The sequence below is a fragment of the Octodon degus genome, unplaced genomic scaffold (assembly GCF_000260255.1).
Source record: "Octodon degus isolate 3935 unplaced genomic scaffold, OctDeg1.0 scaffold00028, whole genome shotgun sequence".
Taxonomy (NCBI): Eukaryota; Metazoa; Chordata; class Mammalia; order Rodentia; family Octodontidae; genus Octodon; species Octodon degus.
Window position 1 is genome coordinate 10,650,314 of NW_004524604.1, and position 72,089 is coordinate 10,722,402.

Genomic DNA, 72,089 nt, shown 5'->3' on the forward strand with positions numbered 1-72,089 from the left:
TTTTGGCTCATTTCAGATTATAGTCTACCAGATTTAAGGCAGAGACATTGTGGTCAAAGGGCATGGCAGAGGAAGGAACCTCTATTCAGGGTGGCTGTGAGCCAAGAATAGGGAGGAGCCAACAGAAGGGACCAGAGACCAGATCTGGTGTACAAGGCTTCCATGAATCAACCAGGTACATCAGAAGTGTGCCTTACTAACTGCCTAGGCACCTGTCAACTGACAATTAAGATTACCCATTACACTGCTCCTTTGGAAAGAGCAGAGTTGATGGTCTTCCTTAAATATAGCAACTCTATGAAATCATTAATTTAAATCAGCCCAATTAAAATGGACATTGAGCATTTCATTTTCTTCTAGGTTTTAGGTTATTTGGACTTAAAGGTCTGAGTTGCTGTAGGTGTGGGGTGTCTACTGTATCTTTCTGTTTTGTCTTCTCTACATTTTACCGATCGGCCTCTAGTGGTGGACTAGGTAAGTCCCCCCTCACACATCAGTTCAAAGCGTCCTTCTGCTCATCTCAGTGCTTTCTCTGCCTTTGCCAGCATCTTTTGCTGAACTGTGGGGTGAGGGCCAAAATGCAGTTCACGTTCTCGGAAGGAACTGGAAAGGGAACCACCCACCATTGCCGCTATTTCAAGAAAGCAACATTTCTTTTAACACAAATTTGCATAGTTTTGTCTGAAGATCTTATTTTTACAAAAGACATGTAGTATATGAATGCGAAGCTGTACAATATTAGCCAAGCTGTGTTCTGTTTCTAATCTATAGCAATATTATATGCAAGCATGTTTTGCTCTTAAGTTTTTGCACCTTCACTTATTTTGATTGTACTTCTCTTGCTTCATTTTTTGTTTATTTTTATGGTTTTACTGAGTTTATCTTTTAATGAATTACATAATCTAAAAAAATATATGCCAAAATTTGCCAAATCTGTGTTGTTATAGAATGCTTAGATTATCTTTAGTTTTTACTGCAAGAGATGAGTATAACCTTTATAAATATATCTGTAAAAATTTCTTGGTCTAAGTTTGTTCCTAAGAATGAGCTTACAAGGTCCAGGAATATAAACACTTTATGGCTCTTGATAAGTATTACCAAATTGCCCTTCAAAGAATGATGCTATTCTTTGAATGGTTTTCTATGCACTTATTCTGATGTATACTTAATTGCATAAGCACAGACTTGTTGTATATCACTTAAGACAAATCTTCTTCCGTCTTTTTACACTACTCTGATTACATTTTTTAAGGATACATTAAATTAAAATGGTGATAGACCATCTCATTTTTTTAAAACTACCATTGCTTCCAAATAGCCCTGTAAAATCGTCTTAATTCTAATTCTAATTTAAGTAATTAGGAATATAAATATAAATTAAGACAATGGGTGACGTTTACTCTCTCTGATTTTAACAGTATAGAGAGTATGTGTTAGTCACATATTTGGAGGACTTAGGTGTCTAACAGAGATATAAAATCTCTTTTGAAATCAGTGTTGACTTCTGTAAATTGTCCAAAAACCTGGCTCTTTCCTCTCTTTAAGTCTCATGTTTCCAACAGCTATTAGATTTCTTGTCAACCCCACCAAATACTCAAACTAGATTTAGTCTGATCTAGAAAAATGCAAATATGTAACTTATTTTATAGTCTGGGAACCAAGTGGCATTTCATACTTGCTATTATCTTTAAACAAAGACTTGGAATGTGTTACCTTTTAATAGTGTGATACAGTTTACAAGATTCGTTTTAAAAACAAAACAAAACAAAACAAAACAAAACAAAACAAGATTCTTGATGTGATATGGTTAACATGTACCAAGCAGTATTTTGGATATTACACCTTTTCTCCTTGTATTCACCATTGCTATACAGCTCTCAAGTTCGGGTGGGCTTGTAATAGTAAACCTTCATGTTCTCCCTCGCAGTTCTGTGGGTGTCCTCTGGCTCAGATGGGCTCTAGGATTGCTTGGCCTTGGCTCCAGTGGTGGGTTGGGTTTCCACTGCTTTACCAGTGTTAGTCCCTACATGGGGCCTGCACTTACTTTGGAAGGTCACAGAGATGCAAGCATGCAGTGCAAGCCACATAAGCATGTTTAAAAGATCTGTTAATGTTTCACGGGCCCTAGGTAGTCATTGAATCAAGTTTCACAGCGGTGAGCGGGCTATATGTCCCACTCACTGTGAAAGGCACTGTACAGTCCCCTGGGGCAGCCTGTGAATGAGTAGCTCTAGGAAGAGGATGAATGAAAAATTGGTACTATTAAGCCTATGCATCATATTCACAAAAAATCTGCAGATTGTCTATAGTTAACTCACCATCACCCTCCGTGTTAGGAAAATACTACATCTTAGAGGAGAACCCTGGAGAGCACATTTCCCAGACTCTCTTGACAGTAGAGTTCTAAGTCAGATTCTGTTTATGAGAATACTTACTTGAGTGATTGCAGGTAGAATATCAGCAGAAGGTAGTATTTTCTTCCAGCAGGTGATGATTCTGTGTATGTTAAGAATCATGGAGGCCTTTCATAGCTTCCGGATGATTTGGCAGTTTCTTCTGCCTTTATTTCTTTCCTTGTTTAGGTACTACTGAAAGCAGAACCCAAGACAAGGACGTGGTACAAAGAGCACATGTAGGAAGTGATCTATAGAAACAGACGGCTTTGCAGGGCCATTAACTTCATCCCTAGGGACACTGTAGTCCCTCATCCCCTGGTCTACCGAGATAGGAAAGCAGAGGTGCACTTACTGCTTTAAATAAAAAGAAGGAGCAGTGATGAATCCAAAGAGGTGGCTACTGGGAAGCACAACAAGGTTGTATTTTCTTCTGGACACAGTGCATAAAGTTGAGACCCAGCATAATACTTACCAGGGCGGACGGCTAGAGGTTGAGATCCAGCTGCACTTTGTAGCATTTATACTTCTAGCCTGTTTTCGTTGCTTCCTCTCTGATAATTGTCTCAGGTACTTTTCTCTCATTGCTGGGATAAAATACCCAACACCCAAAATTAAGGAAGGAAAGATTTATTTAGCTCACAGTTTGTGGAGGTTTCAGTCCATACTCTGCTGGCTCCAAGGCAGGGTGGCACACGGCTGAGAGCAGCAGCAGCTCATAGCAGTAGAAGGCAACAAAACAGCAAGAGCAAAAGGGAGGAGTAGAAGCAGCAATGGTTACAGAGAGCAAGTCTGTCTCCCTTATGTTGCATTCCGGCTCTCCGCCCCAGGGTGGGAGTAGTACTCATGTCCCATAATCCCAGCAGCACTCACACCCATAATCCCAGCCCTGGATCATGAATTCATCACTAAGTCTAGAAGTCTGGCCTATGACTGCATGAGGCTTTTTTGGGACAACTAGACACAAACCATAACAATTATTATGAAATGAATGTCATTTGCTTACCTGAAATCTGTCTACTCTACATTCTTCCATTCACTCTACACCCATCTTCCTATAGCAAGTCAGTAACTTGTTGTCTCATGGAGACGCTAGAGTGTGACTGACACTTTTGGTAGCTGTCTATTCCCAGTCACATTCTGAGCTGTGGTCACTTGGCACTATTCCTTTTATCCCAGGAAGCCTGCTGCCTCACTCTTGTTCTTATTGCACAGACATGTTAGATACTTTGGAGAATGAAAAGCAGTCCACGTAATAATGGGTGATTTACATGAGTTTAGATACATGTTTGGGTGTAATCCTACAAAAACAGTTTACCAAATTAGCAACTCAAATTCTAGGAGCAGCTGAGAGAGAGAAGAGCTTGTGTAGGCAGAAACCATTTGGAAAAGCCCAGGAGGCCAGGTCTGAGCAGTGCCCTAAAGGATAGGCAAGGTTGGATTTGGGGAGCCCTGTTGATCAGTGTCTAGGAAGGAATTTTTTGCAGGCTCAGATTTTGAAGCAAATGCCATCTTATTCTTCTCAGTAACCCAGTTATCCAGTGTGTTTATTGAGGCTTGTTGGTCCTAACACTAGCCATTTACCAATGAGGAGGCTGCTGACACATAAAAGAATGCTTGGAGAAGCCTGGAAGGCTACCTGGGCAAGGGTTGCTCAGTTTCCAAATGCTTAGCAACTCTGGGTAAGGGAGAACATGTAGTGAGTCCTACGAAGAGGGAAAGCTGGTGGCTCACTCACTGGGGCCACAGGATGTACTGTTGTCCAGGCACTATCCAGCTCAACCATTTGGTCACACATTCTGGGACTGGCTTACAGAGTTCTTATTTATTTGTTTGTTTGTTTTTGTACAGGGTCTCACTATGTGGTTGGATTCATAGTGATCCTCCTGTTTTCAGCCTCCCCAGCTCTGGGAATACAGGTGTGTGCCACCACTCCAGGACTCCATCACCTGCTCAGCACCCTCTGGGTCAGGGCTGGCGTGGAATGTAGTACCAGGGCTCAAACCCCAGTCCCTGCACTTGCCTAAGCAGGTGCTTAGTCTGCTGAGCTATCTTACCAGCTCTTGAGCTATCTCGCCAGCCCTGCTTACAGAATTCTTACCCCAGTTCTGTTGTCTAAGGCTGTGAAGCTTTTGGGTGGACTTACATTTAAGTAGAGTGGTCCTCCCTCTTTATCACTAGGGGAAACCTGAAGCCTTTTGCTTTCTCTTGGGCTGTGATGATGGACATAGAGGTCTGAAAGCGGCTGAGAAAGTATAAGTTGTCCTTCGTTTATTCATGTTTCTGAGTCTCTGTTTTCTCTTTAGAGGGAAAGCGGTTCAACTTCAGTTTGGAGATGTTAGCAGTCTTATGATTTCCTTAGGAAGGCTTTGCCCTTTGGTCTCAGACCTGGGTTCAAATTCTAATGCTGCCTGTAGCTGGAATCATGTATAATTGTCTTAGATTGGTTGAGTCTGTGCTTTCTTTATGAACTGTGGTTAATTACACCTGTCTCATAGTTGTGCTGAGAGGTTAAATATAGCCATGATGTAAAGCACTTACCACAGACCTCAGTAATGTCACTTCTCTTCCAACGTAGCTTGACAGTCAGAAATGTCACTTTTCTTCCAATATAGCTTCAAATGTCAAACTGTGGTATCTGATACTAAAGCCTTAACAACTCTATTTAAATTTAATAAAAGTAAGATATTTATGTATCATTTAAAAAAAGAAACAGTATAAAGAAAAATCTATAGATTTAAGATGAAGAAGTTTGAAGGTGGAATTACAGTCTTGTTTCCTAAATGCAGTTGTTTCTGGTGACTGTTTTATTTACTTTATATGGAAAAATGTCATACAGAAGAAGTGGTATAAAAGCATCTGATGAAATGCAGCTAATTAAAGATATAATTTGGTACAGACTGTGTACCCAACATATTTTGGCACATAAAATATTTACTCTGATAGACTGAAGCTGTTACTCTGAACTGGGTCTGAGTTGTTATTGAGACTGAGTGTTTTTAATCTAGCGAACAATAATGACTTCATCACTTCTGACTTTGTGTGTCTGGTTTCCGCCTGGAATGAGATTTTATTGCCGTGCTTTCAGCTTTGGGTAAGAGTGCTTGATAGACTATTGTTGCTAAGATCTTGTTTTTGAAATGAACATTAAATACTGCTTAATTTATATTTATATTCAAAGCGCTAAATCCATGGAAACCATAGGCAAGACTCCTAATTATGACTTTCTCTCATTTTTTCCATTTATATGAAAGACATAAACTTATACAGCACAAAATGTAGATCACCTTCAGTTTCTTAAAATAGTTTAATATTTTGGTCTCTCTCCCTGATTTCTGATATATTTGAATTAGAAAAAAAAGTATGGGTTTGCTGATGTTTTAAGTGTGTTTAATTGGAAGGAAAAAAAATACAAGCTGGCCGGTGCTTTGAGAGAGCACTGCTGGGTCTTATTTCAGCTTCAAATGTACCTAGTTAAATATACTTCAGTGTAGTTCTTGGCTCCAGGTCTGACTGGAATTTTAGAAATTCTGCTTCTGTTCAAGATTTGTTTCCCTTACTAAGTCTCTGTGTGGCTTTTCTGTGCTTTCAATTTGTACTTTAGATAGCACAGGATCAGGATTTACTGATCTTCTCTACAGCTCAAGTACCTAGCGTACTGCCCATCCTGCCCAGTGTGAGGGTCTCGGGCCACGCAGCCTGGGGCTCAGCCCAGATGCTGGAGTCTGGCTGGGGTGGTGCTGAGATCCTGCATGTCCAACAAGCTGGGAATGTTAAACTTTGACCATGTGGGTTTGAATACTTGTTTTGAGCTGTATGACCATGAGTAGTCCATTTAGATATTCTTGGTTTTTTTTTTTTTTTTTTTTTTCTTTCCCATCAGTCAGAATGGGAGTGACTAAAATGGCATTTAATTCTTAGGGTTTATTTAAAGAGTAAATAATACAATCCATGTGAGATATTTAATACATAGTAGCAAAGTGATAGGTATTAATAAATATTTGTATATATTTGATGAAAATTGTTGGGAAATTGGGAGCAGAAGTAGTGCTAATGTGATTTTTTTTTGTTTAAGCAACACTTCTGGGTGAGGTGGTAACCAGCTGTCCCAGTTGCCTGGATTTGTCTTGGCCTAACACTGCCAAGTCTCACATTCTGGAAATCTTATTTTTAAGCAAACCGGCATCAGTTGTTTAGTTATATGTCTTGTGCACATGTATTCCATGTCTTTTTCTTCCTTTCTCTGCTGAACATTGTCAAGGGACGACATTAGAGGATGCTACATACAAGTGTCCTTAGATTACCCTACGACGTGTGTCTATGACACCAATGGAACACGTCAGGTAGAACCCTTCCCTTTCCTGAAATAGATGCTCTGAACTTCAAACCTACCTCTGAAAATATTTTGTACAGCAAATTCTGAGCAAATTCTGCTCAATTTTACTCTTAAGATAGTTACTTTTCACTGTCAAAGAATTCTTACAATTTTTTGTTTGAGTAACACTTCTGGGTGACTTGGTGACCAACTGAACCAGTGGCCTGGATTTTTGCAAAGCATTTTCTTAGTTGGATATAGCCATAGTAAACTTAGATCTAGACCTTGAAAGAAAGTGTCTAGACCTAGACACTTTTGATGCTCCAACTTTTTTTTTTTTGTATATAGCACTTGTATGTAACATTTAAGATAGACAGCTTAAGCATTTTAAAATTTAATAAATCAGTGTATAAAATAAATTATAAAATTCAATAAATGTCAATTACTTTAAAATTTGTACAATCAGCAAAATTTCACAGCAGGGAAATTTTATTGTATTAAATTATTTATGCATATTTAAAAAATATTTAAATATGTAATGGATTTAAAAATATATATATTCATATGTTTAAAGAGTTTTGTTTTTTTTTATAAACTTTTCTTTTTTAACAGAAGAAAGGAATTGAAATGAAAATCTCTATTTCTGTCCTTTACGGTGAAAATTTAGCCCATGAGTAAACTATTTTTGCCAATACATTTTACAGTTCCATAAAGATCACACACTGACTGAAAAAAATAATCGCTGAAAAAGAGAAAGTCACTTTGGAATTATTCAGTGTTGAAGAATGAAAACAATTTGAATTTGTAAGTAAAGATCTAGCTTCCAATTTGAAATTTAAAAAATGTAAATCATTAAAGCACTTTGAGATACAGTGTCTAATGTATAAAATATGAATAATAATAGCCTTCCTCAATAATTCTTATAGACTTGTGATGATCAAAAATAGACATGCATATGAGGGAAAATTTTACATTATCCAGAACCATTCAGATGTTACTTTTCAGATGCTTGCTACTGCCAGTGAGATTAAGATGTTCACGATTCACCTTTCTCACCTCCCTCGCCCCACCTGCCCCTTAAAACTTAATTACCTCTTAAAGTTTAAGCTTTGCAAAGCAGGGGTTTTAAAACCAAGAAATTGGAAACTTTACATAAGAAACTAGAATTCTTGCAAATTATTTTATGTATGAAATGATAGATATGGATTTTTTCTTTGTCTCACGAGTAGTCTTTTAAGGCTTTAATCCGCAATGTAAAATGAATCAATAGCACACTTCAGTGATACCATGGCAATAATAATGCATTTGGAACATTAAGTGTCAAATTTCCCTCACATATTTCAAAAATTGTTTTACATTTTTCTGGTTTAACCTCTCTTGACACCAGTGAACTTAAGGCTTGTAATTGAAGGCTAAGTGAGTGAAAAGGCAGTTCAAGTGATAATATATCCATTTCAATTCTGATATTCTGGACGGAGACCTTTTATGCTAAGTTCATGTGAGAGTAAATTTTTATGACAAAATTATAACCCTCAGATAGACATTACTCAGGCAGTCTGAGATCTGTCCCGGTATAATGGATTTTGTGACAATGAAATGCAAGAGACTCTCCCAAAAGCTTTGCCTAAGAAAATTCTGACAGTAGCCTATATGCTGCCGAAATTCTCAAGATGCTATTATGACTCATTACAGAAAAATGCCTGGGTATTTTAATCATAAAATACAATTGAGTTAAAAAGGAGAAAGGTATAATCTTTGAAATATTGCTTTGTATCCATATTAGCCTCACTATTTAGAAAATGTTGCTTTTAATGTATTTTTGTACAATCAAACTCTCCAGTTTAGAAGGGCTTATGTATTTGTTTCCTCTAATTTGAGTTCCACCCATGAATTTCTACATGTTATCAGCTGAATGAAAAGGAACCATCTGAACTTCATAAACTCTTTTGCAAGGTTTTTCTTCCCTAGGTGGTAGAATACTGTTTCTTTGCCAGTTTCAATGGGCTAATTTTTTGAGATAATTGTGTAAATCTGTGATTTTGTACTATGCACAGTTAAAAATCTCAGAGCTGGCCAGATAGCTCACTGGATTAAAGCATCTGCTTAAGCAGACACATGGACTAGGTTTGATCCCCAGTGTGCCATGCTGGCCCTGCCCCTGGGGTGTGCTGAGACACTGATTGGGAGGCTGAAAACAGAAGAATCACCATGAGTCCAGTCTGTGTAGTGAGACCCTGCAGAGCCTGTACTAAACACATTAAGAAAAAAAATCTCATGTTGGTAGATGTGGCACACACCTGTGGTTCCAGCACTCTGGGAAGCTGAGCCAGGAGGATCACAAATTAGAGCTAAGCCAGGGCAATGTAGCCATTTGAGCAATATCTCCCCCACACCCACAATAGAAAGCCAGAGACCAAGAGATGGATGAAATGGGGAGGGAAAGGAGGAGAAAGGGAAGAACAACTAAGGGGAATAAGAGAACTAAGATGTACTATGTACATGTATCAGTGCACATCATGAAATATAGCCACTATGTCCTGTAAAAATGTACTAATAAAATTAAAAATATTAATAAAATTATTAAATTTTGAATTATAATAATCATTATTATTGACAGGGTCTCACTTTTATAGACTCCAGGCTAGTCTCAAACTCACAGCAATCCTCCTGTCTCAACCACTCAAGTGCTGGGATTACAAGTGTGCACCACCATACCTGGTTGAGGAAAAAGAATTATTAAAATTAAAGAAGAAAAAGTCAAATTGGCAGAATTCAATAATTTTCTAAAATTTCAGAATTTTTAATTTTCTTGCTTTTAATCACTGGAACTCTCATATATTATCTATCTCTCTAATGAGTATTTTATATTTTTTTCTGAAGATCATTAAAAAGCAAAAAAGGAATTAATGATAACAAAAAATAAGGAAAAACAAAGCAGATTAGACAAACTGAGATACCCAATTTGGAATTAATTTTTTTGCTATTACACGTGAAAATATTCTTTCAAATAATGTTTAGATTTATATTTAAATGTGCCTAAGGGAAAAAAATAGACCTGAAAATCAACAGAATATATTAGAAGACTCAGATAAAACTACAAACACACTCAGCCATCTTATTTTCAACAAAGGGGCCAAACATGTTTACTGGAAGAAAGATAGCCTCTTTAACAAATGGTGGTGGAAAAACTGGTTCTCTACATGCCAAAAACTAAAACTTGACCTAGGTCTATCACCATGCACTAAAGTAGAGTCAAAATGGATTAAAGATCTAAACATTAAAACAGAAACACTAAATCTCCTAGAAGAGAAAGTAGGTGGAAATCTTGAAGACATGAGGGTAGGCAAACATTTCATGAACACAAATCAAACTGCACGGGAAATAATTGAAAGAATTAACAATTGGGACCTCCTCTTATTGAAGAGTTTCTGCACATCAAAAGAAATCACCAACAGGGTGAAACAGCAACCCACAAATTTGGAAAAAATGTTAACTAATAAGCACTCAGACAGACAAAGTTCTTCTATCTAGAATTTATAAAGACTAAGAAACATTAGGGCCCCAAAATTTAAAGACCTAAAATATGTACTGGACAGAAGCTACGTGAATGTCCTCTTTGTGGGAAATTCCTCACTCATTCACCTGGTCGCAACCATGGAAAGAAAACACACAAGAAAGAACTGCATAAATTTCATCAAAGTGGAAAAGCTATCAGCCCATATTCTTAGATTGAAAAAAAACCTCACAACAAAGATAAAATTTCAGAATGCTTCTGTATGAGATATATTTCTCATACAGAAGATATATTAAGGACAACAAAATATATGTTGTTATATATAAATATAACAAAATATATGAGATATATTTTGTCCTTTGGTGGTGTCAAATTCTAGAGTAAAAAATGACTCATTTCATAATGCATCATGACTTTTGGAAGAAAATATAAATAAAGTACATGTAGAAATTAAAAAAAAATTAAAGACCTAATCCAGAAATGGGCATCCAAGATTAACACACACTTCTCAGAGGAAGAAGTATAAGAGGCAAATAAATACATGAGAAAAGGCTCCACATCACTAACCATTCAGGAAATGAAAATTAAAACAACATTGAGATACCATCTCATCCCAGAAAGAATGGCTATCATAAAGAAATCAACCAACAACAGCTCTCTGAGCATCCTGCTGCTGTCAAGATGGTGCTGTAGAAAAACAAGATGCCTAAGAGGTCAACCTTTCTTGTGTGTTTTCTTTCCATGGTTGCGACCAGGTGAATGAGTGAGGAATTTCCCACAAAGAGGACATTCACGTAGTTTCTGTCCAGTACATATTTTAAGTCTTTAAATTTTGGAGCCCTAATGTTTTTTAGTCTTTATAAATTCTAGATAGAAGACCTTTGTCTGTCTGAGTGCTTATTAGAGGAAGTTTAATTTGGACCTTACTCATCCAGTAGAAGATGGAATTTTTGATTCTGGAAATTGTGAATAGTTTCTGAGGGAAAAGGAAAAACTGGAAACCTTGGGAATGATGTTCACATTGAACAGTTGAAGAATAAGATCACAGTTGTTTCTGATAAACAGTTCTCTAAAAGGTATTTGAAATATCTTACCAAGAAATATCTTTAAAAGAAAATTTTTTCAGAATCATTGCCTTACCCATCTTGCATGTATAAATGTATGGCTTTGCCCCTGTCATGTTTCCCAGCTTTTCTCCTTGCCCTCTCTCATTGTCAATGATCCTGAGAAACATCAGCGGTTTTTTGAAACTAGCAGTTAATTGATAGGATTCTCACCCTGACTAACTATATATGCTGATATCTGTGAACCAAGCAACTGCACTCAAGATAGCAATGTGTAATGGAAGGGTCATGCTTGGAATGCCTGTCATTCCAGTCTTCTAAATATGTACTTCTTGTCATGACATACCAATTATTACCATACTGTCTCTCAAGTAAAAGTTTTGTTTCTTTTTTCTTTTTTAAATAAAAGGTAATAAATGAAAAAAAAGACACAAGAAAAAAAATTTGTGATTGGCTTGTGTGGTTGCATCTGACAAAGAGACTTAAGAACTCCACTGCTTCAGATTAGTCAAGATGAAGAAGGATCAGAGTCTGAGGACTAGGTGGTTGACACTTATAGGGCTTTGCTTTTTCATAAAACAAATGAAGTATATATGAGAAAAAAATCCATAAATGGGCTTTTAGTTTATTGGTGAATAAAAACATTGCATTCTTAGAAAGAAAGAAAGAAAGAAAGAAAGAAAGAGAGAAAGAAAGAAAGGAAGAAAAAAGAAAGGAAGCAAGCAAGCAAGTTCAGCAACAAATGTTGGAGAGGCTGTGGAGAAAAAGGGACCCTTCTCCACTGCTGGTGGAAATGTAGACTGGTAAAACAATTATGGAAATCAGTGTGGAGACTCCTCAAAAAACTAGGAGTGGAAATCCCTTTCAATCCACCTATCCCCTTTCTGGGAATTTTCCCAAAAGAACTTAAAACATTATATCATAATGACTTATGTGTGCCTATGTTTATAGCAGCACAGTTTATGATAACCCAAATGCCCATCACCTGAGGAATGGATAAAAAAAATGTGGTGTTTTTATACAATGGAGTATTACTCAGCTATAAAGAAAAATAAACTCAAAGGCTTCATATATAAATGGATGCAGCTTGAATCTATATTCATAAGTGAAATAAACCAGACAAATATATGTAAATATTGTATCATCTCCCTAGTGTAAGAACTCAAAAGAAGAAATAAAAACTGAAAGGTATAACACAGTTAAATGGAAAAAGAGAACTTAAGGATTAAACGACGAAGAGAGAGAAAGGAGATATGTTAGGAAAAAAGGTAGGGGCAAAACCATGCATTTATATAAACAAGATGGTTAAGGCAATGTTCCTAAGAATCTCCATCAGGTTTTTGAAAATAGCAGTTAATGGGTAGAATTCTCACCCTGACTAACTCTATATGCTGATATCTGTGAACTAAGCAACTACATTGTGGACAGCAATGTGTAATACTAAAACCATGCTTAAAATACCTATCATTTTGGTCTTCTAAATGAGTATTGCTTCTATTGTTGTATCAAGTATTGCTATACTCTCTTTAAAGTAAATGAGAGACACAAAACAAAATGTCATAGGATTGTCCTACTAAAATGTTGTAAATGGTTTGATTTTTAAATTTCTCTGTAATTTTTTTTCACATTCTATAGCGATTTAAATTTTAGAATATTCATGGTTGTTGGAAAATAGTAGCTCCATATTGTGTCTAAGGTATGTGATAATCAGACAGATAGTGATGTTAAGCTTAACTGCCTCTGTTACAGGATAATATTATCGTTAAACTTCTCTGCTGGATGTTAAACAACTAAAGTTTACAGACCAAAAATTAGATGGAATGGGCTAAAAAGATAGCCAATATTTTGCCCTAGCCCTTAAAAGCTCAGTGAGTACTCAGGACATAAGAGAACCTCTGCTGTGACATCCTGTAACTAAGTGGTGTCCCAAATTTCTGATCAAGGAGATTATTGGGCAACAGAGGAAAGTGAATGATGATGTATAGTGTGCCTAAGGAGAGTCACCATAAGAGAGAAAAATTTCTCAGGGTTTTACAGAGAGCAAATTGGTCAAGCAATGGCTGTGACTCATCCAGATGGCTGACACTGACAAAAGATTCATAAGGTGGTGTAGATGGTTCCAGGGTAAATCCTGAGGGGTTTTGACTGACCTTGTCAGATAGCAAAAGTTAGATTTTTAGTTATATAGGTCTTGCTTTAACTTGCTCTTAACCATGCAGCACAAAAGTGTAACCACAAGGTATAAAAAATAAGGCTATATTAGTATGCTGAGCTGTGAAAGACTCAAGTCAACAGCTAACAATTGCCAGTTGTGTTGATAACTCACTACTATTATGGACTATTGGACTATATTGGGTTATTTTGCTGAATTCAAGTACCTACTGTCTTTGGTCTGGCATCAAGTATGAAAAGGTCCTTTAAAGACTTCTCCAAATACAACTTCTATAACTGCAATGGAACACCCATCTCTGACAAAACAAAATAAAACAAAAATGGGGGATATAAATAAAGGACTATTTTGTTGTGAAAAAATATATATGTATATACAAGATAGGATAGATATACAGCTACATTCTCTTAGTTCATTGAGAAGTGTTTGTACTAATATTGTTCACACAAGATATCATGTCTGTATCTTGTCCTTTGTATAACTACTATGAAAACAACAATATGCAATGTATTAATTATTGTAACTATCCTACTAACCTGTTTTGAAACTTTTTCATTGGTATTTTATCTTTTTTTCTCATTAAAATGAATAAAAATGTGCTTAAATTTTTGGGAGTCTGTTACCCTCCTACTATAAGAATCAAATGAAAACTTTGTACACAAGAAGCATGCATATTTATGAGCTTCACATTGTTCGTGTTGGGTATCATCCATGTCGTGTTGAATCTCATCATTGCAAAGCTGGGTGACGATCCTCATGTGAGGGCAGTAATTGCACTGGTTGTGTTGGTACCACATGATGTTCATTCACAGAGAAAACATGTCATTCCTTCTCAAATATTAAGCAAAATGGAAATCAACAGGTTGACTTGGTAATTATGTATTACCTCAATTTTTAGCAAAAATCTAAGAGTGAGGAAGCAGGACAAGGTGTGACTGGCCTGTTACATCAGTTAGGATTAGATTTGGTTGGCAAGAACTGTGATCACATCAACAGTAGCTTAAATAAGGAGGACATTTATTTTTCTCTTTCTTTTTCTCTCCCTTCCTTCTTTTTTCCTTTTTTCTCTACATTCTTTTTTCTTTCTTTTAATATATATATTTAATATATATTATATATATATTTTCTTTCTTTTAATATATATACGCACACACACACACATATTTTCCTTTTTATGTATGTAGTGCAGGGTCTACAGGTCTCGCTATGTAGATCACACTCAAGCGATTCTTCTGTTTTCAGCCTCTCAAGCACTGGGATTATAGGTGTGTGCTACCATGCCCAGTCTCAGTCCCCAACTCAATGTATCCTGGGGGTGGCTGGCAGGGCATGCTGGGATTCGAACACTGGCTGCTGCACTCTGCCTAAGCAGGTACTTTAGTCCACTGAACTATCTGGCTGGCCCTCTTTCTTTCCTTCTTGCTTGCTTGCTTTTTCCCTCCCTCCCTCTCTTTCTCCCTCCCTCCTCCCTTCCTTCCTTCCTTCCTTCTTTCCTCTCTCATGCCCCACATTACACCTTTCTTCTGAGAATCAAATGTAAGCCCTTGTGAATGCTAGGCATGCACTCTTCTAAACTGTAACCTCAGTCCCTACTTCATCACATTCATCCTAAGGTACATGACCTATGCCTTGATTAACATCTGTACTTGGTGAAGTCCTAATAAACCAGGCTCCTCCTATCATTTTCTTTACTTTGTTATCAAAATCATTGTACACTTCAAAATGATAGACCACAGCTGTATTACAGCTGAAAGAAAAGAAGATAGAGAAGACAAAGGGATGAAGGACATGTTTCAGGAATCTTTAAAGTGAATGTTCTATCCTTTGCCACAGAATGCTTCTCACAATTCAAGGACTGGAATAGTGCATTGGCCACTACTGTTTACAAGAAAATTTGGAAGACAGAGGCTTTATTTGGATGGCCATATCACTAGTTCAAAATTGGGGGATCTATTATTAGGCAGAGTAGTGTGGAGAAGGAAGAAAAGGGAAAAAGCAAAAGAGATTTTGGAGACTAGCATGCAGTCTGTAAGGTTGTCAGCCAGTGTCTGGACTCCATTGCTCCCTGTGGATGCTACATAAGTGGGCCTTCAACTAAGATTATGTACTGCTGCTGCTTTGCACTACGTCCCCTCAGGGGGATCCCACATTCATTGAACACTGTAATACATTGTTATAGATTTTGGGGATCAAGGCATATTCTTATTTAAAAAACTCTTATTTATGCTTTTATGTACTAAATATTGAAGGCTAGTTAGTAGAAGTGAGACTCACTTGGTAGGATCAAGTAGCGTCCTATATTCTTGTTCATCCAATGTCCAGGAAAGGATACGATAGTAGTTAGTTTTGGTAGAGGAACATATTTAATATGAAATATGTGTGTATGTATGCATATATGTATATGTGTATGTATGATTATACAGAGGGTTTACTACGTTGCCCTACAGGATAAGGATCAGAAGAGTATGGCTGAGAGATCAGAGGAGGAGTGTAAAATGGCTGCCTACGTGCTGTAGGGCTGGTAATTCAGTCAAAGGTCAAAGGCCCCGAACTCTCTGCAGAGTCCAGGGGGATTCAGTGTCAGAAAGCTGCAAGGTCTGTGTTGGAAGGATGAAAAGAGACTCCTGGAAGCCTGAAGGAACTGGAGAGGAATGTCTAAAGACAATGCTGGTACTCTTTTGTCTTTCCCTTTTTAGTCCTTCCAGGCTGTAAGCCTGTTGGTTGATGTCACCACTTTTGCAGCATACATAGACACACAGAGCTTTTGTAATCTGCTAGGTGGTCTTTACCTGAGTGAAGTTGACATACCAGAGTTAATGAGCACAGCCATCATCCCTCCTTTGGGATGGCCAAAATAATTTAAGAATATTTCATGAGGCTTAGAAGACTGGGAAATGCGAACAGGGTGAATTTAAACATCTTTTGTGAGAATAGGGAGATTAGGGAAGAATATGAAAACAGATGAAACACGTATGTTCTAGGTAACATATTCCAAATTTCTCCAGGGATTACTTTGCTTTTTTATCTAAAGAAACTATCAGTACTGGAAGAAAAGAAACAAGAAAAGAAAAGAAAAGAAAAAAAGAGAAAAGAAAAGATATGGAAGAGAGAAGAAATGAATATTGGGAATAGATGTTTGTGTTACATGATTAATGGAAATGCTTATGTATAATCCTAATAATTCACTTAGCTCTTTTGTGGTTGTAGAAGGTGTTCAACATGTGAGCTATGAAGAGGGTTTTTCTGAAAGGACACTTAAAAATCATTTTGTAGGGGGCCAGCGAGACAGCAGTCTAAAGTGCCTGCCTAGGCAGCTCAGGCAGGCATAGGGAACTGCAGTTTGATCCCCAGCACCATGCGCCAGCCCTGCCCTCAGGGTAGGCTGCGCCAGTCCCTCCCCCCCAAAAAATCATTTTGTAATTATAATGCTTCCTGGAAATTCACTTATTTGTATTAGTCAAAACAGCCAAAGATGCTTCATTTTCTTGTGGAATAAAGATGTGTGTCACAGACCCAAGGCCATTGCCATCAAATAACAAATTTCAGAGATAAATGATGCTCGTGGAGTGAATTTTATAGAAAAATTGGAAAAGGAATGATACCTCAGATGATGTTTTGTCATCAAGAGTACTACTGAGATAGAGATTATAATTTTTATTAAAACCTTTTTTATCAAAACCCTTTTTACTGATTAACAAAAAGACAAAGGAAGAATAGCAGCGTGACTACCCCAGAGTTTTCATACAGATGAAATTTTATGTTTAAACCTTAGTGTAGATATTTTTCATCACATATTTATGAATTATTTCTGTAATTCATATGAATAAAGAGACAAAAATATCCTGGGATGTCATGCAAAACCTATGTAATTAGGATAAAGAGTAACCTCGTTAAGATTCTTGACTTTTGGTCATTCAGATAATTTTTCTCTGACTAAGAAAAGAAATATTAAACTGCATAATAGCTCGAGGAAGTGGTAGGTAAAACTCCTGTGTCTTGTATGAGCTGGATAATGGAGGGACATGGGTTAGTATTCAACAATTGAGATTATCTCACTCACCTCCTCCACCTAAATCCCAATGGAATTAAGAGATATTTATGTGGGCTTTGGGGTCAGAGCCCATTCAAGTCCTTTCTAGTTGAGTGAGTAGGTGTGAGTGTATAATTCCTACATGACACACTTAATGGAATACATTTACATTCCTATATTCTGAGACTAGTTTGAAGTACTAAATGCCTAGGTATGGACGCTATATCTTTTCTGAGATAATATAACCTCAATCAGTTTTGTCTTTCAGTTTCTTGTTTTTGTTTTGTTTTCCAAGGAATTCTATGCCTGTCCTAATTCTGGCCAGGCTGTGGTGGGCATCAGTCTTCTGGCTTTCTAGAATACGGGCACTACCTCGTTGTCCCTTGATCAAGTGACCAGTGTTGACAGGGCTGTGGGATCAGTGCTGGAGACAGAGTATTTTGCAACAGCATCTTAAGCAATAGAACCACAGCCAGTGTATAGGTAACAAGTTACTGTGGCTGACAGTGGTGAGCATGACTTTGATCCTTCAGCTTGAAATACATTTCCTGGCTCCCTTTCTTCGCATCAGCAGGACCAGGGTCACAGCTGTGTCTGTAGCTGCCATGAGATGTTTTGGCAGATTGTTTCCTTTCATCATAGCAGGTGACATCAAACTAGTTTGAATTTAATTATAGTATGTCAGTGAGAACTGGATTGGCTGCTCAAATAAAGTACTATGATTCTTCTCTTCAGACAATGTTTACTTCTATTAGAAAAATTATGTGGAGGCCGGGCAGATAACTCAGTGGACTAAAGTGTCTGCTTAGGCAGAGCTCAGTGGCTGGGGTTCGATCCCTGGCATGTTGTGCTGGCCCTGCCCCCAGGACACGCAGAAATGGTGATTGAGACTGGGTGTGCTGGCATGCGCTGTAATCCCAGTGCTTGGGAGGCTGAAAACAGGAAAATCACTATGAGTCTGATCTATGTAATGAGACCCTGTAGTCCCTGTACTAAATGCATTTAAAAAAAGAATGTGGGAAATAGATATTTAAAAACTGAAGATAGTATTTCTTATTAACAGACTTAAAAAAAGTATCCATCTTGATTATTAATGCTAATAGAGACATACAGAGAATATAGTCTATGAGAAATAGAAGATGCAGTCAGAAATCTTTGGAATATATTTTATTTTTTTTTGTTATATCAGCATACAATATGATGAAACCATGAGATAAAAATCAGATTCTACAGAAACTAAAGGATTTCATTTCTTTCCTGCATCCCACAATATATCACCTTTCAAAATACTCAGATACTTAAAAAAATGCTTTCTGATGAATCAAACTTTACTTATAGTAAAGACAGGTACTTAAAGATTTTACTTAAAACTACTTTGTTAAGGTATTACTGGGGGTTATTGGAAAAAAAAAAAGCAGGATTTAAATGAAGCACAGCAGGACCTGTTCAGGTGGTGTGGAAGCTGTGTCCAGGGGTACCTGGAGCCTGGCTTTCTGCGGAAAGGCACACACATAGGTAACAGGACTGGTGCCTTCTAAGTGGAGGGTGATTCTTCAGGGCGTGTGCTTCAGGATGTACTTGGCAATGAACTTGACAGCCAGCATGGTCTCCTTGCAGGTTGGCTTTATCAGGGATTCAGGAAGGAGGAAACCAAATTTGCCTTTATCACGGAGCTCAAAGGAAAATGTGTGTTTAATACCCAGGTCATAAGCCCAGTCTAAAGAAGAGCCTGTTGTTGGATCTGCAAAACATAGGCAATTGATAGTGAGAGAGAAATGCTAACATTTCATGGAAGCAGAACTCACTGGTGTAAAATTAGCAGCAAAAAATTATTTGTACAGTTAATTACAGTAATAAATGAGAGTAGTGGTCTAAGCGATACAGAGCACATAGTAAAACATAATCACAAATCTGTAATCCACTGTATATTTTAAATACAGGCTACACTTTAAAAATCACATTTGGTTGGGTCAGGTACTAAACTGACTTTATTTCCTGGACATACATTGCTTCAGACAGAACAAGTGCAGGCAGCGGAGGAAACTAGCCAAGGGCCCGACACGCGGGTCATTAAAGGCCATCACAGCAAACTACACACAAGCCATCCCAAAGTACATTCTTTCTAATAGCTTAAGGATCTGCGTATTCATGTCATGAGAGTAAATTTTTATATGAAAAGGACATGAGAAGAAAGATTTGTACTAATAGTATTTGGACAGGATATTGTATCTGCATCTTGTACTATGAATAACCACTGAGAAGATAACAATATGCAATGTAAAAAAAAAAGGACAAAAAAGTTTAAATTAGTGATTTTTTTTTTTTTTTTTCGGAACCAGGGATTGAACTCAGGCCCTTGCGCTCTCCAAGGAAGTGCTTATTCCACTGAGCCATCTCCCCGGGCCAAATTAGTGATTTTTAAGGACATATTTAATCCTTTAATCCATACTTCCCATGTCAATTGTTATTGGGAAAATTTTAATTTAAAATTTAAAGTTTTAATGGGAAATTCCATTAAAGATATTATTTAGTATTGAAAGTTGAAAATAAATATACAGGTAAATCTAGAGGATATATACATAAATCTTACATCTAGAAGTTATAGTATATGTAAGTGCATATATATGTAATATAAATGCTTTTACATATTTTTTACTTTATGTAATAGATAAGTGTTTTTTGTATAAAATCATTTATGTTCTAGAACAAGTAATGGTCTTAACTGATACTAATTTATGTTTGAAGATAAGAATTCAAAGTTGTGATTAAGAAAGAGGGAGAAGAATATTTTGGTGGAAAGAGGTAGAGTTGGCTCTTAAAGTATTCAATGAACATATATTCATTCACTTTACTTGGCTACAAAAGAGTACAAGTTACAGAGGGGACGCCATAGAGCACCTAGGAAAATACAATTTAGGGGAGAATAGTCAAAGTGCAAATCCATACAGATAGCAAGATACATTATGAACCATCAGAAAGTACAAGATTGCTTGAAGATGTAAATAAATAGAGATTACTTGGGTAGAAGGAAGACATTTCAGGCCCAATCTTGCCCACTATTGCCATTGTGATACGGAAAGTATTTGACAATCTTGAAAAAAGGTGAGTTTTTTCCTATGCAGAGGTGAAAGAAAATCATTCTGGCTGGGGAGCTACATGAGAAAAAATCCCCAGAGGCAATTTAAGGGTCTGTGAGCTCATTTGGGTTGGAGGAAGGGAAGCAGTGAGAGTTTGTGGGTAAAGTTTAGAAAACCTTACAAATCATCCATGTTTAAATTTTGAGGGACTATGTGCTACTCCTGCACTTTTATATGTTTAACCCGGATTGGAAAGAGCAGAGAGCAGTCGGGGTAGGTGAAGTGAAACCCTACCTGAGGGCAGAGTCAAAACACTGGGAAGAACACTGAGGGCCTTATTCAAGAAGCATTGATATGAAAGAGTAACCAGAGTTGCTAAGCACGATTGAAATTTCAGTCTGGGTATTTAGGAAAAAAGAGCATGTTGTTAACACAAGTAAGCTCAGAGAGTATTCAAATGCGGAAAAGGAAGACAGTAGCACATTGTCTCTCAAAATTTAAGGAAGACAGAATGATATGTTTAGTGTAAACAAGACATTCAGGAAGCAGTTCAGGACAATGAAATTTGAAATTATTGGCAGCAGCAACATCAGTGAAATTGGTATGTACACATCTAAGATCATTGTCTTCTTGTTGAATTGATCGTTTACTCATTATTAATACCTCTCTTTGCACATAGCATCTTTTTTTTTTTTTGTTCTGAAATGTACTCTGTTTGATTTTTACTCACTCTCTTTAGGACTTTTAATTTTTTTTTTTCCTGTGCTGCTGGGGGTTGGACACTGGGTTTCACACATGTTAGGAAGGTTCCCTATCACTCAACTATTCTCTCTGATCTGTAGTAATTAATATAGCTACTGCTTTTTGATTTAATAAGCCTACCATATTTTTATCCTTTTTATTTCAATCTATGTTATTATATTTGAAACTAGGGGTCTTTTGGTGTGTGTTTTTGAGACAGGGTCTCCCTATGTAGTCTAGGCTTGAATTCACTATGTAACTCAAGTTGACTTTGAACTCTGTGATCCTTCTGCCACAGCTTCCCAACTGGAGTGATTACAGATGTGTGCCACTACATCCGGCCAGAAACTAGGCAATACATTGTTGAATCACAATTTTTAAGTACAGTATATTTCTCTGTATATTAGAGCATCAAATCTGTTATATTTTTTAAAAAATTTAAATCAATCATCATGCTTAAAGGATGTTTATATCCTTCTTTTCTGCAGTTTGGAGTCTTTTGTTATTTCTTTTCTTTCTTTTTTTTCCTCCATACCAGATCAAACTTGGGACCTTGAACTTGTTTGGAGGATTTCTCTTAGCCACTATCTAAGGGTAGGTGTGCATGTAACAAGTTCTCATAACTATTTTTTTTTTCTGACAATGTCTTTTCCTTTTCACTTCTGTAGTGTATTATTGCTGGATTTAGAATATGTTTTGATAGGATTTTCCCCTTTCAACACTTGAAATAATGCCCTTTCTTTTGTCCTCCATGGTTTTATATGAGAAATTTGCTGTTTGAATTGTTTTCCATCTAGATAATTTTCCTCTGGTTGTTTTCAGAACTTTTTTTTGTCTATCATTTTCAGAAGTTTACTTACGAATTTTCCCAATGTGAATTTCTTTGCATTTATTCTGTTTGGTGTTTACTGAGTGACTTGAGTGTGTTGGTTTATGTCTTTGTCAGATTTCTTCAAATAGTTTTTCCAGGCTTGCTCTGTTTTGTTCTCCCCTTCTCTACCTCTCTAACATATTTAATAATATTGTATTTTCTGTTATTGTCTTATCAGTCCTTAGGGCATCTGTTGACTTTTTTTCAATTTGTTTTCTCTTTAGAGTGAGTGAATTCTATGGCTTCATCTTTAAATTCATGGATTCTTCCCTTGGTCACACTGACTCTGTTTCTGAGCTTCCCCTCATCCTTTGACTCCTCTGCTTGTTGGATTATTGTCCCTGGCTCCCTTTACATCTTACTTTGTTCTCATATCTTACTCTAATGTCTTTCTTTGGTTATATTTTTGATTTGTCTCCAATCTCTACTTGTTTTTTAAAGAATTTTTTTTATGATGGTGATTTTTAAATTCTCAGATGATCCCAACAATGAAATTATCTCAGGGTTGGCATCTGTTGGCTGTCTTTTTGCATTCCAGTTGTGATTTTTCTTGTTTTTAGAAGAACAAGTACTTGTCAGTTGTGTTGTGAATATTTTGGCTATTACAGCTTAAGTATTGACTTAAATCTCCTATTTTAGCAGATAATCACTCTGTATTGGTTTCATATGTAGACCCTGGCCTACTTTGTATCTTGTGGTTCTGATGAAAATATAGTTTTAAGAACTTACTGTATTTGCTATTTTAGCCTCATTGATTTGCCCACAGCTGCTAGGTTCCTATTGATCCCACAGGTCCAAAGGGGGTTGCTTAGCTGGGCCATTTGATGCCTCTGAGTGGCCAATGAAAGCCTTCAGCCTGTAGAGATGGCACTTCTGGGTGAGAAAGTCAGAAGGCAGAGGAAGGACAGTAGAGAAAACCCCAGGAAGAATCTACATATTTTGCTCCATTTGTGTTGTAGAAACACATCTGCTTGTATTTATTTATCATTTATTTATATTTTGAGACAGGGTCTTATTATGTGGTTTAGGCTGATCTTGCACTCCTCTAGTCCATGCTGGCCTCATACTGGCCAAGATCCTCCTGCCCCAGCCTCCTGAGTGCTGGGATTACAGAGGTGCGCCACTCCACTGAGACATGTGTGCTTTTAGAGGCCATCACCAGAGACAGAGTGGAAGAGGATAGCAAGCAGAGCTAGGAAAGTTTAAAGTCAGAGAAGCCAAGGGAAAGGCAAGGGAAAGAAGGGATTTCAGCAGGGCCAAAAGTGCAAGAAATTTGTGGAGTATGGAGCTCCAACAGATGAACTAGTTTTAGGATAATTGGAAAGAAGGTGCGTAAAGAGTTCAGTAGAGAGTAGGGGAGATAGCTCAGTGGTGTAAGCGCCTGCCTGGCAAGCACAAGGTCCTGGTACACACAAGAAAAGAGTTCAATAGAAAAGGAGACAAGTGACATAGAAACTGTGGGTAATATGGTAACTCATGTACTGCACACATTTACTAAATGTGGCCAGGTTTTAGCTGCACCACGTCTCCATTTAAAGTTCAGAAAACTGCCTTGATTTCGCAGGGTTAAAAGGTATGACTAATCTATTTTGAGGTATTTACATTATGTAAAATTTCTCATTAACAGTGGTGATTGAAGCTATACATAATTTGTGCTTTTTCATAACTAAGTGATGCTATAAAATGTAGTTATGTTCTTTTATGACACCATTTCTTGCATCCTCTAGACCCTAAATTTGTAAATAAAACCTGTTTAAGGTATACAATGAAGGCAGCACTGAAAACTTTCTTCCCATAGGAATGTATTATGATGCAACTTAATTTGATGGACATGATACTTAGCCATTTATTTTGCTTTTTGGGTAATTATTAAGATATAAGTACATTTATCAGTTGTAATAGTCCCTGGGCTAAATATTAGACACCCTTCTAAATGATTGATGCATATTAAGTCATTTAGTTAACTTCTATTTCAATCTTACACTGTAAGGACCAACTGTCATTTTAAAGAAGAAATTCAGGTACAGTGCTATTAGGCAATTTGTTGAAAGACACATAGTAGGTGATTAAGTCAGAATTCAAACCCAGAATATATGTCTTCAGAGTTCATGCTATGAACCCCTGTATGGTACTACTCATGCCAATCTGTGGTTTACTAATACAATTTTTTCTCATAATTCATAATTTATTTTATGTTGGCAGTATATTTCTAGTATATCAACATATGGAAAATAATACTTCCTACTCATTTCAAGCTATAATCTTAGGTGCAAGGAACTTACTGTAATGCAATAAAAAAGTCTAAATGCAACTATACTGAAGTAGGAGACTGATTTCAGATCAAATGAATAGATATAAAGTAATTTTTTTTTTACTTTTAAATCTTTTTCTGTCTATATTTAGAATTAGATTCTTTTTTTAATATTTATTTATTTTTATTTATTACATTTATTTATTGTGTGTGTGTGTGTGTGTGTGTGTGTGTGGCCAGCTCAGCCCACCAGGGGGCGGGGCTGGCTGGCATGTGGTGCTGGAGGATCGATCCGAGGTCCCTGTGCTTTGCCAAGCTTGTTTCAAGTAGGTGCTTTAGACCACTGAGCCATCTCTCCAGCCCCGATATAAAGTAATTCTGGTGATGTAGAGTGTACTGTATTTACTGTTTCCTGATATAGCATTTTCTAGAAATTATGTCACTTTGAGTAGGATGACTGAAATGTACTAAATATAATACCCTGAGCTTAGATATCAAAATTAAGTGAAAATTAAGCAAGAGCAGAATCTAGGTATATGTGAACATAAATTAAGATATTTCCTCCAGGGCCAGCCAGATAGCTCAGTGGACTAACGTGTCTGCTTTGGCAGAGCGCAGCGGCAGGGGTTCCATCCGCATCGTGCCATGCCAGCCTTGCCCCTGGGGCACACTGAAGCTGTGATTGAGACTAGGCATGGTGGCGCACTCCTGTAATCCCAGCACTTGGGAGTCTGAAAACAGGAGAATCACTACAAGTCCGATCTACCTAGTGAGATCCGTATGCCCTATATACCCTATGCTAAATTCATTTAAAAAAAATCCTCCACCCTTCTATTCCCCTTAATATAATCTCACTGTGAATGTCTCTTAGAAAGTAGAGGTTGAGTCCTGAGCTGTAAGTTTTGACTTTTCTCCTCTTGCCATTCTAGAGTACGTAGAAGGTGGTTAAGAGTCCTTGGTTGAGAACACAGGAGCAGATGGAGGACTTTTCTATGGGGGAAAAGCAATAAGAAAAGCATTTTGGTTTTTTTTTGTGACAGGGTCTGGCTATGCAGCTCAGCCTGGCCTTAAGCTCCCTCTGTAGTCCATGCTGGTCTCAAACTTGCACAAATCTTTGTGCCTCAGGCTCCTGAGTGCTGGAGCCACCATGCTCAGCTAAGAAAAGCATTTTATGTATTTGGTACAGGGTCTCACTACGCAGCTTGGACTCATAGTGATCCTCTTGTTTTCAACCTCCCCAGTGCTGGGATTACAGGCATGTGCCACCATGCCCAGTCTCATTGGCTAGCTCAATGCACCCAGGGGTGGGGCCGACATGGCCTGTGGTGCCAGGGATTGAACCCAGGTCCTGTGTTTACCTAAACATGTGCTTAATCAGCTGAGCTATCTCTCTGGCCATAAGAAAAGCATTTTAAAACAAACTTCTTAATTCATATGACTCATATATAGATGGTATTAATAATACAAGCTGCATGGTTCCTATTGGTACAAATAACTGTTTTTGCTCATGAGGTACTGTGTTTAGTTGCTTCTAACATGGTTGAACTGGATATGCTCTTAATATGCAAATGTAAACATTTTTAAATCTTTCAACATTATTATTTAAATTTTGTGCTATGTAAATATTACTCTTTTGGGGTAAAGTACTTGTGTATTGTTTTGTCTGTGGTCTAGAATGCTGACTTTTGTTCTTGTTCTGCTCTTAAGGTGATAACATCTTCCTGCATTTCAGTTTCACAGACTCTAGATAAGGAGTTCAGCCTAGATTAGTGGTTCTCAACCCTAGTTTCATCTTAGAGCCACTTTAGGAACTTTGCACATTGCAAATACCCCACTCCATCCCATATGGAAGAAATCACCAACTCTGAAAGTGGAGCCTGGTCACCCATGTGTTTTAAAGTCTCAAGCATGAGGATCATGAATTAGATCATCTTGTAGGCTTCCATCTTCTAGGTTTGAACATTTGTGGTTCATCATTTACCTGATATATTTACTTATAGGGTTCAAATTGCAAATCCATATGTAATTTTTTCCCTGAGCATCCAAGATCTTGCATGAGTTGCATTTAAAGGCATGCTCCCACGGTCCTTTGGTTCTGGTCTTCATCAAATCAGAGATTCAACAACATAGCAACACAGCCTTTCCACAAGTTCTGGGTCTTCTTGGGTGACAATCAGAATGTTGGAATGACTAAACTTTAATCATGAGTTGCCTTTATTTTCTGTTCTTACCGAGTCAACCACTTCATTAATTTCTGCTTCTCTTGAATATTACATTAATATTTCATCAGATGTTTTATTAGAGCGGTTATTCTAGAAATTTTGGATGTTTATCAAGCCACTGCAACCTCATGTGAAGGAGATGATTCTATACAAATTTTATTTTCTTTAAAAAGTTTTAATTTGTTTGGTGTTAGGAATTAAACTCAGGACCTTGTGCTTCCCAGGTAAGCACAGTACTGCTGAGCTATATCCTAGCCCGCCCAATTGTAGTACAATATAGTAAAAGTTAATATACTACATAGCTGTTAAGAATAGATTACTCTTGTCATCCCATTTTGAAAGTGGCACATGATGGGATGGAACCATGGTACCACTGGCTAGCTGCTTTCCTCTGTTAGAATTCACCTTCACTGACAGCATTACTGTCACTTAATTCTATGTGACAGGGCTTTTGGTATGCATTCTAAAATTTTTATCCACTAAGAGATTGTGATATAGTGCTGTACATACCTCTATAGTGTTTGCTCCCCCCACCACTTTCACACATGTAGACAAGAAAGAGTCCAATTCAGTTAAAATAACTAAAAAAATAAGTGAAGACCCTGTCTCAATTCATTCTCATTAGTTCCTGTAAACGTAAAATGTTGCTATTGGTGGAGAAGGGGAAAAGAAAGGATGTTATAGCTTGTGCGTAACTGTCCCCCAAAGCCTCACGTGGTCATACATGGGGCCTTTTCAGAGGTGGCTGGATCTGCAGTGTGTGATGCTGGAATTAATTCATAGTACAATACTAGGATCAAGGGCAGTAGGATTAAGGCTGTGAGTGCTACTCGCCCTAAGTACCCTGGGCAAGACAGAAGGCGTAAGAAGAGCTGGGTCCGCCCTTTCTGCTCCGCCGCCTTCTTCCCATTGTGACCTGTCTCTCCTCTGCAGTGCGCCTAGGCTATGACACCTCTGCAAACTGTGAGTTGAATAAACCCTTCTTCCTTCAACTTGCGGATGGCAGATATTTTGTCTCAGTAAGAGAAAAAAAGTAACTAAAACAAAATAGAATGAATTAAAGTGTAGCTTTGTATTTAATAATACTAATTTAATAGTTATATTAATTGTTGATTTAATACTTTGTTAACCTATAATCTTATAAAAGTATATAATTTGTTTCTAGAAAAATCTTATCCCTCCCTGCTCCAAATTGGTACAATTTATCCCCTAATTTCACACACGATTCAGAATCTCCTGTGCAAACCAAAGTTCTAATCCTGATTTAAAAATTTGTTGTTTTTCTTTAATGTTTATAAAAAAAAGAATTTGGGAACAGGTCACAGTAAATGAGAAGGATTTTTTCCCCCTGCTGGCTCAGGCTGCCTTAAGAGTGGCTTTAGTAAGGCATGTGGAGCTGGGGATCGAACTGCGGTATCCTGTGGTTTTTTTTTTTTTTTGTTTGTTTTGTTTTTTTGTTAAGTATTTCTTTTATTTGCATACTAGGCTTATAACTGTGTTTAACAAGCAAGCCCAGTATCAGTTAGCACCGTTAGACTCTGACCTGCTTTTGCAAGCCATTACTTTACAAATTAAACAAGGAATCAAATGTCTCCCACACACAATGCTCACTTGGAACAGCTGAAAATTTTTCAGTGAAAGCTTTAAAGACGAGCTCATGAATTCAGTTTTAAATTGTATCAGTTAAATTAGGTCAAATTTAAGAACTCATAGGAAGTTGTCTAATCAGAGCCCATTACTTATAAGGTATCAGACCACCCTTCCCCAGAAGCTATATAAGGAATATCTAACAAAATCAGAAAAATTTTGAATATTAAACCTTGCATAGTTATGAATCAGATTTGTTCCAGTATAACCAGGCTGAATACACATAACTTTAGCTAGTTCCTTATATACTCTAGAACTGACCAGGACAAAGCTCTGAATAGAAAAGCTGTGAGAAATAGATTCCTAACTACAGAAGCTGCAAACTTCAAAAGTGCATGAAAAAAACTATTGCAAATTTGATGTACTTTATGTCCAAATACTTTCTATAAAAATAGGTACAATTTTTACAGACAAATACAAGTTACTTTTGTTTTAAAAACTGAGACTAGTCCATATTTCTAACTATTGTTAGTCTACTCAAGAAATGCATTGGGCAGGCACTTAAACAACTGAGCTAACCAGTGGGTCCCCCAAGGTCACAGTAAATGGCAAGAAAAACTTACTAATTATTGATGCTATTGGACCATAAATATAGCTGGTTTCATATCGAGTTGATATAACGTCAGCGCCAATCTTTGCAACTTTGTTCTGGAAAGATAGGAAAGTTACAGTGGAATAATAAAATACTTATATTAATTCATTTGCTAGGTACTGAAAATCCATCTTACAATCCATCTTACAATAATCCAGGTTATTTGTCATTTGAATATCAAAAATAATAGGAAGGATTAAATGGGAAACATTTTCAGTAAGATATATCATGGACTGTAAGCCCTCTACATGTGCAATCAGTTGTATACAGTAGCACCAGATGTCATTTTCTCTTACTTTCTGTTAAACTATGCATTGTTTTTCAGCATTTTTTTCTGAGGTGCAGTTTAGATATTTGTCTCTTCCAGAGTTAAGCCCCTAGGGTCCTTTGGGTAGAACTGTCTTGCTCCATTACTGCAGGAAGTTTCTCCTGCAGGTTTTCTATGTAGAGTTACATTAAAAAGTTTCCTTCTCTCTATACTTTTATCATATAGAAATTAAAGATCATGACTTGAACTCCAAATAAAACTTAATTAGTCCTTTTCCTTGGTATCAAGATATGGAAGTTCTCCAACATGACACAAATTAATAAAGAATGGACTGAAAAAACAATGGTGATGGCATTATAGACCACAGATTTTTTCCTACGCACCAGGTCCTCATGGTTGGCTGGCAGCTCAGTTGTGTATCCATAGGGAAACAGCAGCATCTGGGAGTAGGAATGGAAGGTGATGTAAGCTTTGATGGATTTCAGGTGGCTTCGAATAAAGGCAGTGACAGCTTTTGTCTCTTTCTCAGATTCTGGTGCAGAGCCCCTATAGATGTTACTACACGGGTTATTATTGTTCAGAGAAGCTGCAAAAGACATGAGAGGATGAGATTATAATCTGCTCTCAATCAGTACACCTGCCTCTTCTGATGTGGATTCCCCAAATATCCTAAATATTTCAACCTCACATGTTTATAGAGCTACCTCAATGTCTCTTGAGACATAGCCTAAGTGTATGTATATGCCGTGTTGTAAAATTTAGTACATGAGGCTGTTCTTAAATTTGTCTACTTTGACCCCCCTCACCTTCCTTATGGCCATAGGAAAAACACACCAAAAGCATCCCAGGGCTTAGAGCCAATAGACAATCATTTCAATTCTATTCCAGCTCTGACTTGCTGGGGACTAGGGTAAAGACCTTTACTGAGCTTTAATTTTTTTCAATGTATAAGAGGCTTTTCACTAGCATTACCTATAACCATTATCATTATGTTAGAATTAAACACTGAGGTGATATTTTTAACTTACATAAATGAAGAAGACACATGTGAATTGGGATAGTGGTGATTTCTGCCCAAAAGAATAATGATAGTTTTATTTGGATAGCAACAACATCATCTGATAAAGAAGGCTTCTTATTTTTGCATTTCTATTAAATATTTTCACTTTTGGCCCACCCCACCAGATGTTTCTTTTCACTAAGCATCTAAAGAATTACTTGTATTTCCGTTTTTCCCACTGGCATTTCTCAACTTTTATCAGAGCAAGAACAGAAGGGACCTGTGGTCTCTTCAGTTTATCTGAATTTTTGTGTATCTGGATTTCAACGATTTTTTAGACAGCTAGATATGTTCAGTGAGAGATGGTTTGATAAACAACTGCTCCCTAAAAAGCCCCACTCATCTCTCCATGGTAGTGATGTTTATCTTCCCTTCAATAGATGAGAAAGTTAATGTTGTTTTCAGAGAATACTTATTTTTTACCAAAATAAGTAAGTGGTTTAATTGAGTTTTTTTTTATTAATTAAAACATGTAGTGATGCACCACACAAGTATAAATACTGCACGATTCCTCTTATATGAGAATCTTTCATGTGCTCTGTACGTATATTCAGTTTCTAAGTGCTCGAGCAGTTGTCCTTGAGAGCAGGGGCTACCACTCACAGTTCCACAAGACATCAAAGTTCCTGTTGAGGTCTGTGCCAATGCAGCTGGAGTTGCGGTTCCTGGAGCGATTTTTTCTCCACAGTCGGTTCTGTGAGGTTGTCACACGGAAGCGTTTATATCAGATCAGTTTGCACTTTTCAATTTGACCATCTAGATTCTCCTTTCCGGTATCTATGGCTTTATTTGTAATTTACCTAGCTAAGATGAGTGCTTTTATTTTAAAGAAACATATTGTGTCCTTGTAATTTGTAATTAGAAAGGGATGCCCATATTCTTAGGACTTGATGAAATGATTCAATTAGCTTTAAAAACTGTTGCATAGTTCTTAGTATTACAGAACTGTCATGTTCTGGAATTATGTGTGAATTAAATTATAACTTGATTATATTTTCTATCATTTGTAAGAACATAGGTCCTAGGAAAGAAACTGATGTTAGAGTACCTCTCTGAAAGTTCATTATAGATCTTTTTAAAAAACAGAGCAATGAAACATCCTGTCAAAAGACTGTGGTCTGTGACTTTTTCTTTTAAGTCAGTGTGTTTGTAAAACTATCTAAATTTTTTTTTAAGGTAAAATAGGCTTTTGCCATTTCATGTATTCATGCATTTCCTTTTAATGACCTCTTTATTTCATTTTTCCATGTTACTACCTTCAGCAGCAAAAATTTCATATTATTTCAAGAATTTGAACAATAAGAAATTAGAGTTGGCTTACTTTGAAATTAAAAAAAAATTAAATGTCCAGATTTCTGAACTGGAATTACATCATGACCCAAATCTTATATTTTATACATAACTATAACTATGCAGTAAAGCCAATAAGTAATATATTACTTAAATGCAAATAGAATTTAGAGCAGTACCTGTGTCCATGACCAAATATATCCATCCACATTGAACACAGGAAGAACATAAAAATTCATTTGGTCCAAAAGTTTGGTCATAATTTTGTTTTTTCCATAACTTTTTGTTGCCTGTAAATATAAGTTTAAAAAAAATCAATGTGTTGGTATGAAATTTAGTTATCATGTAGTAAGATGTGGTTCTAATAGTCATGACTACCATTCTTCAAGTCATTTGCCTGCACTTAGGTGATTTTAAATATACTTTTCTTAAGCTGTGCAAAAATGAATGACTCATCAAGATTATAGAAAGACTACTTTTGTATACTAGTGACACTACTTGAAGTATATTCTTTAATGGGTCAATTAATTATTGAAATTTAAAGTATCCAAAATGTAAGAGGAAAGATAATTTCATGGGAAGCATAGATGCTACAGAGAAAATTAATAATGTTACTCATTTTGCCTGGCTATTTCCCCTTATGCCCTTTCTATAAATACAGATTGAGTTTATAAGCATAGGGATATGGAAATATTGGGGAAATGTTTAACATGTTTATAAATAGGATTAAAGAAATAACTTTATTTTATTTTTTTTTGGTGTTGGGAATTGAACCTAAGCCTCATGCGTACTAAGTAAATGCTCTACCACTGAGCTGCATATACCCTGAACCAAGAAAAAATTGTTTTAATGAAATATAAGACCCAATGCTATTATAGGCTACTGGACTCTTTTAGAATATTTTGCTGAGTTTACACACCTATAATATTCAATAACGGAACTTAGAACAAATGTGATATACCTATGAATGTCCATTTTGTATCTGTGTATTCAAAGTGGTTGGGATAGATACATAGTTGCATTCTCTTAATGAATAGAATGATTTGTTCTAATGGTGTTTGTAAATAGGATCACAAGTCCGCATCTTGTACAGCAATTAACCACTAAGAAGAATATATGCAGTGTATTATTTGTTGAAACTGTCCTTCCGATATGATTTGAAACTGTCTCATTGCTATCTGTTTATCAAACTTTGAAAAAAAAAACTAAAAAAAAAATTGTTTTAATGAAAATCTTTTTAAAATTTTTTAATTTTAATTTTTTAATTTTAAGAGAGTACAAATTAGAATTAAAACAAAAAATTACAAGTGATATAGAATTTCACTTAACAAAGTAATATGAATTTCACAGTATTTGTTATAGTATGTAGTGTTGTCTTCCAACCAGTTCTCTTTTCAAGAATTTAGAGGCTGAACAGTCCAGTCAACTTTTTCTCATGTCTGACTCAAATTTTTCTAATTATTTGGACTTTCTGTGGATACAAAAATTCTCTCTTGTCACTCTTAGAAAATTTCTAATAGATATTTGTTTGCTGGAGTTAGGCAATCTTTTGTAGTACTATGGTGTGTGTACCTTTACGGGCTAAAGGAAACACTTGGTCTTTAGCTGGAGAATTAGCAGAGCTGCAGGGCTGAGTCATTCCACTGTGAGAGTCTTTCCCAGTGAACAAACTGATGACCTATTGCTATGCATATGTGTTATGTGCTAAAGCTGGGAGGAAGTTAAAAAGTCTTAGGAGTCAAATAGTATTAGCAGTAGAGTGTGATAAAAAAGCATCTGAAGTGACTTTGCTGTCAAAAATTGAGTTATTTCTCACTTGGAAAGGAAGTTTAAATATTAAAAATTCCAAGTTCATGAACTGACATTGTAGTCTCTGAAATGAAGTTCATGTTTTGAGCTCACTCAAGCTAAGTCAAACTTGTAGGTTATAATATGAATTTAGTTTCAAATTTTACATGTTTAACTCCAGGAAAAACTTCCATATCATAGCACAAAAAGTTTCCTCTAGGTTCATAAATTCTCAGCTGGAGTTCAAGAAGTTTGACTGAAGGTGTAATTTTATAAAAGCCAAAACAATGAATAAAATCTAGAGAATTTATATCCTTGACAGCAGCAAATAAGGGCTATTCTAGTTAAGTGGACCTGTGCTTATTTGGAAAGGGGTGTCATCTCTTAGTACAGCGCAGGAAACTTCCCAGTCAGAGGAGAATCATAAGTGTTCTGAGTCACTTGCCTGATAGACAAACCACTGGCAGAAAGCTGGGGCAATCCATTCTCGTGCATGAATGCCACAGTCCATAAAAATAGCCTTTCTTGTTTCATCTTTTCCAATCTAGTTAAAAATAAACTTGAGACATTATTTTGCACGAACTCACACATTGATCCCTTGTCATCCCATAGCTCATTCATATTCTCAGAGCAATTCTTCCCTGTCTGTTGCTGAACAGGAGCTGTGTTTGCACAGATTGTTCCCAGGGAAGATGAGGGCACAGCTCCTTCCGTGTCTATACATAATTCATAATCCGGTACATTGTATTTTTCACAAATTTTCCTAGTGTCAGAGCTGCCTTTCAGTTTTCTTTTTTCAAAAGATAATTTATTGTTTTTCTTACTTTACTGATAACATCTGATGTTTTGAGATATAAAGTTACTTTTATTTCCTTTTATTTTTCTCGTTTGGGGCAGGAGGTTGTTTAGCCTGAGGTGAAGATTTTGTATGGTGTTTGGAATGGGGAGGAGGAACAGCAGCAGACATCTGACAGTCTGTCATTTTGAAGAGTTTAGTATAATTTTGGGGTGGTTGGAGAGATGCTGGGTGGATGGGAAAGGATTGGCTTCCCAGTAATTCATGCTGCAGGCTGGAAAACAATGAAGCAGCAGCCGAAGTGCAATGGCCAGCTCTGTGCTAGGAGGAAATCCCACATCTGCACAGAATTGAAATGCCTTATGTACCTCTCTGGGGTCTTTGGAGTCTACGATATTACATTTTTTCTTCATGACGTTAATTTATTATTTTCACTGAATTTTAATGGGTGGAAAAGGAGTTCATACATCAGAGGTAATGAGGCTATGGAATGAGATACTTGTAGTTTATCCACGATGCGGTCACTGGCCAATGCTCTTGGCTCCCCTGAAAACCGTCTGTTATTTCTATTCATGCTCTGAAGTTTACAGTAAATATTCTTCAAAAGATTAGGCTTGTTGCTGTCTCAAACTTAGCTGAGTTGTAAAACAAAGTAATCCTTAAATTAATGCTTTTCAATAACAATAAGAACCAGTAGGTCTTGAATTATTTTTACCTTGAGAATATATAGTGGATTATCTTCAACAGTTGACCCAATTTTGATCCGAGAGACCATTTCAGGATACTTAGTCACCATTTTTTGAGTCCAAGCTACAATCTTAAAAGAGCAAAACCAATGGTGAGGAATTCCAACAAAGAAAAAAATATAACCAAGAAATGATGAAGGTAACATTTTAAAAAGAATTTTATGCTGTACCTTGTCCCAGTTATTGTATTTTGCATAACTGTGCCTGCCAGAGATATCTTCTTCAACATCAAACTGTTTCTCAATCTCTTCTTGTAGATCATGTATTAGGATTCTATTTGACAGAAGAATGATAAAGTATATGTATTATCACGGGAAAGAAAAATGCAGCTATCTTTCCTTTGCAAAGAAATTCTTCTCCCTCCTCTATTTTTATCCAAATTTGTTCTTTTTCTTCACTATTCTTCCCCATAAATTTCCTTTGGGTATGTCTTTTGTGTGTGGCTTCTGAGTCCCCTTTTATCTAGAGGTTCTAATAGGATGATCTTCATTTACCAGTGGCTAACAAGCACTTAAAATGGGGTTTGCCCAAAGATAGAGATGGCTGAACATTTAAAATAAATTCTAAATTTTGAAGTATTTGTATAAAAATTATGAAAACTATCTGTAAGTTTTATATAGATTATATGTTGAAACAATATCTTGAATATATTTGGTGAAATAAAAATTTACAACTGAAATCAAGTTTACCCATTGATTTTTTTAATCTTTTAAAGGTGACTAGGATACTTAAAATTGCACATCTTGCTTATGTTATACTGTTGTAATATTCCTCATTCTTCTCTATAGCACACACACACACACACACACACACACACACTCACAGACACGCAATACACCCTGCAATGAACATTTTAGGCATCAGTCTAAAAATCGTTTCTTCTTATTTCATACCTTGAGAGCTTGAAGAACTTGAGTAACACTAGTGACAATGTTAGTAAACAGATATTTAGCACTTACCATGTGCTACCTTGATCTTTATGTATTGCAACTCATTGTATTTGCACGTGAGATTATGATCTTCATTTGAGATGCAAAGTGTTTTTTTAAGTTGCCTATTAAAAAATAGGTTGCCTAGTTTTTCTAAAGCTAGAAATAGCTGAAGGCGTTATAGTTTGGGAGGAGTGTAAAAAGAGGCAAGAAAATCATTGGGAAGCTAATGTTGGAGGTCAGTATAATGTCAAGTGAAGTAACTGAGGCACAAGTTCAAATATCTCCTGGTTTCTCTCAGTGAAAGAGAAATGTACAGTATGCACAGTAGGTATCAGTATGCACAAAGTACCAAATAAATGACAGATAATAAGAATGATGAGAGAAAATGGATTATAATCAAGTATGGACAATGTATCTAAAAATGTATCTTGATTTAATACTATTATCTTACTATAAGTCTAGTTTTCATTCTGTATATATGATAATTAAACTTATAAGGCTTTATAAAGTAAATAAATAAATCTGATGCTGGAAATTTTAGGGAGGGGTAGAGGGTAGTAGAAAAAAGAATTGAAATGTGTTATATACACTGAATGTAATAATTACTACTATAAACATATATAATACAAGTAAAAAGAAAACAAGGCTGTTGTCTTCACCACCTGCCAATTTTCATGTCTTTCAGAGGCACTCCGCCTTCCACCGCATCTTTCAGGGTCCCCGGACTTTAAGGATTGGCTGCCCAGTGCTTGGCTGTGCTTGACTCTCTAGCTCGGCCTCTCCTTGAATTCCAGGCAAGCATCTCCAGCTGCCTACCCTACATTTGTTTAGGCTGCTTTAGATTAATATGAGCCAGCTACTGCTTTACTGACATTATTTAATCTTAATCTTGCCAAGATTATTATTATTTGATAGTGAGAAAATTATTGCTCCAGAGAGTTTAGATATACATAGTTTACATGTGATGGATTTGGAAATTTGAATCTAAAATATTTAACTTTAAGATTCATGTTTCAAAAATGCTACCTTTATCATATAGACACTTCTTTTTATATTTTATTTGTTTTGAAATTTTCTATTCAAATCTATTAATATGGTTTTTAATTCTTATGTAAAAACAAGCCATATTTAAATGTAAAGTTTAATTTTGAGTAGTCTGCTTATTCTTTGTTTTTAATTTTTTTGTTCTGTTAGGATAATTTTGGAAATCATTAGAATCATAAAAATACTAGGCTTTTAGGGCCAGCAAGATACCTCAGCAGACTAAGCACCATCTTAGGCAAGCACAGGGACCAGAGTTCGATCCTGGGTGCTCCGTGCCTCTGGGTGTATGGAGCCAGCCATGGAGACCACGTGTGGTGGCACATGCCTGTAATCCCAGCACTGGGGAGGCTGAAAAGAGGAGGATCATTATGAGTCCAAGCTGCATAGTGAGACCCTGTCCAAATACATGAAAGAAAAACTGGGCTTTTGATAGGAATTGTATTACTGATAAGTTTGAGATGAATTTTATTGTCAATATTTGACCATAATATAGTTGCTCCTTTTAAATTCTTTAGTAACATTTTATATGTGTGAATTGCTTATTCATATATTTTAAAATTAACCTCATCCATGGTTTTTCTCTCAAAATTTTAAATTTTAAAATTTTTTGATTTAAAACAAACTACTTTGGTTATATTTATCTACTAGTCAGTATATTATCTTAAAAGCTATCTTTTACATTTAAGACATTTTTATATTGTCTTCAGGGTTTATGTGCAGTTATTACTCTTGTTATTACTTTCGCCAATTTAGTTTCTTCTGCACGTAGCTTTTTTGTTCTGAAAATATCTATTTTCCCCCAATTTTTCCTTGCTTATTACATTGGTTAAACCCTGAATGATGAAAAATAATGCTAGTGAAAAAGCCATTCTTGTTTTCTTTTTGCTTTTGATAGGCACACTTGTTTTTCAGAATTAAGTATGGTTGAATGCCACCTAAGAATAATATAACAACATCGACTTATGTGATGTGATTATTACCATGCACTGAGATAAAGTTATAATGAAGTCTATTATTAGGTTCCTAAATAGGTTAAATACTGTGTTACAGATTTAGGCTATTTACAAATAGCCTCACAAAGAGCTGCTCTTTTTCTTGTGAATTGCGTTCTAAAATGTTTGATTGATCTAGAATAAATGCACTAGATGACTTGCTAAAAGTGAGTGTAGGTGGACGTTCACTGACAGAAAAATAACTAAGAAGGGAAATTACCTAGACGGAAGGATAGGCAAGCACATGACAGGGGTGAGTGTCCCTGGATGGTGGTCTAGGTATCCTTAAATACTTTTTAAAACTTCCATAGTCCTTGAGAATATCATTCTCTTAAAACACAGTATGAAAATCATATTTGTATGATTCATGTCATTCTTTATGCAAAGGTATGCTTTATTTTGTAGTTCATAGCACTGTGGCCCATGATGGAAATATTTAAATGAAAATGTTTTAAAGTAAAGAGCATTTGAAGTGGTTTATGTAGAAGTTTCCTTATTTGGATTATCTCATTCCCATTGACTCCATGTAAATAAAAGTATTACCCTACTGTTGGTTATGAAATATACATGTATTTTTCTTTTGATAGCAATGACTCTTGAGTGTAAGATGGTGCTATTTTTAAGCATTCATTCTAGTCCTTTTGTAGGTATTTACCTAAGTGGGAAGCAGTAACCTGTACTCAAACATCCTTGAGTTTTAGCCCCAGTTCTGCCTCTTAATACAGAATGTGGGCAGCTTAAGTATTTCTCTGAGCTTCAGTTTTCTCCCCTTTACAAGGAAGACCAAATATACCACCAATGATTATGATAAAGATGAAATGAAGAGAAATATGAGAGGAGCTTGGTAAGCCTTAGGCATCCAGTGAACTTCAAACTACTGGAGCTGACTTACAATGCTAACTACCACTTTGTGGAATTGACATTTTAAACTCAAAGTTAATGGGATGCTCTTGTTTGATTCTGAAATATTCAATTTCTTATGAAAATAAATGGTAAAGGTGCAGAGAGTTCCTTTCTACTTGGTTTCTTCTTACAGACTGACTGACTGATCTGAGTTCTGATGCAGAACAGAAATGCAGCACACTCCTAATTAGAGTTTATTTAACACATGGGACCAAGTACTGCTCATGAATATTGATTCCCATTAACAACGCTGACAAGCACATTATTATGCACATTACATGTAACTCGCTGTATGCTTTACTTTTGACCTATGAATCTGGGATTTCTGAGAAGGTAAATGTGTGACAGCAATTTGGGGATCAGGCGGGGAACATTGCACTAAAACTCAGAGGAGGCCTGAGGAGATTTGAAGGGATATTTCGGGTGGTCGCTACAGATATAATTAATGGCTTTAAGGGAGAACACAGCTTTTGCCCCACCACATTCACAGATAGTAGAGGAATCAGGCAAAAGAGAAGTTTTATGGTTTTAGAGGCTGATTCATTATATAAGGCAATATTAAATAGTTATGGGAAGCTTGTATCTAAGAATATTTTTAGACTTATATCAATTTAGGTCTTGTGAGAGCAGTGGCAGAAAGAAAAGCACATGAGCTAAAATACGACCCTTCTACAACTGCAGCTGTGGAGGACATCAGAAGGGGGCCAGATTGTTGCTGAATGGGAATAGAAATTAAGCCTAAGGCTGGAAATTAAGAACTAGGGCCAGATGTTATCTTCATAAGCCCCTTCACTAACCAGCAGCCAGGCTAAGCACATGAAACCAAATTACTTTCCACCAAATATTATTTTAGTGCTCCAAGATTTGCTTACTTTATTAAAAAATATTCCCTAAATGTGGGTGAAAAGATAGACAATTATCTTTGGGATTTAGTAATACAAATGGCTGATGTCAATTGAGATTTTCATATGTGCTAGGCATTCTGCTAAACTCTCTTTACATTTTGTCATGTCAGTACTGTCCTGTCAACAGTAGTAATTGGGAACCATTATCAACCCCGTTTGTATGAAGGTTAAGTCTGTTTCCAAAATTGTCACAACTGTTAAACTATAGGAGATGGGATTTTGAACCTTGAAGTGTCTGTCTCCAGTACCCTAGCTGGAATAATCACACAAGAGTGTCTTCAGCACAGGATGGAATCCTTGGGGATTGTCATGGGATCTGTACTCCCCCAGTCTTCAGAGGCTTGTGCAAGGCTTGCCTCATTGTAGGGTTGGATTTTATTGATACTTACTTTATACCAGGATAGCAGTTATTCAGAAAGTGGGGTTTTAGTTTCCACAAAATTCAATTTTATAACTCTCTACTTGGGTTACTGTGCATCAAATTACACTTACACAATTTCCCAACTGTGTGCTACCATGTGTTAGATAATACACTTTAAGGCACTAATTCATTCACTATGAAGGAAAAGGAGCATCTGGTGTGAGCCTCCAGTTATTGTTACACTATTTGTGTGTACATGTGTGTGTGTATGTGTGTGTGTGTGTTAGCGGGTGTTATGCGTGTGGTGTTTGCGTATGTGTACACTCATATAACCACAAGTATAAATGGCCCTTCCCCTAACTGAATTAATAAGTAAAGGAACCAGTTATTGAGGGATTTTTATGGTCTCAATCTCCATGAACCCCCCCCGCCCCACCCGATGAAATAGTTGCCATTATATTCACAACTTTACAGATGAGGTGAATGAGGTGGTGAGAAGTTATATAAACTGACAGTGTGAAATACCTGTGGTTTTAATGGCACTAGTTACAGATGGACTTGCTTCTGAATTCATTTCCAGACCTACCATACTCCTGTTTCCTACCATGGCCAGTACATCTTCAACATTCATAGTAGGCCTCATCTACATGTTATACTCTTGGGCAAATATGTAAAAATGTGGAGCAGAAGGAAAATAAATGGATGACACATTAGATGAGTCATTAGAATGATTATTTGATTGAGACACTTATTTGATAAGACTGTGTATGTACTTAGAATATGAATTTGTGTTTGGCTGAACATTATTAGCTAATCAGACATTGATCTGAGTGTTGTTTATCACTGTGGAAGTTTGGTATGTATCTATTTTGTATTCCCTGATATAATCTTATGTAAATCTTGATAAAATTTTACTTAAAAATATCATTTGAGATTTATTATTATATTAAAATTTGTTTTATAAATTACCTTTTGTTAGTAACTCTATTTTCTAATTTTAACTTCTGATCAAAGAAAGAGCCATATTAAAGGTTATCTAAATGTAAAAATATTTAGTGCAATCACTGGAGTTTCAAACATTCAACTCTTAGTATGGTAACTGTCCCTCAAATCTTAGCACAATGGGTGTGGTTTCCTTTCACCATTTATTCACCAGTCTGTATGTACTATTTGTATCTTGGACGTGGCTTTTTGTGATTTTGTAAAGTGTAAGTAAAAAGGAAATAGGGATGCTACTTTAAAATCAAAGATGGCTTTGTAATTTCATTTTCTGAAAATTAAAAAAAATCACACACAGATGGTTTTAACTAAATAGTGTTTATATGCATTGTCTAATGAAGGGTGTCTAACTAAATCATTTTGTCAAACCAGCATCTTAATATGGTTTTCTTCAGCCTGGTGCTTGGGCTCAACCAGATGTTTCTGTTCTTAGAACCCTCTTCTGTTACTGACTGACACCAAGTAACACATATAATTAATATGCAAATAAAATTATCTATATAATTAGTGCTCAGAGACAAGATTTTAAATAGTTCTTGTCTGCACAGATCACTTTACATATTTTTATTTTTGAGGAAGGTAACTATCTAATTATGTGGCTTTCCCACAACTGTGGCTAATTTGGGCCAATTTCTAGAAATCATGTCTTAATTAGATAAAACTAATTTTTAGAGGTAGTTTAACACTTTCCTCCTTGATGTAGCTAGCAGGAAGCTATCTTGGCCCAAGAAAATATGAAAAAAAACAAACCACGAGGGTCTAGGTTAGAGTCAGAGTCATTTAAGGCCAGACAAGGTTTAGAAGAAAGAAGAGGAAACAGGATACATGTGGGTCACTTGATGAAGTGGAAGATACCAGACACCTACCTAGGTATTGTCCAGTGATTCGCTTTACTGTCCAATGTCATATCAAGCAACTAGTCACTTGTGTACTGTACAAGGGTGCAAGGAGAACATGATACATGAGATTTTAATCCTGCTCTTCAAGCCACGTTGTATATAGGGTGGAAGTGTGATTTCTTTCAGACAAGAAAAAAACAACTAATTTGAAGATAACATGCAATGCAGCAACTATTGTTGAATTCTTACTACTTTCTTAAGTGAAATTTTATATCATTTCTAATTTTTTAAAATTACTATTTTGTATGCTTTATTTTTTTATTTTGTATGCTTTAAAAAATAAAAAATAAAAAACCAAGATGGTATCTGAATTAATTGTAAACATATTCTAGAATATTCCATAAGTTTCTGCAATCCTGGAGGCATATGTTTGAAGTGTTTACTTCTAATTTAATGGTACAACTTATAAAAACATAAAAATCAATGGTTTGTGCTGATATAGATTAATTTTGAGTTACATTTACATTTTATCCAATCTGTTAACTTCTCTATTTATATCACCATCCTCTGTAACAATAGCAGAAGCCAAAATAGTGATCAATAATCATCGCAAACAATAGCCTGCTACATTTTAAACACAAAACAAATGCTTTTTGCTTACTTGTCTTATGTATATCTCTTCTTAATTTATATTTATTTGTGGTATTGTAGTATATCGTAAGTACAATCAAGTAATGAGTAACAGCCAGTCTTACTCTGTTGTATAATTACAGACAACAATAGGATCTTTCTTAGTCTGTGGATGCCTTTTGAATTAACTCTTCAATGTCCGGTGATCCATGAACTGTTCTCTCTCTCTCTCTCTCTCTCTCTCTCTCTCTCTCTCTCTCTCTCTCTGCTGAACTGGGGATTGAACTCAGACCCTTGCGCTTGCCAGGGAAGCACTTATTCCACTGAGCCATCTCCCTGGCCCCGAACTGTTTTCTCTTTAAAGTCTTGTTCCTGGAATTTTTCTAGCCAACATCTGTGAATTTCATGCAAAAGTTAAAAAAACTTTCAATCTTTGGCATAAGCTGCTTAGAGCAGTACTTTAGGGGAAGAAGGCATCAAATATTGAATTAAAAAGGAAGTAACTTATTTTGACAGGAAGAGTCTCAATAAAGGAAAATCCTGGAACAACAAGGCCTGGAGAAATTGCAACTGGACCTTTGTTTGACAGTGCAGTATAAAGACACATTTCTTTTTTCAAATTTTGCATTGATTTGAGATATTCATGGCTAAATTCTTTAATGATTCATGATTTCAGGGGCCAGACTGTACATGCCCATGGATGGTGCTCAATAAACTCTAATTTAAAAAACATTCTCTGTAGGACTATGCCGATTCATTTTTGCATCTTTATCTCTTTGAGATTTTTCTCTTCTTTAAGTCTTGTTCTATTGCTTTGCTGTTGTTTACTGTGAGGAAACATTTCTTTCATGAAGAACTACTTATTCATCACATAGTTTACATTAAAATATCCCTGATTTATAGAGGTGAACTTCCTTGTTGGATCTCCTTTTATGTCAGGAGAATTCAAATGCAAGAACATGGTGCTGGTCAGCATCCTTAGCTTCTCAGCTCCAGGTTGATTACATCTCAGTGGGGAAGTTGTATGGTTAATCTATCTGAGTCCACTCATGATCTGTACTTAGGAGGAGCTGGTTTTGGAGATAGCAGATGTAAGTAATTGTCATTTTTGCAGATCAGACTGAGTGCAAGATAGAAGATGAACTGCCCATGATGTTATCACCTTGAGAAACATGCTTTAGTATTCTGTTTGAAAGTAAGTATGAACTATACATTGCACACAGAACTCTAGTTTTTGTGGGGCTCAACTTAAAAGTAGTTCTACTATAGTACTTCAAAATCTCAAGGCTCTCGAAATTTTGAGTATCTAACACATCTGAACAGTCAAAAAAGACTTACTCATAGTGCATTTTGTTTTGATCCAAGGCAGACTGGAGAGATTGGGATTCTTTCTCACTAACTCGGAAATCCACCGTCATGTTAGCAGTCACATGGTGTGTGGCATCTGGATACCAGAAGTCGAGCTGCAAAGATGAATTCACCATTATGTGATTACCAACACGTATGTGCTAAGAAATGACCGTGTGCTCTGCACCATGAAAGGAATTTGGGAGTCAGTGTAACTAAGGGATGGGCCCCTCTCTTAATGAGAGGAGGTTTTTTTTTTTTTTTTTTTTTTTTTTTTTTTTTTTTTTTGGTCTGTGTATGCATTTGAGAAATGTTGAATATTAAGGAGTGAGAAAGAAAATATTTGTAGTGATTCCTGTTTCAGAGCATTGTATCTATCAATGTAAAAAGGAGGGGCGGCCCTTTTGGTTAATCCCTCTGTTTCTCCTGTTTTGGAGTTTAATAGGATTAATCATACTTGATTCAGCCATAGTGTCTGGTTTGAATTGAGAATTTATGTTAAATATCTGCTCCCCTCCCCATCAGGCCTCAAAAGCAGATATCTGTGTAAACCTCCGAAACTCCCGGAAGGTTTGCACATAGCAAGAAGGCGTAGCCTCCCATCCCCACCACTTTTTAAAGCAACGGAGCCCTGGACAAGTTGCTAAAACTCTGAGTTTCAGTTCTCTTTTCTGAAAAATTGGGCTAACAGGACCCCCTGGAGAGGGTATTGAAGATTGTGAAATGAGTCTAAGGTCTGGGACATGCAGGGATTTAATAAGTGCCGATTTCCTTCTCTCTCTATTCCCTGAGCTGAGATTTCCAGAAATTTAGTGACTGGGCCTACAAGAACAATATTCAGGTTAAAATAGATTTGAAAGCATTCCAATTCTTGTGGTTGTTCAAGATTGTACTAAATTGAGAAAACAAATCATGTGTTTGTTCCAATCTGTGAGATGTAAAGGTATTGCTTGATTTCTGTCCATCACGCTAAGATTTTTTTTTTTTTTCTGTATTTTAGGGAAGAGTCTTCAGGGTGTTCAGGGTCTTACTACTAGATCGGACTCATAGTGATCTGCCTGTTTATGGCCTCCCAAGTGCTGGGATTACAGGCGTGCACTACCACCCCCAGTCTCAATTGCCCTCTCAGCATGCCCTGGGTATGGGGCTGGCACGGCAGGCCCAGGGATTGAACCCCAAACCCCTGTGCCTGCTTGCAGGTGCTTTGCCCCACTGAGCTATTAGGCTGGCCTTATCACATTAAGAATGTGAGTGTGTCTGTATCTGTTCACCTGCCTCTTAGTTAAATCTCACTGTAACTAGGTGAATCCGTTATTGGACAGCATGAAGATTCTATGAACCAAAAGTATGGCTATTTACTTAGATTAAAAAGTTACAGAATGAGTTGAAGTTGGACATCTGAGCGATGCAGTGTCATTTATAGGCAATTTAGTTTGGCCATGATACCAAAATAACGATTTCTCCAGGAAGGTACATAATAAGAAGTAAGATTCTAGAACTCAGTGAACCGTTATGAACATTTATTGAATACCAGACACAGAACTGTCTATCACAGTTAAAGAATCTAGTGGGGGAGTTATGGAAAGAAGAAGCTTTGTGTGGAGATGGAACTATATATATGTATTTCTGACATGTTAACCAACACCTGAGGAAAGAGCAGTGTTCCAGGAAAACAAGGAAAAAGCCAACGTGGCTCATGAGAGCCCATGCACAGAGAAGCTCTCCTGCAGGAGACATTGGCAGCGCTGTCTTGGAAAATAAAACTTAGGCAGGTGAAAAGAGAAACGTTCTTGATGAGAAAAGAACATAAGGTGTCTATGAAGCTCAAAGACCAAAAGAATACAGGAACAAGAGAACAAAGAGTGTGGCGCTTTGGCAGATCACAAAGAACTTTGAATAGCAACAGAAAACACAGAAAATGCTTCTCCAGTGATTATCATGGCAAGGACAGCTTCTGAGAGCTGAATCAAAGCCTGCTTAATCTATAAGAATATTGGAGGGTAGTGTGATGATGATTAGCTAGTAGAGCCAGGAATATGGTCAGGGGCACAGTGTGCCTTCTTAGCAAGCGAAAAAGGCTTTGAGTTTGGTTTCTGGCACAAATAACAAACAAACAAACAAACCCATAGGATAATTAGCTACATTTCACAGAAGAAGAAATTGGGAACTTGTGAGGCTGAGTAGGTTGCGTACCACTGCAGAGCTGGTGTAGAGCTGGGAGTTGAACTTTAGCAAGTGGCCCTGAAGAATCGGCCTTTTGAGGACAAGGCTGCCTGTCAATAAAGAACTTTAAATGGAGATGTGATTGTTGAATTTTAGAGAAGCAATCAGATTACAGTGCAGACAAGACTAGAACCCTGAATGCTGATTAAAGTACTTTTGAGATCATCCCAGTAAGAGACAAGAAGAGCAGAGACAGTGGCAGTGGAGAGGAAAATGTGGATATGCGAAACAGTTGGGAACTAGAATAAATAGAACTATTGACTGATCTGATGCAGAGATAATATATGTGACTAGATTTAATACCAGCTTTGTTTGTGTTTGAATCAGATACAAAAATCTAGATTTACATTTTTGTAATTTAATTTAATTTGCATCTTTGAACTTTAGTTCCTCTGTCTTAAATGAGTTACATTATGACCATGACATTGCAAAGCTGTTGGAAAATCTGAGAGAATGAAGGGAAGATGGCTGACACAATGACACAATGTACAGGAGCAGCTTCATAAATGATAACATGATTATTTTGGCCTGTTGGATTTTGAGGGAATGATCTAACTGCAAGAGCCTCCTGTTAAAGTATATCTGCTCTTGGAGAGGGTCACCTTGACAGCAGCTAGTATGTTGACAGTGTCAGTTTGTATTGTAACAGAAAGTGTGTCACCAAAGGAGATCAAAGTGGGAGAAGGGACAGTTGACAGCACTGGGTGAGGAGGGAAAAGAGGACCCGATACGGGTGCCAAGATCATCCCATTGTTTTACAGTTTTACCTAGCAAAAGCTGTTACTCACAAAGCTCTGTGGAGGAAAAACAAACTGCATTCTATAAAAACAAAACAAACAGTGAAATATTGACCACTGCTGAGTTATCCAAGTAGTTCTGGAGATTTTCCTTTATGTTTGACAGTCTTTGGTTGCCTCACTGTGGGCATTAAAAATAAAAGAAGTGGCTTTTAGGGAGTAGAAAGAACAGATAAAATGTCCCCAAATGCTTTACCTCATTGGTTTTGGCCAAGTCCTTTATGATGTTTGCTTGGTTTTCATCCTGGGGCCTCACACGGAACACCTTCTCCCTTCAAGAAGGCAAAACTTGAGCTGTAAAGACAGTTTCCTGTACCCTCTTCCCACCCAGAGACTGGAACAGTGGGCAGTGAGACCTACCTGTCGAATCGGACAGGAGCAAGTCCAAGGGCAGTGACGATCAAGCTCAAGGTCCAAATGAACCTCATAGTTCTTCTTTGCTTGAAAGGAGACCCTCTGCCAGTTTTATGCTTCAACATTTATCTGTAGGATCAGCCGACTTCCTCTTAGGCTTTCGTGGCATGAGCTGTCGTCTTTCCCCATGCTTTTTCATTTGGGGAGTGAAGGGACAACACTAACACCAAAGGCCCGGGTCACTTCAGCTTTTACACTAGAGAACACCCATTTTACAGAAAAAGGACAGAGACAAATTAATTTAGCAAAAACATTGCTCAAGGTAAAGTAGGTTATGTATTTTTGAGCTGGGATTTGAACCCAGGTCTCTTATTCAAAAATGCTATTGTTTCATCATGCTTCTGTTGAATGAAAAAGGATATTGGTTTTAAATTTGCACTTGCAACTTTCAATGAATTTGGGTATCTGGCTCCAGAACATTGCGGGTCATCCTCAGTAACACAGAACATACTGGAAGCTTGATTCTAATTTGGTTAGTTAAAACCACTTAAATTACAAGGTATTTTGAATATCCTAAAACTGTAAGTACTATGAAAAATGTTGATGTGTTCACTATCTAGATTTTAAGATAGGAAAGCTTTTGCTATGTTTGCTCTTCGTTTATTTTATTTTTAAACATTCATTGTGGGGAATTGGTACGTACATATATTGCAATTTAATCCTTTTTAACTTCCCTTTCTTCTCCTCTTCTTCGATCCTCTTCCCATCTCCTCTACAAAGAGAGTGTTCTGTTGCCTGTTGTTGGTCTTTTATTTTGCACTGTGTCTCAACTCTTCTCCCCTTCTCTTCTTCCTATCATCAGAGCTATACCCTATTTCTCAAACAACTTGAGGAAAAGAAATCATTGATGCTATAATGTTTGCTTATTGAACATTGTCTTCAAAATCTGGGTCCTGTGCATGCCAGAAGATGACTTTTGAAAATGGAGTTAATGAAAGACATTGGTTTATTAGGTAAAAAGTATACGATGACATCTTCAGTCTTGAACACAACTCAGTTATGGATTGTTTGGGAGAATAATACCATGACCTAGAATCACAGAAAATAGAGTGAAATGAATTCTTAAAATCAGAGCACTTAGAATTTCCTTTGTAAAAACTTTCTCATCATGTTGGCAAATATATGGATGGTGATGTATGAAACTTCTTGGAGTTATGGTTATACATTTTCATTATCAAACTAATATAGCTGGTGAATGTCCCTGTCACATGTACAGCAACAGGAACTCCACTCCTCCTCATCTGATTGGTTTGTTATACAATTTATAATCCCCTGAGATCATCTGTTTGCCTCAACCCTGAGAAAATATTCTTTCAGGCTTTCACAGAGAGCAAATTGGTCAGGCAATGGCTGTGACTCATCCACATGGCTGGCACTGACAAAGGATCTATGAACTGCAGTACAGGATTTCAGGGTAAATCCTGAGGGGATTTGACTGACCTTGTCGGATACAGAAGTTACATTTCTTGTTATATAGCTCTTGTTTTATCTTGGTCTTAACCATCCAGCAGAAAAGTATAAAAACGAGGTACAAAAAGTAAAGCCATATTAATAGGCTGAGCTGGAAAAGGCTCAAGTCAACAACTTCTGACATTGCCAGTCCTACAGATAACCCACTACTATTATGGGCTACTGGACTATATTGAATTATTTTGCTGAATTCATGTACCTATAATATTTAAATGGCAATGGAATACCCATCTCTGACAAAACTAAACAAAAAAAGGGGATATAAATGAAGGACCATTTTGTATCTGTAAATATGAAATAAGATAGATAAACAGCTACTTTCTGTTAATTCAATGAGAAGAAAGATTTGTACTAATAGTGTTTGGACAGGATATCATGTCTCATTTTGTACTATGAGTAACTACTATGAAGATATACAATGTATTATTATTGTAACTGTCCTACTAACCTGTTTTGAAACTGTCTGATTGCTATTTGTTTCTCCATAAAATTAATAAAAAAATAAAAAATTTAAAAAACGTTTCATCCAGGCAACAATATCATCTCTTTACTCTTTATGTTTTTTGACTCAAGTTTTTAAATAAAAGAGAGAGAGAGAAAACCCTGAAGGTAAGGAAGAGGAGTGATTCATAAGCACCTTCATGTTCTTGGCATGGATCAGGCTTATCAGCTGTAGAAACTCCCCAAACAAATATTTACTCCATTGTTTTTGACTAAAGATTCTTTGACCAGGGCACAGCGAAAAAGGAGCTTGAAAAGGATTTAGGAAGATATAATCTCATCAGGTTCTCAAGCACTAACTATATCATTTTGAGCAGGCTGCCTTGTTGTTCTGAGCCTTGGATTCCTTATCTTCACAGTGGGGATGCTGACGTGATGCTCCTAGTGGCTATGAGGGCTGACTGGCTTAGCACCCAGGGGTGGATGGAGAGAGTTAACTGCATGAGCATGCCCTCTAGACAGCTGTCAGGTTATATAAGCAGAGACCTAGAGTTGGCCATGGCCACTACCAGTAGAACTGAGGAGAACCAGCACGTGTCAGGTGGTAGATTAAAGTGGTGCCTGTGAGCTTAAAGGATGAAGCCTCTCTTCATTTTGTGAATATTTGTCCAGTTTAATGGTACAGTTTAGACATATATCTATATATCTATATCATATTCATCATAGGGCATTAGTACCTGTACATGGTATATCTTAGTTCTTTTTTTCCTCCACTCCCTTCAACCCTTCTTACCCTCTTTATTGTTTCCATTTTGTCTCTTTTTTCTTATCTCTTCTTTTCTCCCCACCCTCATTCCCATTTCCTTGTGAATAATTTCTTCCTATTTCACAATACCAATTACATATTTTGTTTCTGATTTATACTTTCAGGTTCTCACACCAGATAAACACTCCAGTCTTTACCACATGTGTGGTCTCAAGGCGCACCCATTTATCTGTAAGTGTCTCAAGTTTGCCCTTCTTTATGGATGAGTAATATTCCACTGTATATAAAAGCTATATATTATATATTTTTTACCCATTCATTGGTCGATGGGCATTTTGAATTTTTCCAAGATTTAGATGTTACAAACTGTGCTGCTATGCACATGATTGTGTGTATATCACCATGGTATGATGCTTTTAATTCTTTCAGGAAGATACTATCTGGGTCAAATGGAACCGTGAGTCTTAGTTTTTGATGAATCGCCACACTGATTTCCACAGTGGTTGTCCTAGTCGCCACTCCCACCAATAGTGGAGAAGGGTCCCTTTACCCCACAGCTCTACCAGCATTTTTTATGGCTTAATTTCTTGATGATAGCCATTCTTTCTGGAGGGAGATGGAATTTCAGCAGTGTTTTAATTAGCGTCTCTCAAATGATAAGGGATGTTGAACATTTGCTTTTTGTATTTCTTCTGAGAAATGTCTGTTCCTTTCAGATGTCCAATTATGGACAAATGAGATTGGGTCCTTAAATTTGAGGAGTGTGAACTCTTCAGTTCTTTATATTTTCCAAATATTAGTTCTTTGTCTGAATAACAACTAGCTAATATTTTCCCCCTACTCTGGGTTGTCTTTTCATTCTGTTGATGATTTTTTTTTGGTGGAACCAGGGATTGAACTTAGGTCCTTGTGCTTGCCAGGCAAGTAAGTGTTTATTCTCCTGAGCTATCTCCCTGGCCCCCATTGATGATTCTTATGCTATACAAAAGCTTTTAAATGAGATCCTAGTTGTCAATTCTTAGTGGTATTTCCTGTGTTGTTCATGAAATTTTTGTTTCCACCTTTGTTTTCAGGAGCTCTACCTGTTCGTTCTTTCAGCAGATTTAGAGTTTTTGTTTTTCTCTATTTATTTTAATGAAGAGTAGCAACACATTTTTTGTTACATCTTTGTTTTTTGGAGGTCTAATTTAAAATTCAAAAATTAAAAATTTCATTGAATATAATTTTTCAAAATAAGCAATGTTGGAAGAACAAAAATTGAAATCCTTTAGTTTTAATGTTGTGATATCTGGAAGCATTCCCTATGTGATTGATTTTAAAGATGTATAGAAGAGACATCAGTGTTTGATTTTTTTAAAATCAAATAAGAAAGATACCCCTATTTAAGTAAGTATTTTGATGGTCCTGCTATCTTTTTGGATAAGATTATGATAATAATAAAAGTACATCTTTGAATCTGTTCAATATTGATAGATCTATTTCTGAATGGGATATAGTTATATAATGCATTCTTCCAACCTATTCATCCTCTAGGGAAAAGTACAATTGGTAGATTTCAAGAATGTTCTGGAGCATTTTCTCAGAATGTAGGCTACTTCTTCACAAGCATAGTTTGCTATAGTTTTTTATTATTGCATCAAAATTTATAAAAGGTCTTGACATATGTAAGGAGCAGGACAAATAGCTGTTTTCACCACAGTATTTTAGGATGGACTATGTAAGAGGGTGATGTGTTATAGGTTAAACTAATCTCTTTAAAAAACAACTTAAAGTGGATGACTTCACACAGCAGTAATTTTCCACCTTTCTGGAGCTCTGCACTTTTAGGATTTTTGAGATAGTGGTTATTTATGCTTCTGTGTATTTTCAAGCATGTAGAAGTATCCTAGAAAATGGAAGTGAAGGGCTTTCTTGTGATTTAACAGGACCTTTTATGCTATTGTCCATCTTCAAATCTTAACCCACTAAATTGCTGGAATACCTCTAGCTACCTCAGCATATGGACATTGAAAGACAACTTTGGTGTTTTTAGTTGTAGATGTTGGAGTCTTAACACTGAAGCAAAACTATCCTGTCAGTGTTACAGAGAGATTAGTCTCCATTAAACAAAGGTGGAATTTCCAGAGCAATGTGTGAATGTACATTTGAGATGGGTAGGAGAGGAGTGACCGCTGCTCTGATGACAGGGCTGAGGAGGCTCCTTAGAACTCCACTTGGCCTGCCTGTTGACTTGTTAACTTGCCATGACTCTTTCTACCTTCTAGACGTTATATCTTTGACTGGTTCAGAGAAGTTGGCTTTCAGATCAGTGAGCTTGCAACAAGCAGATAAGCAGGAGAATAATTTTTAGACACAGAAATTCTATAAATAAAATTAGGAAATCACTCTTGCTATTTTCTAGAAAGATTCAAGAGGCCATTTCCATGCGGTTGGATGCCAACGACTGTGGAGAGGGATCGAAGCAGAGGCTGCTTTTAGTTTTTAGTGGGAGTAGGCAGAAAAGGAAGAAGGGGAATCTCATAGTTTAGGGTTCCTAAGTGGGCGAGACTCCGTGCCTAGTCAGCAGAGGCAGAGTGTCAGAGTCTAATGCATTGGGAAAGTCTAAGGCAGACTTCTTCTCTTTCTTTTCTTTCTTTCTTTCTTTCTTTCTTTCTTTCTTTCTTTCTTTCTTTCTTTCTTTCTTTCTCTCTCTCTCTCTCTCTCTTTCTTTTTTTTTTCTTTCTTTCTCTTTCTTTTCTTTCTTTATTGAGACAGTTCAAGCTGTCCTTGAGCTTGCGTTATAGCCCAGGCTGGTGTCAAACTTGTGGCAGCCCTCCTGCCTCAGCCTCTCAAGTGCTGGTGGGCTTACATGCATGCTCTCCCATGTTGGACTCCTTCTTTTCTTGATGTAGCTTGAGCATGTGGAACTTCTAGCCAGCTAGCTGCTGCTAATCTTTGGTAGGCAGAAGTTAGAGCAAAAATATCTCATGTATAGTTAGTTACAATTCATAGCATGAATATAACTGAAATACAGAAAGGAAAAGACGATTTGGCTAACTTAGGCTATTTTTATTATTCTCAATACTGCTGAAATTTATGAAAAAATTTTGCACTTGAATGATGTATTATTAAATTAGTTGAAGATGATTGGCAAATGTTAGGAGCCACACTACTACCACCTAATGGACAATAATGCAATTAATCATGTTTTGGCTCGACAGCTTCCATACTTGTGACTGAAAATGTTTCTTTTTTGATAGAGCATAGTTCAGAATATTTTAACATATTATATTTGGCATGGAATCCTATTTACTTGAATTCACATAGGAAATTATGTATTAAAATTTTATTTTCTGATTTTAAGGAGATGCTCCTAGACTTTAAACTATACATATTCCCATTTTAAAACTTAAACTTGGCACAATGCTTTCCAACCGTAGCACAGTCAGTTGTAATTCTGGAAAATATCAAGTGAATAAAGGTGAGTGACATAAAGGTGAAGGAGTGATATTTCCTGTTTTACTGGTGCAGTCTGTCCAGCTAGGGTCCCTGGTAGTCTCTTGTCTTATTCTAATCTGTTTTCCACACCTTCATGTGTAGAAGAGTCTGGGGGCCACTTACAACCTGACATCCTCAGCGGCCTTCTGTTATTAGACCACTGTGCCAAGTCCCGATCATGGCCTGAGCTCTGCTCAGCATGGTCCCCAGCGTCCCGCCAGGCCCATACAAACCCCTCCTGTCACACCCCTCCCAGTGTTTGGAGGGTCCCAGAAGGGCTCCCGCTTTCTCTAGCAGCATCCTGAGAAAACCTCCCTCCCACACCCGGAAGGAGCAGTCCATCTAGCATTTACTTGTTTCATGTAAATTATATAACCTGTGTTTAGTATATGTTCTGCCAAAGTGAGCACACTAACCTGTTTTTAAATAATTAATTTGCTAGTTATTAAGTTAACATCTGTCTTTTCCAATGGTCTCCATACTCAATAAGGGTGGAAGTGTTATCTTTATTTTTCACTGTTCTGTCAATTGCATGGCTAAATTCTTGGCAGGTAAGAGGTAGCTCATGATGTAGCAGGAGTTGAGTTTTAACAAAAGCTAAAATGGGACGGCATCTTCTCATCTTCACCATTACGATCTTCCATTTCCCTTTTTATTTCTTCTTGCTTAAAAGCCTCCTGTTGTGTCCTGTGCACTCGGCAGGTGCTGAGCAAGTCCCCAAGGACTTTAACTCCCCTACGACGGACGACACCATCATCTGTGCATGGCTTGCCTGCTCATTTGTTCACATTTCTTTCCCCAAAGTAGACAACCTGCCATGGTTTGCAATGATTACGATTCACTTTTATTATAATTAATTTTTTAAAATCCAAGCATATATGAAGGACTAGGGTCTGAAAAACCTCCAACCAAAGAATAATAAGGATTCAAGACAGACAAGAAATGAGCTGCAAACATTGTGAAAGAAAGCTTTCCGCATGAGGGACTAGTACAGGTGCTGCACGACATAGCTGGCAATGTGTTTGACTGCGAGCAGCGTCTCCTCGCAGGTTGCACGGATTTGGGACTCCGGAAGCAGAAAGCCATATCTGCCTGTATCCCGGAGTTCAAAGGTGAAGGAATATTTGATTCCTTGGTCATAAGCCCAGTCGTCAGAGCCTCCAGCAGCAAGATCTGGAATGAGCAAATAGGAGGAAAAAAAAACTTTAAGGAAGGAAGTTAAAAAAATTGTCACCTTTCTTTTGTATTTATAAACATTTCATTGTGCAAAATCAGAACAGGTCAACTTTTTAGTAAACCATATCATAAATGATTTGGGGACTATAACTTAGTCTTACCTACAGATTTGCTTGATGTGATTGATATGTTTAATGCCCCAGAAATAATGTAATCTGCACTATAAACTTTTCAGTGTGCTTATATACTATGACAAATTAAGATATATACATAGTATACATCAAAGTAGCAGATCAAACTATTTACTATACAGTTCAATGTACTGTAAACACACACTGAAAATGTATAGATGAATGTATATCTGATCTTGTGAAAATAATGAAAACTGTATGATGAGAGGTAAGAGGATAGACTCCAAAGCCTGTGGGAAGTGTGCTGGGTCTGAATAATGAAACTGGGGCAAGTAGAGGGCAGAGCTGAGCCTTCATTCTTTCTTATCTTCAATGTGGAATGTAGGGCCTGGCAGGAAGTCAGCAATCATTTAGATATTAATTCATTCACTAGAAGTTCTCCTGTCACTGACACATAACCTATGTATTCATTTATCCATTGCTTATCCATTTATCTATTTATTCATCCAACAGCTGTGTGGGCCCCCACAACACTACAGGCTGTGTGTTCAGCTCTGTCCCTTAAGGGCTTCTAGCGTAATGGAAAAAGAACACTTAATTGAATTAGGCTGAATAAACATGCACGAAGTTCACAATATATAAGTGACTTATTTCTGCTGGAACCAGCTTAAGAAGAAAGTATACCACCTCTTAGAGCAACTTTAAAAAAAAATACAGAAAGCGATTTTATATGAAGCTAAAAAAATCCAACAGCTCAGGATTAGAGCTTTCCCAAAGTACTGAAGGCCTCTTGGTGACAGGAGTGGATCTTTTTTCTTGTGTATATTTCTGTTTCTTTCAGACCTCAGGGAAAAAGAAATCATTTGAAGACCAAGAAAAATAGAAATTGAAAATAGGACCTGTGGTATGTGCCTTTTCAGAACAACCCAAACTCTGCAGCCTTCATGGCCCTGGAGTTGAACCCCTAACCCTCTTACCACAGGTTTCTCCCACTTTCATGCGCACGCTGAGGGGCTGGTTAGAGGGCTGATGGTCACCCCTAGAAGGCAGCTTGTGCCTTCAAGTGGTCTCACACCAAAGTCCATTTAGCTGAGAAAACACTCCCTCATATACTTTGTTTCAGCAATAGTACTCCGATAAGCTGCCGTGTCATCACTTGGGGTTGAGTCTTGACACTGCAGGGTGGTTTGGTTGGGTGTGCTTGTTCCTTGTGCACCTTCAGATCACAGGGTTTAACACCCGATCCCTTTTCTTGCGTCCATACTGTGGATTCTTTGAACAGTGCTCTGGTTTCCCTGCCCCTTTTTCAGTATCACTTCCCTTCTCCCCATCCTCCTTTCCTTTTCCTCGTAGGACCTACTAAGGGCCTGGTACATAGATGTGCAGTAGATGTACACAGACAGCAAATGTTTCTGCTGTTGAAAAGAAAATTTTTCTCTCTCCTTTTTGAGTGGAAAAGTGACCATATATTTCATAAAAAGTCACTGTGAGGCAAAAGCCATATGCTCTAACCAATTGGAAGAGAAAGGTGCTAGGAGCCATTAGGTAGCTTTTTGGGCACAGGCTCCTTTGCCCCTTGCCGAGGCCAAGACTCACAGATTGTAGTGGCTCCTGGGCCATAAGTGTACTTGGTGCCATGCAGGGAGGCAAGTTCATTCACAGCAGCTTTAGCCAGGGCATTCTGCAAAAGAATCAACAGCACAAAGGTCAGTAAATCTATAGAAGCACATGTTGCCAAACAACATCCTACAACTTAATTTCAAGACAATGAAGGTATTTATTTCCCACTTGAGCTAGCATTTTTTACTAATGCACTGCCTAATTCTAATTTTTCTAGCTACCTTAGTCATATGATACAAATAAGTCCTGCTAAAGAATGTGTTCTGTAAGGCCCTCTACAGATACTCAGACTGAAATTTCTCTTTTGTCTCCAGACCTTGTAAAAGAAAAATGGAAGTCAAGGGAATCTACCTGGTTATGCCCAGAGTTTGGCTTACAGACACACATGCACAAACCTGAACAACACAAATGCTGGTTGGCAATGTGGTAGGTATAGGGCCAGGACAGAGTCATGACAGGATTGAGGGAATTAGGACAAGAACATGAGAAACTACAGGTATGAAGCCTGGGGAGTCAGTCCAGTGTTCAGTGCCAACCTGGAAATGCTTAGGAACTGGCAGTTCCAACTAAGAGTGGTATCTCCAGCTTGGAAGAGTTTTAAACTGAAAGGTTAGAGAACATTTATTCTGTTTCAAAATGCTGAACATTTGAATTCCAGGATACTAGTATGTATTAACTTGTGCATATTCTTTTTTCTTAAAAGCAGCATCATTTTCTCATAAGAACATTGCCCCCACACACTGCGCTTGACTCCTTGAGGAGACGGGCTCTCTGCACTCCAAAATAACTTCCTTGACATTCTTTTCTACCCATTAAGTAAGCACTTACAAAGCAAGACCTGACTCTGCTTTCCAGAGCACACATGAGGTTTGAAAACTGCTTGTTTACTACAGCAGAAGTAGCTATAATTTGTTCTAGTTATGAAACTTGCTATAGTTCATATTTTGGCATCATAATTATTTCTTGTACACATGTTTGGAAGACTGTGATACTGGTGATGAAATCAGAATAATCTGAGTTTCACAAAGTAGAAACTTCTTTTACCCCTTATTCTAATGATAAAATCATGTTAGTAGAGTCTTATGTCAAACTGGTGAAGTATGACTTTAAGATTTCGATGATTCCAGTTCCTGAGGCATTCATGCCCCATCAATAAGGTGGAATATTTGAAAATTTAAAAAGGGTCAGTATACAGTTTAAGTCATGATTTTCGGTTTTAGCCAAGTGAAATGAGGCAGCTAGTTGTGTGGAACTAACTTCTTACACTCAGAGTTTTATATCAATAATTTGAAAAATTGAAGGTTCTGTCCCTTAATTTCTGAGCTGGTAATTGAAGACATGTTTTACCATTGTGTTCTACACATATCACTCCTGTTTTATCCTACTGTCAGTCTTGGGTCTTTTCCTGAGTGTTGGATATAAGACCTATTATTGATCAAAATGTGAACAATCTGCAAAGCTTGCATAATGTTCAGAATAGATATAAAAATCACCTTTTAGAGATGTGAAGCCAGGTGAGGTAACAGTTCTTTTGGTAGATGAACAGTATTTTTTTTTTTTTTTTTTTTTTTTTTTTTTTTTACTATTCTACAATTTCCTGAATTTGTTAAAGAAAATTTCTGGTTGTTTATTGCTCTCTACGACAAGATCTCTGGTCCCGAAGAACTCCTATCCCTTCCCTAGATCCCTTCCCTAGCTTCTACTTCTCTTTGTTTAAACTTAGAATTATTATTCTTAGCTAGTAGAAATACAGCTCTTCAGGATTAGTTCCAAATGTGAACCATTCTAAATGCAAAAAGTCTGAAGGTGAAGAGTTATAAAGAAGAGTTATTGAAAGATTTACCAGTCAGTGTCATTACCTCTTAAATTTGTGCCTCAATTGTCCAAGACTTTGAACATATTTCTTGCTGTTATGTAATAATTAAATATTTAGTCCCAACTGAAGGGGCCTACTCGTGATATATTATCTCCTTTGGCTTATCAATTTATCATTGTAGTCATGACTACCATTAGAGCTACTACACACAAAAAAACTCTGTTGGTTTTTCCTCAAACCATGTGCTGGGTGTGTGAAGTGCCCCCAAGTGCTTTCTAAGCCCTCAGACACCTCTATCTTCTGCAAACGGTTGCTCTGTCTTGGATGCTGAAGTAATATCAAAGATTGATGTTAGCTCCAAAAGGCTGTAATTTTATTCCTGTCACTGACACACTGAAGGAACATTTAGCTTGTTGCTCACTGTCTTCTTCTCTCCCCTCAACTGTCTCTCTTCTTGCTGTCTACCCATTGCTCACCTTCTGAGGGTCACCTCACCACCTCATTTTTTAATGGTTCTATCACCTCCTGTGAATGTGCCATTCTCCTCTCCAGGAAAAGCAGCTTTCTCTCTCAAACCATGACCTTTGGGCATTCTTATATGCCCTCCAAGCTAGATATTCTTCAAGTCCTTCCCTGCACACCCACCCCTCTTCCCCTTACCTCATTACTCAGGGAGCCCCTCTTCTTTCCCTAGAATCATCTTTCCCTTTCTGCTTACACAGAAGACTTCTATTGTTTTTCAAATTCATTTATAGAACTATCCTCTTTGCGAATATGTCCCTCACTCTCTTTAAAGGCACACAACCTCCCTGCTTCCTGAGTGGTCAGGCTCTGTGTTGTAAGCAGTTGTTTGTGAATCTCCTTTCCCTAAGGGAGTTCCTTGTGGGAAGGGATTCTTGGCTACTCATTTTGTATCTGCAGCAGATTTCTCAGCATGTAGCAGTGGTTGGTTGACTGAGCTCTATTCGGGGGCTTAGGGGCATCATAAACAGGCCAGATTTGGATGCGGGAGTAGAGTGCTGAGCATTGCAAAGGCTGAGGTGTGACCCACCAGAGTGCAGACTAGAGATGCTGCTGGGGAGTGCAGTGATGGGGGTGCATGGATCGCTACATCTAGACATTTCATATTCTGCACACATTACTTACTTCTATTAATAAAAAAAACAGGTCTGTGGACCCTCTCTCTGAGCCTCTTCAGAACTGAGAGACCAAAAAGAACAGACATTAATCAACTAAAATATCATATTTAAAATTCCAATTATCTTAAAAATCCCTGGAATCAGTGTGGGTCTATTCTTTTGAAGAGTTTAAATAATTTCACAAATGTTACTCATTTATCTTCCCAACATTATCTGTCCACATTTCATCACCCTCGAATTTTCTAGCAGAATGGAATGCCACGTGGGGCGGCCTGCTCAGCAGGAATGTTACAATGAGCCGGATGACTGACCCCTGCCAGGAAAGAGAGCGAGAAAGGCGAGAAAGGCGATGCTTTCATTGCTAAAGTGTTACAGGAGTAACTTTTCCCTGCACACTTCTGTGAAAGGGGACTAAAGTGTCAGAAGACTGGAGAAGCAACAACATGGCAGAGAGTGGAGCACACCTTGAGATTCCAGTTGGTGGCACTTTCTCTGGAACTACCACGGGAAGAACAAGTCTTACATGCTTGTTCAGGGTGTTCAAAATAAGAACTAACATTTACATAAAACCTTATGCTTTAAAAAGAGCTCTTGATAAGCACTAGATATTTTTATCCCCATTTTACAGATAAAAGAATCAAAACCCAGAGAGGATAAAAGATCTCGCCCAAGGGCATGAAGCCCTGTAAGTGGCTGACTTGAGCTAGGTTCCTCTTCTTTTAAATTTTGTGCTCTTTTTCACTTCTCCTTGTGGCCTTCAAATACTTCAAAAGAAGTGTTGCTGGAGCCGGCTTTACCCAATTGTAAAGAACAGAAGGAAGCTAAATATAAATCAGCCGCAGAGCAAACTTTGCTTTCAGTCAAGGCCAAACATGGCCAGCCTTTATTAATCCTTAGATATGAATTTCCTACCACATCTTATGCATGTTCTCTTTTGTTATCTGTTTCCTTAAAAAGAGGCCTTGGTCCTAGAGCAAAAGACAGAGAGAATCTAAAATGTCACATCTAGCTCAAAGCCCAAGAGACAAAGGACAAAGCCATGTAATGTTTCCCAGGCCCGGGCTCCCGGGGCCTGGGGAGATGAATAAGCAGAAGGTGCTCTTTACTGGTGACCTTCGTTCCCAGGTACCATGAGATAATGTAGCCCGTCTCATGACGGTGCACATAGTCCTCGTTCCACTCTCTGCGCGCATGGCCTGCCCCATGACGGGGGGGCTGCCCTTTCTAATCTTCCAGCCATCCATTATTACCATATAGGGAAAAAAAAGCCTCAAACCCACTATGAGGCATTGCACCATTCAAAGGAAATTTTCTTCAGAAGTTTGTTTCTAACTTGAAGCCCTGAGTTTAACCATCCCCGTGGGTGAACGCATGTGATAATGGAAGCCTCACAATGATCTTTAACTGCAGTTTCCTTCCTTCTGTCCCATGATAATGTGTAACTTATACCAAGGGACCAATGAGAAATTTAACTTTTATAATTCTGGTGCAAAAGGGAGCAGCTCTTAAAGTGTACATGCAGGCACCGAGAGGAGAGCTCTTGGGACTGGAAATAACAAATATGTTTCTGAGAGGAGAAGGAACAGGGACCAGGAAATGCTTGGTTTTGGAGCTTTCTGTAGAGTCTAGGAGGGGAAAAGGAAGGCTTTAGCTGGTATAAACCAATTTTTTTCCCTTGGCTGATCTGTAGATGTATCTTTCAGCTCTTTAAAATTCAAGGGAAATGTGAAACATGAGTCAGCTGAATTTGTAGTCCAGCAATTTAGTTTTTGATGGAAGTTGTAATCCTCACAAAAAAAACTTTAAGAAATAAAAATTATGTAATAGGGATGTGCTGCGTTCTGGCACTTGAGGTTTTTAGAACAATGCATACTATTTTTGAGGAGGCTGTGGGATCTCGTAAAAGCCAAGAGTCCTTGGCAAGAAATATGATGGCTCTTATCTTCGTTTCAAGCAGGGTTTCTCAACCTCAGCACTCTTGCCTCTTGGGGTTGGATGAGTCCTGCTCCTATGAGGGTCGTCCTGTGCACTGTTGGGTGTTTGTCAAATTCCCTGGCCTCTACCCACTCAGAGCTAGCAGGACTCCCACATTTATGTCAATCATAAATGTTTCTCAAATATTGCTAAATGTCCCCTGGGGTGAGGTTGGAGGGCAAAAGAAAGTAAAAATAAAATGTAGTATGGAAAATGTGAGTTAATTTGAAAATGTTAAGGATGAAGGCAAATGGGTTTTAAAGGTGCTCAGAAGGCCTATTCCTTTGTTGGTGACCATACAGGCATCTCTTAGGCATCTCTGTTAGCCAATCTTGTCCAAATGACATTTTACTGGGGGTTATTAGGTTCAGCAAAACTAAAAACAAGTTACCTATGTAGATTTATATTTAGATAAACAGCTGATTTTTTCAGCATAAGTTTGCTTCAATATTTTATATGAAATATTTTGGACATACTTATAGGAAAAATTACTTGTTTTTCTGAAATAAAAATTATACTGGGTGTCCTGTATTGAATCAGACCATCCATTCACCTGTTTCTGGCTCTAGGTCTTACTGTGCCACAATTTGTTCTGGTATCAAGTGCCTCTATTGCCTGGTTGTCTTACTGACCAAATCTTACCCCGAGTCTTCCCCATGAGGGTGATGTAAAGCAGGCCCGCCTCTTTCTTCTGCTTTCTTCCAGCCCATGTTTGAATCCTGTTCTTGCATACCTGTTGGCACTCTTCTCAGCCGGACGTGCCCTGTTCCTTCCTCTGCCACCCAAACCCTGAGCAGACTTCAAGGCTTAGAACAAATGACATCTGTATGTAGCCATCCTGGAGAGCTTCTGCACACACAGCCATTTCCCTATCCGGAATTCCTACAACTGTGCATAATTAAAACCCCCAATTCTCTCTTTTTCTTGCATAGTTTCTAGTATCTGGATTTTATAATTTCAATTAGATTCTAAGTTTTCAGTGGTAGGAGTCATAGTTTATGATGAGCACTTAATAGATACTCAATGACCTTTCTGATGATTGCCTGAGAAGCACTGCACAGAGCTGGCTCAGCAGGAAAACGCTCTCAGAGCAAGGAGTCATCTAGAGTATATAGCGGTACGTCAGCAACTGGTTTCTTTAATCAAAGACACTCTGCTGATTCATTTAAAACTTTTTGTCTTTTATGTGAAATTATAAATAATAAGAAAACTCTTGAAGCAGATATTTTGTTCCCTTTAGTGACTGATAGCTTGCCTGACAGGGTGATGGTTTTGTTTCGCTAGCTATTATGTAGGGACTTGGTGACAGCCGTGGTGGGTATGAACATGTCCTGCAAGAGTCCTCCTCCTAATTGTGATATGTCTTCCCTCTGATTTTTATACTTATCTCTATTTGTGGTTTTGGCTTATGTTCACATGCTTGGGTGGAACGATGGGTTTCCGTCTTGGTGTCTCATTAATTAACACTTCAAGTGACTGCCATTGGACTGGAAGGTGTTATATACTTGAGAGGTGGACTTATATCTTTTTACTATATTTCATAATTTTTCAGAAAGATTATTCAGTATATATTATAGTTATTATTATTTTTCTTTTAGTTAATTAATACGCATTTATCAAAAGAATGGGCCAGAGTCACATCATATTTCTCTATCCATGAATTAATATGGAGGCAATCATATGCTAGATCAAGGCAAATTTTTCCCCTTGTGGGATCTTCATAACAAATAAAAAGTGAAAATTCTCTCTCTCTCTCTCTTTCATATATATATATATATATATATATATTCAAGTTCTTCGTTGGTTACTACACTTACATTTGAAATTATACTACAGTTTGAATTTGTTCTGGAAAAATGTGCTTTTATGTAAGTATTAAAATGATACAAAAATTATACAAAAAAGGACCTTTAGTTGCTCAGAGATTAAAGTTGCTTTGAGGTATCAAAATAAATTCAAATAATGAATGAATTACATCAAATACTATTCACTCTGGGCTCTACTAATGGCAGATAAGTGTTTATGTAGGCTAAAGTTTAATCAGAAAAAATTGGTAATTGAAGTAACTTTAAAATCAGTAAGTGCGATATAATTATAATTAAATTTTACATTTTAGTCACTTGTTTTATGCTCTGGAAAATGTAAGAAATGGCATCATTTTCTTTTGAATGTATTAGTTCTGTGAGGATTAAAAGAAGCATTCAAGATAAAATTATTTTGAGGCTTGCATGTTTTTCTTCGAAGAATAGATTATGAATATGTTGAATAGTTTATTCCACTTCTTTTTATTTATGTATTTTTAAAAATTAAAAAAATATATTTGCTTGATACAGGGGCTCACTAGGCAGTTCAGGTGTGTAATGATCTTTCTGTTTCAGCCTCCCTAGCGCTCGGATTAGAGGCGTGCACCACCCCAGTAACTGAGGCCTGCACTGTGTGCCCAGGGTTCCAGGGCCAGCACAGCATGCAATACTGGGGATCGAACCCAGGTCCTTGTGCTTGCCAGGCAGGTACTTAGACTGGCGATATATCTTTCCAACCCTCCACTTCTTTTTAAATTGGACTTTTAAAATAATTTTGGAGGATGGAATCTTGAATAATATAGCTTTCTGTGTTGCCCACCCTTGAAAAGCAGAAGTGATTCTTGCGAGAATGCTTAAGGTTCACAAGCTCCTGGAACATTTTCCCACCATACAGGGCACCACTGCGTGGGTACAGGGAACTCATTAATCCTCAGTCTTGGATATTTTCCTGGATAAAATTCCCATAGGAAGTAACAAAAATTATTCACATGATTCCAAAGGCAAAACTTACTTGATTCCTCTATAACTATAGTTTGGAGATGTTAGAGAAGCCCAGTTTTTAGGTTATTGTATGTAGCAATGGACATAAGATTATTTCATTTCTAAATGGGCTTAAGCATATTCTCCAAATAAGAAAAGATTCTGAACCTTTGTAGAAGAAGATCTATTATAAATAAGACTTTAAAATTTTTGGCTAGTATTAGTCTTTTAGTATTTTTATAGCTATGAATATATTGAACAAACTAGAAATATTTACTACTGACACACTTAATGTGTTTTATACTTTGAGTTTTGTATTTTAATAACTCATAGGTGTTTAGACATTAGGATTTTGTTTTTTCTTCTTTGATGTAATATAATTTAAATATAGTCACATGAATTAAGCACATGCTCTGACCTTGTCCTTTCTGGTGGCCAGAAATCTAGGACAGAAACCAGGGGCAACACTTGAAGAAGAGGGGCATAACTGGAAAACAATATTTTGTGGTTCTAGCTAATGATGTTTTGTTTTAGTTTTTGACTACCAGTAGGAAAAATGGAAGCTTTTTGAAATTTTTGAAAAAGATGCAGTCAACTATTAGCTATCTGTTTTGTAGGAGATTGGGTTGTTTCTGTACACAACATATTTATAGCATTACATGTTGTATTTGGTCTCTGAGAAACTAAACGTGAAAGTACAAAATAACAATTTTCAGTTTTTAAAGTTACTGGGTCTTCAGATTTAGATAAGCCAAATATCTATGTCATTGTCTAAGTGGAATACTTTGTTTTTTTATGGTGCAATTCAAACGCTTTAAATCTTAGGCTTGCTCCTTTAGAACACTGATCTCAAGTTCTGGCCACCAGATGTTTCAGAAGTTTTAAAAAGTTGTTTCAGGAATTCAGACTTGCATTTTAAAAGCATTGCTGAATAATATTTATCAATATTACTTCTCATAAAAACATAATATTTAATTGCTTATGTGATTGTATCTTAGTTGTTGAACAAGATGGCTAGTTTTTGATTTAAGGGATATTTAAATTTTTTTCATTATTTCTCATATCTGGAAAGACTCATTTTAATGATTTGTTCATTCATTGATTACTTCTATGTTTCACTTAATCAAACAATAGAAATAAGCAATTTTAAAATCTCCTTGCTAAACCTGGTATCAACCAAATGTGGCAGATTCCTAATGACATCTACCATATTCTACGGCTGTCAAATCCAGCTCAAGACAACTTGGCCAGATGGATTCTGACAAAGGTTATATATAGGGTCAATGAAATTGGTTGATTATCCCAAGTATGTCTGAAATCATCTTTTGAATAATATTCTGATGAAGACAGAGGAAGTGGAAAAACTGCCATTCTGAAGACGAGTGAACTAACCACATGTGTGGGACTTCTCTCTGCACTGAATCCTACTTCTTTTAGCCAATTTATCCAGCCAACTCTAGATCTGTTGTAAGTTCATAATTTTTCCCTGCTTCTACTATCCAAGACCAATAAAGAAACTTCCAGAAATTGCTATTATAATTTTTCTTTTCAGGATTAGAATGGAGAAACAATCTCAGTAGTGAAATGCATTGTCTACTGCCTTGTCTACTTACCAACTCAGCATTGTTCTTAGGCAGTTTGTAGGAATAGGAGTAAGGGTAGAGCAACATCTGGGAGTATGAGTGGATTGTCAGATATGCTTTGATGGAAGAGAGATTTTTCCGGATGAAATCAGTTAAGGCTTTGGTCTCTTTTTCAGACTCTGCAGTGGGGCCACAGTAAGTGTCAGAACAGGGTTGTTTAGAAGCTCCATTTTCTGGGTTAAAAAAAATTGTTATTAATGGCCAATAATTATCTACTGAAGTCCTCATAGAGGATGGTTTGCTGTTTCAAAATTTCAAATTAGGAGGTTAAATATATATTGTTATCATAGGAGTCCTTATAATTATCCTTCTCTGTATACATTTTGCCCTAAGATTATGATGGTATGTTTTTAAGATGACATGATAAAAAAATGCATGAAATCACCAATATGTGCCTGTATAGTACTACACAATGGGATCAATGTAGTGTAAGATAATTCATAAGGTCAAGACTAATGTTGTGATCATTATTGACTGCATAACAACTTTATTTCAATAACTTTTTCTTTCAGTTTTTTTTAGCATATGTTTTCAGTGCACAGTGTTTATATTTCTTGTGTAGAGTTGGTACATGTACAGAACACCCATCTTTATTCCACTTTTCATCCCTTTTGCCTTCCCTTCCTCACCCTTCCTTCTATGAAGACTTCTTCCCATTTGCAAAAGATATATCTCCCTGTTTCCTATTATCCTTTATTTTGTCTTTGATTTGTATTTTATGTTTCTCATATAAAAGAAATCAATGAAATATTTAAGTTTGTGCGCCTGATTTATTTCACTTTATATTAGAGTCTCAAGGAGCACCCTTCTTCCCACCAATGACTACAACTCATCCTTCTTTATGATAGAGTATGGCTTTCTGTAGATTCACTAGTCTACACTCTCTAGACTAGGTATTCCAAAGTTAGCAGAACATTGATTTCTACTATATTATTGCATAAACATTGATTGTGATTTGTACAATATGACTATACAATCTAACACGGCTGGGAAAACAAAGGAATGCTCAATATATTCTTGTCAAATGAATTATTAAACTATTATTGTCTGTACTTTTAGAAAGCTAGAACTCTAAAGTATAAATTCTTTATCATTTTTCTTATTTTAGTCACTGTTAGGTTTTCTTTTTTTATTGAGAAATAAATAGCAATGAGACAGTTTCAAAACCGATTAGTAGGACAGTTTCCATAATTAACACATTGCATATTGTTGTCTTCATAGTGGTTATTCATAGTACAAGATGCAGACATGATATCCTGTCCAAACACTATTAGTACAACTCTTTCTTCTCATTGATTTAAGAGAAAGTAGCTGTCTATATATCCTAACTATTTTGTATATACAGATGCAAAATGGTACTTCATTTGTATCCCCCTTTTTTGTTTAGTTTTGTCAGAGATGGGTATTCCATTGCCTTTTAAATATTATAGATGTAAGGATTCAGCAAAATAATCCAATATAGTCCAGTAGTCCATAATAGTAGTGGGTTATCCATAGGACTGGCAATGTCAGTAGTTGTTGACTTGAGCCTTTTCTAGCTCAGCCTATGAATATGGCTTTATGTTTTATACCTCGTTTTTATAGTTTTCATCTTAGTTTTTGAAGTGATGAATGCGAAATAGCCAGATACCTACCACACCAGCCAGCATTAAAATTTCTGTTGGGATCAACGCCACGGCAGGAAACTCCAGTCTGGGTAGAACGGGTCTTTCTCCACATTCGACTCTGAAAGTGGATAATGTGATGAGAACATGTATTATAGAAAGTCATTGGTTTTAATTTCATCAATTCCTCTCAGTATTGGTCCACATACCGAGGTCCAGGTGTAGATGTAGCCGTCGATATTAAACACAGGCAGGATATAAAAGTCTAATTTATCAAGCAGCTCCGTCATTTGGGTCTCTTGTCCATAGGTGCGTACAGCCTGCATGTGAATTACAAAGCAGAATTTCATACCAAAATGCAATATAATGCTAATAGAATTCATACATACTGGAAAAAATACTGACTTTGACAATGAAAGCAGGGTTCCAAATTGATGTGGTCAAAACTAACACTTATAAAACAATTGGCAAATTATCAGATTTTTTTTTTTTTTAGATACTCTTTAAAATTACTGTTTCCTATTCTTCTCTGCTCCTGGTATACTTCTGTTTCCTCCATATGTAACTCACATAATTGTTGCTTTTAACTTTTTACTTGAAAGATTTAATAACATTAAAGTCTTAAAAATTTCCTTTGGGATAGCAATGGCAATAATTTGTCATCAAAGTTAATAGGATATAAGAGAGCAAGACCTACTCCTACTATGAAACCTCCTACAGATTTTCTTAGTAGAGGAAATATAGTAGGGAAATGAGAAATTTCTCTTGTGAAAAAATAATTAATGGATTTTGAGTATGTTCTCATACATTTTTCAAACTGCTTAATGAATGGAAGCCTCTCCTTTATCATTTTTCTAAAGAAAGGAATCCCACTGAGGAACCAGTTTTTCCTGTAAAGCATGTGAACCCTCAATCATGAATGAAGGGCTTGGTGTTCTCTTAATCACAGGCCTTCTGTTCCAGTATCATAAGATTTATATCCAACCCTTCCCCATGCTTGCTTGAATAAACTTGAAAATACACGGTTTCTATGTGCGAATAATTTTTTTGTGTACTTTCTGTGATACTCTACATAAAGTCTACTCTCTTCCCTGTAAGTTTTCCCTTTTAATTAATACATTTTGGAAGAAAGTACATTGTAAGTTCACAAATATCTTGTTTCTTTTTAAATATTTACTCACTTATTTTTGCATTACTCTGTTGGATTTTTCAGAAATAGCATTCTAAAGATGATCTTATATTTTGTTCATTCTTTCTATACTTTTTTTTTCTGCAGGTAGTCATTTCATCTTTTCTATTTATTTATTAAATTATTTATGCCAGTATGCAGTAACAAATATATAAAAGTTTTTTTAAGGTTTATTAGATGATGTTCAAATTGCTTGCTTATTTACAGCCATTAATTTCTAAGTGACCAATTCACTATACTAGCTATTAGTCTGTCTAACAAAGGTGAATTTAAAGATTCAGATGAGTAAAATTCAAATAAATATAAACTTTTTAGCTTAAACACTTTGTTTACAAAGTATGCTGGCAAAGGTTGACCCTAATTTTCAAATATGGTAACTCGGAATTATGTTTTATTCTGCATTGTTTTCTCTTATTATAAGTTATAAGGAATTAAGTCAAATTAAAAATACTTTCTACTTCTCATCGTACATACTGACCTCTTTCACAAACCACTGGCAAAATGCAGGAGAAATCCACTCTCTCGCATGGAAACCACAATCTATGAAGACAGCAGGCTTATTTGATTTAGCTTTGCCAACCTACAGTGAACAAAAGAAAAAGGAAACTGTGATCTATCGCATGGCGTTTGGGCTATCATTCACTACCCTTCTTGGCTCTGGACTCAACAGGTGAAACTTGACAGGAGCAAGTCATATATCCTGTGATTAAATTAAAGCACAAGACTGGCACAGTATGTTCTTGCCTCTAGACACAATGTTTGAGCTGAAAGCTTACCTGACTGTTTATTATTTTTATTAAGCTTGACAAGCTCACATTTCTAGAAGATGCTTGATTACCCTGCTTAATTGTACTCACGTGGAGGTTATTTTCAGCTGCTATTATTAGGTGACATGACCAAGACAACTGGATGGGTAATTAGAACTAATCATGATTCTTGCTTATCTTCTAAGAATTTTTTTCCTTCTATTTCTTTCTTATCTTCTTATTCCCTTCATTAGAATTACATGACAAAAATGGCATCAAAGACTGACAGAAACAAATTGTTGATATGCTTTGTAATGTTGTCTGATAGATGTGAAGTTTATGAACCTCTTTAGCAAATGAATTTGCAAACAACAGCTGGGAGAGAAGAATTTCATCAAGGTAGATGATCATTTACGTTGCTTACAGGAATGTGGTTAAATTTATAGTACTTCTTTTATTGCATTTTCTTTTTGAATAAATCAAAATAATGACTTAAAATTTCACATATGATAAAAGAACCTGGGGAATCTGTTTGACTCCCTAGGGGACATAGGCAGCAAAAGAGTTATAACAGTGTTTGGGGTAAGCCTGCTGTCTGTGAAACAGATGTTAATGCGTTAGAATTCATTGATTTAAAGCCTTCAGACATGGCAAGGTCATGATTAAAAATAATTACCTTGAGGAGGTACATTGAACGTCCTTCAAATGTGGTTCCGATGCTACTGCGAGAAACGAGATCTGGATTCTCAGCAGCAATTTGTTTTGTCCAGGCCTCTATCTACCAAAGGGAATCATATGTGGATTAACGTGACATTCTTGGTTCAATTCCCAAAGCAATGTCTGTGAAAACCATGTGTAAAATGTACCGTTTCCCAGTTGTTGTACTTTGTGTAACTGTGTCCTGTTGCACGGCTGTGGCTGTCAAACTGGGCTTCCATCGCACTTCTCAGGTTGCTTATCATTACCCTGCAATGAACCAAAGCGGGTGCTCCTAAGGATGCCATTATATCCTCCCAGCCCAGTCATCACACATGACACCATACAGTCACTGCTCTCGGTGCCATGCATTCTTTAACGACTCACATATGGTCCTTTGATTATTCCTTCTGCTCCTTAGTCAGAGCTGGACAAGCCTGGTTCTGTTTCTGGTCATAAAGAGTGAGTCACTGAGAAGGATGCTGGAGGGTATGCATTAGGTTGGCTGTTCTTCACTCCCAGCTGCACATCTCTGGGTGTCTAGTACCTGGGTAACTGGGCACTCTGGGTCAGGCTGTTGAGTGTCCAAATATGAATATATACTTCAGGCCTATCTATGTCATCCTCAGGACCTTCCTGGTTGTAGTGCCATGTCCCAGAAAACCACTTTGGCCCAAGAAAACAGAATTAGTTGGCCTCTCCAGGTTTTGGGAAGTGCCTGGAAATTCAGAAATACTGACAAGCTAAAATTAATTGGGCAAATGAATACTAAGTTTAAAGAACTAGTTTCTATTTGCATATCTGGCTGTTTAAGCAGTTTAATAGTTTGGTAACAAGGTACTATGACAATTGGTGATATAATCTTTGAGGCTGGTCTATTCTTATACATACATGGTGATGTTGAGAGTAGCAATTTAGAGAGGTGGACCTGAAGGGTTGTGTGTATGTGTGTGTGTGTGTGTGTGTGTGTGCGTGCGTGTGTGTTCATTTCTCTTTGTTACTTTGAGTGGAAAGTGGGCTTGGAAGGAACACAACTTTATGGACTTTAATGTCCTTGATCTCAGACCTCTGGGTATTGTGGACAGAGACCAGCTTGCAGCCCTCCCTTATCGCTAAGCATGCCTTGCTATGGCTTTATCTTCCAGACAGGGAATTGTAGACACACATCAAAGTCTGCTTTTCTTCTCCTGCCCTAGGGGCATTCTGATGAAGTCTATCAGGAACTTCCTCTGAACCTCCCTCCTAGTTCCTCCTTCAGTTGGTGAACTTTGGTATCAACTTGTGTCTGTTTATGGAAGATGCAATAAATTATTATAAATGGAATTACTTATAAAAATACTAAATGGTACCTGCTTTATTGCAAATGGAAAATACTGCTTTAAGAACTTAGCTGTCCTAAGCAGTATTGAATTAAAAAGTGAAAAGGAAGGGCTGGGGAGATGGCTCAGTGGAATAAGTGCTTCTCTGGCAAGCACAAGGGCCTGAGTTCAATCCCTGGTTCCGAAAAAAAAAAAAAAAAAAAGTGAAAAGGATCAGACTTTAAAATTTATTCCATGGAAAGTAAATTTTCCTTTGGATAGTTGTACCATTTTGTTAGTATATTCATTTTCTATGGCTTCTTCAATTGCCACTAACTAACTTAAAGCTTAAGGCAACACTTATTCACTATTTTGCAGTTCCTTAGGTAGAAGTCCAACGCAGGCAGCAGTGGGCTGAAAGCAAGCTGTCAGCAGGAATGTGTTCCTTTCTGGAGTTTCTAAGGAGACTCTTATTTGTTGGAGCTCTCCTCAGGTCCTGGAAGCTCCTTGCATTTCCTGGCTGCAGTTCTCTTTCTTCAACTCTAAAGCTAGCAACAGCAAATCAAATTGTTGCATCCACTCTGGTCTCCTCTTCTGCTTTCTGCTTTTGAGGACGTACATGGTTACACAGGGCTATCAGGCCTACTCAGGGTAGTGTTCCCATTTTAAGTCAACTGGTTAGGAATCTTAAGTCATCTATTGCCTTAATTTCTCTTAGTGATATACTGTAACATATTCAGACATACTGGGGATTAGGATGCAGACTTCCCTGGGGGACTGTCATTCTGCCTGCTACTGTCAGGAGCAATGAATACAGCCTGTGTCATAACTGTATTCCCCAAATTAGGTGATTAGGAAATAGGATGGGAGTGGAAGGACTCTGAAGTTAAGAATAAAAA

The 72,089-nt window shown here is 37.0% G+C and overlaps 2 protein-coding genes across 2 annotated transcripts in view; both read right to left on the reverse strand.

Annotated features, from left to right (window-relative positions):
- Nucleotides 1–18,528: 18,528 nt before the first annotated feature.
- On the reverse strand, nt 18,529–47,235 carry Cpa3 (carboxypeptidase A3). The gene is made up of 11 exons (XM_004629277.2): nt 47,168–47,235; nt 47,004–47,079; nt 43,779–43,903; nt 35,006–35,108; nt 34,805–34,906; nt 33,739–33,837; nt 31,685–31,795; nt 30,819–30,909; nt 29,539–29,741; nt 28,859–28,943; nt 18,529–19,227 (listed from the first exon to the last, which is right to left on the reverse strand). The coding sequence occupies exons 1-11, from the start codon at nt 47,233–47,235 to the stop codon at nt 19,040–19,042; spliced, it is 1,251 nt and encodes a 416-aa protein (XP_004629334.1). The 3' UTR covers nt 18,529–19,039.
- Nucleotides 47,236–54,287: 7,052 nt separating this feature from the next.
- The window catches only part of Cpb1 (carboxypeptidase B1), a 30,635-nt gene continuing 12,833 nt past the window's right edge, over nt 54,288–72,089 (reverse strand). Inside the window, exons 4-11 of the mRNA XM_004629198.2 lie at nt 70,063–70,162; nt 69,873–69,974; nt 68,929–69,030; nt 67,471–67,581; nt 67,292–67,382; nt 65,628–65,830; nt 56,279–56,363; nt 54,288–54,548 (exon numbers count right to left, since the gene is read on the reverse strand). Of these exons, the coding sequence (XP_004629255.1) occupies nt 54,361–54,548; nt 56,279–56,363; nt 65,628–65,830; nt 67,292–67,382; nt 67,471–67,581; nt 68,929–69,030; nt 69,873–69,974; nt 70,063–70,162 (982 nt within the window). The 3' untranslated portion in view covers nt 54,288–54,360. The remainder of the gene's footprint in view (nt 54,549–56,278; nt 56,364–65,627; nt 65,831–67,291; nt 67,383–67,470; nt 67,582–68,928; nt 69,031–69,872; nt 69,975–70,062; nt 70,163–72,089) is intronic.

Bases quoted from the DNA above. Each gene is read 5' to 3' on its own strand.
- Cpa3 (XM_004629277.2), bottom strand. From the start codon at position 47,235: ATGAGGTTCATTTGGACCTTGAGCTTGATCGTCACTGCCCTTGGACTT. The intron at 33,838-34,804 runs GTAAAAATAATT...ATTTTTAACTAG, and splicing joins ATCCACTATATATTCTCAAG to ATTGGAAAAGATGAAACAAG. The intron at 29,742-30,818 runs GTGAGTGGTAGC...TGTCTTTTGCAG, and splicing joins CTTTGATGTCTTGTGGAACT to CTTCTCTGAACAATAATAAC.